The sequence below is a fragment of the Telopea speciosissima genome, chromosome 8, assembly GCF_018873765.1.
Source record: "Telopea speciosissima isolate NSW1024214 ecotype Mountain lineage chromosome 8, Tspe_v1, whole genome shotgun sequence".
NCBI lineage: Eukaryota > Viridiplantae > Streptophyta > Magnoliopsida > Proteales > Proteaceae > Telopea > Telopea speciosissima.
Window position 1 is genome coordinate 46,698,998 of NC_057923.1, and position 70,927 is coordinate 46,769,924.

The following is a 70,927-nucleotide window of genomic DNA, read 5'->3' on the forward strand; positions in this document are numbered from 1 at the left end:
GTTTGAATTCGAACTACTTTGGACCATACGCTATCTTCAATCAGTGGGGACATTGGATCCCCTTGTCTAATACCCTTCTTACCAGCAAAGTAACAAGTCAGCCTACTGTTGACAAGAATGGATAACATAAAAGACTCCAAGCAAGCACAATCCCAACCAAAAAACATACTAGGTATTCCCATTCGGTCCATAACCTCATACATAAAAGGTCCACTAACTGAATCGTAAGCCTTGTGTAGGTCAATCTTCAAACCGCTAAAGAAAGGCACTTCTTATGACTAATCCCATAGACAATGCCGACCAGCTCCTAATTAGCTTTGAAAGACCAATCATTAAACCTATTAGGCCCTAGATTAATATCATTGAACGTGAACACCACGGACGTGACTTTGGCTTCCAAGACATCAGCTACAAGCTTGCGTTGAAGGTTTGGGGAAAGACTGGAGCGAAACTCTACAGCCAAAAAATAGAGAGGAGTACCCTAGACTCTATAGTCTACCCCAAAAACATTCTCAAAAAAGGATACCGCCTACTCCTTGATCTAGGAGGGAGACAGTGCCATAGAACCATCTTCTTTCTTGATCTCCAAAATGTATCTAACCTTGTACCTACTCCACACAGACTTATGGAAGAACCTGTTATTGCTGTCACTAACTTTCATCCAATTAATATAGGATTTTTGTTTAAAAACATCCTCTTCCATACAAACTCAATTCTTGCAACCCGTTCCTCCTCTACAAGGGGATCATTAGAAGGATCTCGACAAAGTCCCTTTGAATGGAAAGAAGCAAGGATTCAGCAGACTAGACAGCCTCATGCACATCCCCAAAAGAAGCCTTGTTCCAACTTCTAAGTTTCCATTTAATGTTTTTGTGCTTCACCACTAATTTGGACAAAGAGGATTCAAAGTTCCATGCATTGACATAAGAAATCCCTCCTTCACCACTTGCCTATTGTCCCCTCTAAACACCCACACATCAAAGTGACGAATGGATTTAGGCCCAAAATTCAATTTCAAAATTTGAGAGCTTGATGGGACAATGATTCGAAATACCTGGAGTAAGAAAATCCGCTTCAGAAACACTAAAAGAATCCAACCACTTACAGTTAACCAAGGCCTTGTCGATCCACCTGACTATTATTCTAAGTACGGAACTCACCTTTCCATTTAAGATCCATCAATCCCAAATCAAAGATGCATTTGTTAAATTCATCTGCCGCTACTTGGGAAATCATAAATCCTCCCAACTTCTCTCTTTGAAACCAGATCGAATTAAAGTCTCCTAAGGTCACCCATGAGACATTAATATAACTGACCATCAAAGAAAGAAAATCCCAAAGAGCTTGCTTACCATCCAAAGAGTTCGGCCCATAGACAACTGAACATTCCCACACCATAGAAGAAGCCAACACTTTAACCAAAAAATGCAATCCCAACATTTATTTGTCCTTTCAACAATTATTAAGTAGTATTTTATTAAAAGAAGCTTAAACAAATACAGAAATAGTAACTTAGCTACGAAGGCCTTTGGCCTTACTAAAAGACAAATGCCAAAAACCAGAATCACATAAATAGGTCTCCCCCCCTCCTCCAATGGGAAGAACTAAAGGGACCAAACAACCAAAGTAATGAAGGCACAGATATAGAGCCATACAAAGAACCCCATAGAATAGAGTGTAATTAAAATCAATGAAAATTGGCAAGATCAGCAAGCCTGAGTTATGCTACGCAAGATGATTGTCTCCACAGTTAGACCCGGTCCAAACCCTAATAGCACACCCCAATCAAAACCTTCTCCAGTTGTGGCTTTTCCTTCCTTCATAGAGTTATTCCTCATCTCATCCAAAATGAACATCACAGTGGGGCTTGACATATTACCATATTCACTCAACACTTTCCTTGATGCCTTAAGTTTCTCCTCCTTCAAACCAAGAGTCACTTCAATCAGGTCCAAAATTGCCGGTCCACCAGGGTGAGACACCCAAAAAATGGAGTTCCAATCACTTATACCAATCTTGCTGAATGCTTCCTCCAAGCATTTTCCGATGCTCCCAGAAATAGTTTTGGCTACATCCTTGGATAAGCTGATTGAAAGACCCGTTTGACGCAAGTGGCCTTCAACCATATCATCCGAGTCTGGGAGAATTCGAGAACCTGCTGAGAAGAGTTGGAACAGTGGGCGCTCAACTGATGTGTCAGGGTTTGCACCAACTATTAAAGCTGCAGCGCCATCTGCGAAGATTGCCTGCCCAAGTAGGGTGTGGAAATCGGTCTCAGTTGGTCCCTTGAAGCCACTAACTGAGTTTAATTCCGAGCAAACAACAAGGACACGGGCACCTTTATTGTTCTCAGCAAGGTCTTTGGCAACACGGAGGACACTGCCACCACCGTAGCAGCCTAGATGATACATCATCACACGTTTGACGGTGGGTGAAAGGCCAAGGAGCTTGATGAGTTGAAAATCGGCACCAGGAGCATCAACACCAGAAATGGTAGTGAATACAATGTGGGTGATCTTTGATTTGGGCTGCCCCCACTCATTGATGGCTTTTAAAGCTGCTTCTTTAGCCAAGTTGGGAACCTCAACAACCATAATATCTTGGCGTGCATCAAGGGTTGGAGCCATGGAGTTGTAGAAGTCGGGGTTCTCCTCGATCATTTCCTCAGTCATGTAGAGATGACGTTTTATAATTGTTGATCTGTCACAGATGCGCTTGAATTTCTCCTTCAGTCCAGTCATATGCTCACTTTTTGTGGATCTGAAGTAGAAATCTGGGAAATCAGGCTGATAGACACAGTTGGATGGATTTGCTGTGCCGATGGCCAGCACTGTGGCTGGACCATGTGCGCACTGCGCTTCATAGATTTCTCCAAATGATCCCACTGCTTGTATGGATCGATCGATCTAAAGGGTGAGAAAATCTGAAATAGAGGAATGAATTAAGATGGAAGGAAAGGCTATGTAATGAAACTAACAAGCGATGATTGTTGGATGAAATAGTAAAACAGATGCATAAGATTTTATAGAAGTCGGAATATTGAATGGATCCTTTGGCTGAAGTGCGCAACTTTGTTTTGAATTTTATTATAATCACTTAGATTTGGAACGAAGTTGCCCTTTTGGAATTTTTTATTTTTATTTATTTTTGAAAATAAGTCAAAGAGGATCCACTTGAATTGAATAAAGCAATGATTGTGGAATGCGGACCATTTATTCACCTTTGTTTGAATGAGACTCCGTCACACTGACTTGTATGGGTTCCTGTTATATTTGGGGATTGAAGGAAACGTGTGGTTTCTTTTTTAAGAAAAGGAATAGAGCTAAAATTATATGAGATTTCTACTTAAGAAAAGGAAAATAAAAAATGGCCTGAGAGACAACTTTGAGTGAACGTTGTTTCATATATATGTTTGACTTGATAGCAAATTAGCAATGTTTTGTATCCATTCAGTTTTAGGCGCCTTGTTTGACTAAATAAGGTCATCAAACATGCATAAAATTAAACCTTATGAAAATGGAATTTTATTCTTGAAGTATGCTTATGAAGGTTAAAATATGCAAAGTGAATGATATGGGTTTTTCCAAAGTCTTAAACGAAATTTGATTGTAAAATGATCAAAATGCCCTTAGAGGGCAAAATGTTAAAAGTGCTAAGACATGCATTTTGAAATCATTACAGACATTGAAAATTATGTTAAACATGCTAACATGGCAAAATATTCAAGATTTGGATGCTGGAAAAATCATTTTGGGTTTGTTTTTGGTAAATGACCAAAATTCCCTCAAAGGGCAAAAATGCCTATTATGCATGATTGTGACATGAGATGGGCACGCAAGAATGTGGAAATTTTCTAAAATCATTTGAAATGACATGGTATGCATAGAAAATATTTTTATTTTTATTTTTTTTAAGGTACGGTTGATAGAATCTTTCGATTTTAGGGGAAGGGAGAGTCATTATTCAATATGTAGGGAAAGGGACTGTCATTAAGGCATAATCAAGGGGAGGGGACAGTAATTTACTCAAAAATAAAAAATAAAAAAGCGCTTGGTGGGAGTGGAAGAATAGTTGGAAAACTAGGTTTTCGGACTTGACTTGTCTTTCAGAAAAACCTAGTGACTCGGTCTTGTCAAACCCGGTCAAGGCGACTCATATTTTTTAATTTTTAATGCAATAAATATGTATAAATTAGTAATAAATCAGAAAAATATGGGAATCACATATCAATGCATTTTGAGTTTATACCATTGAACAAGTGAAGGGAGACGAGGAGCTGAGGGCTTCTTATTGTTTCAAAATATGGATTTACTAATATTCTCAACTTAGTTTCTAAGGGAACTGGCTTTATAATTTTTTTAAAAATAACTAAACTCGTCGAGTTTGTCATGACTCAGGTAAAAGTCCCGAGTGTTATTTGACTAAGACGATCTATGACCTAGTCTCGTCATTTTTTTACCCTGGCCTAGTCAACACAACTCTTGACCAAATTTTCCAAAATCTTGACTCGACTCGAACAATTCGCCCCAGTCAAAAACCCACAATACCAAGGGAGAAGCAATCAAATATAAAATTATTATATCTTTTTTTTTTTTTTTTTTTTTTCCGGTAATGTATAAAATTAGAGCAAGAAATCTCTACTTGGTCACATAGTCTCTACACAAGCATCTAGACCAATGGGTGAGTACGCCTGGGTATCTACCCAGGGGGCAGAGGCGTCATCTCACGGTGCTTTGTGAGAGGGCGTAGAAAACACCACCAAGTAGAGATCTTTTTCCCATAAAATTATTATATCAAAGATTGAGCTATAGGTGCTTGTATATTTTATTGGAAAAACAAATTCTTAAAAAACATATATTTATTAGGCCAGTATACAAATAAGCTTAGAATATCATATCTAATCAATTTATTTTGTTATTTATTATTATTTTTTTCCTTTTCTTTTTGGAATAAAGAGTACATTTGTCACAATTGATCACTTAGTCATAAGTATTGAGCTACCTTCACCATCCTTAGTTCCAACGATCAATTAATCTATTTCCATGTTCATAGGCTTGTCCTAATGACCGGTTTTTCTTTACATCCATTTATGGCGCCAATTCTGCGGCTGAGAGGATTGCTTGTAAGCTTGATAGAGTTCTTTCAAAATTCCATTGGTTGGATGCTTACCCTGCCTCTAGGGTTGTGCTTGATCCCCTTGGTATCTCGGATCACTGTCTTGCTATCAGTCATATTTCTCCTTACATTTCTCTTGGTCCAAAGCTTTTTCATTTTATTCATATGTGGATTGACCATCCATAATACCTCTCCCTTGCTTGTCTTGCTTGAAAAAAGCCTGTCAAAGAGAAAGCCTCCCTGTGAGGACAAAGGCCTTCCGATGGGAATGCCGGGGAAAACTTTCCCTCATCTTAATAAAAAAGGAGTGGCAAAGTCCCCAATTGACAAGATGTCGCTACCTAGATAAGGGTCTAGGACCCAAACTAAAAATAAAAGAAATGACTTCATTCTGAACTGATCTAATCCAAAGGTTGGGGTTTGTGTTAGGTTGCAGTTCGATGAAGGTGTTAGGCATTTGGGTCCACCCAATGAAAACCACATTCTGACCTAGGTTATTATATTATGTATGGGCTAAAGGAATAATAACCCTTTTCTTACAGCCAAACCTCCGGGATGTTTCCTTACCTTCCTAGTAGTTTAGTTTTTACCCTCATCTTATACTTTATTTCATTATCCCAAAAGCATGTCACACCCAAACCTAGGGAAGTAATAGAAATACCGGCTTAGCCGGGTGGACTGGGATGCCTAATACCTTCCCTTGATCGTAACTTGACCTGTACCTAGATCAATGGACCGATCAATCCCCAAAAAACATAACAAGAGAGTCAATTTTACTTTGAGTCCTAAACCCTCCTCTAAGTGGGGACTCCTACACACGTTATCACCTCTCTCTCTCTCTCCTCCTCAAAAGAAGGAACAATGTGGAGGACACGTGGAAGCACCCCCACCGTAGGATGTCATTGTCCTTACAGTGGCAAATCCACTGGGGATACTATGCTTATTAGTATAAGTCAGACTTTTGATGTATTTGGCATATATATTGTAGGGAAAATATCATGGACACCCCCTGTAAGTATATGAAATATCATGGACATACCAAACTTGGTCAAAATGGAAACCTTCCCCCTGACATTAAGCACAGTTAGTACCCAAAGGTGAAATATCCATTTTACCCCTTATTTAAATAAAAAAACTGTCATTTCTGCTTCTTCTTCTTCTTCTTCATGTGTAACTAGCCGGCCTTTTCCTCACGTTTCTCCTCTCCCTATCCCTCTCCTTCTCCGTCTCCGACACCCCTCCCCCTCCTTTGCTCAGCCCTCTCCCTTCCGGCCTTCCCCGACTTCTCTGGCTCTGGCTCCCCCTCCCTTTACCCCTTTGTAATTTTCGAATCCAACCCAAATTTCCTTCACTTGATTTCTGCAGTTTCATTCATCCTTCTTCTCGCCGCCATAATCAGCGTTGTCGCCGGCGTAGCCTCCCACATGAACTCCGGTGGCTGCGAAAACTCCCCAGCGCATGCCATTCTCAAATCTTCATCTAGTGTCAGTCGGTATCCAGACCTTTGCTATTCGGCAATCACCACTGTCCCCGGTGCCACGGACAAATTATTGAGCCAGAAGGACGTGATCGAAATGTCTCTGAACATCACAACCACCGCCGTCGAACACAACTACTTCACCATAAAGAAGCTCATCGTCACCAAGAAGAAAAGCTTAACGAAACGAGAGAAAACAGCTCTGCACGACTGTCTAGAGATGGTGGACGAGACATTGGATGAGCTACTCAAGACAGGTAAAGATCTCAGGCAGTACAGAAACGTGAAGAAAACGATATTCCAACACGCCGGTGACCTTAAGACACTTGTGAGTGCTGCAATGATGAATCAGGAGTCGTGTTTGGACGGGTTCTCCCATGATGGAGTGGATAAGGAGGTGAAAGCAGTGCTGGCCGGAGGCAGGTTAGGTTCACGTTTATAAGATGTGTAGTAACGCATTAGCCATGATCAAGAACATGACCGACACACACATGGCTGAGGAGAGGAAGGAGAGGCGGTTGATGATGGGTGATGACATTGAAACCAATGAGAGAGGGAGTGAGTTTCCGGAGTGGTTGTCGGCGGGTGACTAGAGGCTACTTCAGGCAACGACGGTGACGGCGGATGTGACGGTAGCAGCGGACGGGAGTGGGAACTTTAAGACGGTGGCGGCAGCGCTGGAGAAGAGTAGTAAGAGGTATGTGATTATTGTAAGTTCACCGTAAGGGTAACGGGTAGTGAGTCTCTGAGCGAACGAAAGAGAGCGAGAGGAATTGAAGAGAACACAACAGAAGAGACACAGAGAGAGTAAGGGTATTATAGGGAGTTCATCCTGTGGTAAGGGTAATTTCATCATTATAAAAGAATTAACAGCAACTTAACTGCATAGTGGATTAAGTTGAAATAAAAATATAAAGTAAGGGTAGTCTGTGATATTTTTTCAAAGTTTGATATGTCCGTTATATTTCATATACTAACAGGGGGTGTCTGTGAAATTTTCCCTATATTGTACTATTGTAACATGTTTTTTTTTTTTATTGTGTGCTTTTGGATGCTAACTTTGATGAACTAACTTGCTACTGCATGCTTTTAACCCAAAATTACACCTTGTGGCATAACCCTAGGCTCGGTGTGTAGACACATGGTTACCCTTGTTGAATCTACAACTCTTAGTACCAAACCTTCAAGTATATTAAAGAGGCTTGTGCCACCTTACCATTGGATCATCTAGGCAGCTTGATAAAATTCAAGTGTGATCCAAATAAAATAGCAAATAAATACGGTACCATGAGCATCAAATGAAAAGAAATGTGATTATCAAACCAAGGGAGCAAAAAAATAGAGAAAGGTGAAAGAAGCATAAGTACACAAGTAACAACGTTACCTGTAGAAGGTAGGGACTACCGACAAAGGTATCACCATGCCGAAGCTCAGCATAGCTGATGATATCAAGACCCAACAAAGTCTCAGCTAAGACTGTTGGTATGATATTACACCGGCGTTTAAGTTGCTAAACCACGTCAATAATAATGGGTGAAGCACATATCTACATATCACGACAAGTGATATATCCTTTAGTGTCGATTGAATGACGAGAGAACCGATCAATCAAGGCGTGGACATCACGATAGTCCTTAATCATATCCTCCTTTAATTCCTAGTCCGATCAAAACAAATAAATTCATGTACCTCTTGGGAATGATCATGATGGAGGGAAGGTACAATCATAGCACCCGAACAAGGAGAAAAAAACACAGCGCTTGAATTCCTTATATGTGAGGGTATATCTGCACATTACCAAAGTGGAATCCGTGAACCTCACGATCCCAAGTCTTGGAAGCTTTGAACAACAGTATCCAACTAATCTTAACCATAATTTTGTAACTTTCCCATTCCCAATGACATGTTCGATCAACCCTTTGCCTTGCTTTGGAGCTTCAATATCTTCCTCTATACCCAAGAGAAATCTTTGAGAACTTTCACGGTCCACAAGGAATCGACCTTTAAGTATCTATGATGGATCCATTTCACCCATAAATTATCTTTCTTAGATGCAATCCACCAAACCTGCTTTAAGATCCACGCTACATTCATATCTTTAATTATTTTGATGCCCAATCCCCCTTAGTCCTAGGTAAGAAAACCTTATCCCAAGCTATGAAGTGGATTTTCCAATCAAGAGAGGGGTCGGACCAAAGGAACTTATAGAAGATGGATTCAAGCTTCCACATGATTTAACTAGGAAGCCAAAAATCCCAGACCAGAAGATATACCCTCCTTGAAGAAATGTATTGATGAGCTGAGCATGAGAAAGAAACCTACTCTTCCACCCTTCCAACCTTCTCTTCACAGGCTCAAAGAGGGGAGAACAGTTAGCCACCGACAACTTACTAGAAAGCAAAGGAACCTCAAGATATCTAATGGGGAGAGTAGATTCCTGGAAGACAATCACATGTAGTTGGAGCTGCCGAACCCTAGGGGAGATCCCTCCAATACAAGAAACTGGACCTACGGGGGTGTTTTTAAACATTGCTATAGGTCAATAAAACGCCACTGTAGGCTATAGCGGTGTTTATATTTTGTGCCACAAATATGTCGCCAAAGGTACCGCCGCTGTGTCAGTGAATGTACCTTTTCAGCAACGTTTTTTAATAAATGCCGGGGAAAGTATTCTACAACAGCGTTTATAAAAGTGTCGTTATAGGACATTGAATTTCTATTTTTGCAGCACTTTTCAATAAACACCGGGAATGTGTAGTACAACGACATTTAAAAAGCGACGTGATAGGTATTGATTTTCTAATTTTTAGCGGCATTTGTTAAAAATCCCCGCTAAATGTGGTTTTATTTTTTTTTAAAAATCTATTTTTATATCCAATCCATCAGCCTGTTTCAAAATATAATAGATTCATCATGTCCCCTATTTCATATATAATACATTCATCCATATTAATCCTGTCGATCACCTATTTCATATAAAACACATCCATTCCATATAAAATAATAATTTTACTAATGCCGACATAAATTAAAACATGCCCAACATCCATTAAATATGAAATAAAAATGATGTCAAAAGTACTAAGGTGCATATACTCAACAAAAAGATATGAAGAGACCTCCTCCAATACAAAATCTATAACTCAACCAATAAAACAGTATGAGTTCATGGGTATCTGAAGCTACACAAGCTATACTCTTAGTGAGGAAACCAGGCCTAAAACTGAAATTCCAAGACCCAAAACCTGAACACCATCTCCATCCCACACAAAACCATCAAATAACAATATAAACTAATTAGTAAGACTGAGATGATAAGAGGTATACACAAGTACCAATAACTAAAGCTTATTCAAATAAACTCTGATATACAACAAATAAGAAGATTAAATGCCCCCCCTTTATTTTTCTCTTCTTCTCTTGTTGTTTTGCTCGGTAGTGTCTCCCGCATACAACTATGGGATATAAGTTTGCAAGTTACACTAAAAAACCAAACTAAAGCAACGATGGACATTTTAACCACAACCAAACCACTAACTCTGATCCTAGGGGATAGAATCCAAAAAAAAAAAAAAAAAAAAAAAAAAACAAAGAACAGAAAAAAGAAGAAGCTTACCAGATGATGTAATACAATTATCAAAATATTTGTATAATGTACTTGAAATCAAGTAACATAAACCTTGTTAAAAGTAAATAAATATGCCCTTATTTGCTCATGGAAAGGGAAGTCAGCCTCACAAACTGGATTTGTTTACACTTAGCTGATGAACTACCATCAGCATTATTGCTAAAAATCTCAAGATTTACAAGTGTATGATCATCCATTCTAAGACAACCTCTATAGACTTGGTAAGGTAGAATATCTCCATTGTGTAAAGCATCATCTAGCTGTTATAAACTGGAAAGTGTCAGTATTATATTCTTAACAAACAGCATGTACCACAATGTTCTCAATCAAAGAATTGAAAATAACCTTACCATAAACCTAGATAAATGAATAACGAGCCCACGAAGGGTACAAACAACGAGGTCATGGTGTCTTACACCATCAAGTACATATTCCCAGATCTCATGCCAGCTAAGTGAATGAAATGAAAATTATTAAAAGTCCCAAATCATGAGAAAGACAATGGCATGAGTACCGAGAAATCCCTAAACACTTGAATTTGAGCAATATTTGATCAATGAAAAGAACTCCCTAGCATTTTTGTAATGTCAATTACAAGTCAATCTGAGCTCAAAATGGTGCCTCAAGTAATCATAAGCAGTAAGGTTATACTAATAACTCAAAATCTCAAATGACTAGGAGATTCTGTAACTTTTCCTTGCTCTAGTGGATAAAATGAATTTAGCCATGTCTAGGAAATTTTACACTAATGTTTTGGTGTATAGCTAAGTTTATTCATCAATATGCTCCTTTTTTTTCATGATTGAGGATGATTTAATTGACAAGATGAGGGAGAACTACAGAAAAGGGCTCTATGTAAGGTCTTCTTAACTTGGATGGACTGCTGGGAGCTATTATTAGTAGGTTTTGGGTTTGTGGAGGAAGCCTTAGAGCTTGAAAAACAAATTTTAATAAGTAATGAAGACACTATGGACCTCTTGTTGCCTCATTCGTAAAGGATGAAAGATGAGAAAAAGAGCAAGAGTTGCGTGAGGAGTAAAGTTCTTTGTGGGAGAGTGTAATGCCCCCAAAACCATCCTAGCGGTTTAGGGAGATTTACGGTCCATAGGATCTCAAGTTAAAAGTTGCGAACTGGAGCAGAACCAAAGACAGATACATTAATGTAAAATGTGTAAACTAAATATGTTCCATTAATATTAAATATTTTAAAGTTGCTGAAACGAAAACTTACATCCTTGAAACCTCAAACCATAATTAAAAGTCAAAATCCAAATTACATAAAACCTCAAAAATAACTTAAGTCTTAAAACATAAAAGTCTTAATCCAAAGTTTAAAGCCAAAGATAGCTAATAAAGGTTCATCCTGCTCATCATGAGTAAAGTCCTCAACGCCCTCATTTGCATAGTCATCTCCAAACTTCGTCATATCTGAAATGTGATGAGGGTAAGCTTCGGGAAAAGCTTAGCAAGTACAATGCATGATTCCACAGGTTTAAAAATAATCATGCAAACAAGTCCGAAAGACATACATATAATGTAGGATATCTAGTATCCTATCAGGAAAAATGTACATTACCATAATCATAGCGTATCATTAAACAGATAAGCCAATATGATAATGCTCATCAAAACAGCGATAAAGACAGTAAATAAATAGTTGCTGAAAGTAAAGGCAGAAGATAATTACGTCTTTCATGTAAAATCGACTAGTAGGCGATTACAATCATACACTGATCATGGCCCTTGTGATAGCAGCATATGCAATAATTACAACTACATCATCCTACCGTCCCACTCAATCAAACAAAAACTATTGACACTATCAGTGACCTATAGTAACAGTTGCTTCGTAATGCCCCCGAAGATTTTACCAGCACTCTTCTTAAATTCGAATACTATGGTATGAAAGCATAATGTTCCAACAAGGAAAGTCGTCTTACCTTGTCCCCACACGTAAGCCCACGCAAGTAAGGCAAAGTAAATCAATAAAAATATCCTATAACATACAGACAATTTTTGGAATAAAGGCTAGCTACACCTCAACTCCATCTTATGATTTACTATTGGTAAAATGAACTAAACATGTGAAAACAGAATTTTTAAAGAATGAAATAAATATGTGAAAATAGAATTTTTAAAACACAAATAAGTATCCAAGACATGCATTCGTAATCGTGAAGATCAAACAATAATCTCCAATCAAACAGTAAGCAACTTCTCCAATTCTCTTGGAACGTAACAACAAACTTTAAATCAAAATAACAAAATAGAAATTTTTATGCACAACAAAATGCATGAATTTATCAATTAGGAAGCACCATTCAAAGCACTTCGTCATACCATCACCATCATGTATAAATTTTATCTTATGCATGCATACTTTTAAAGAAAATTTTAGCAACAACTATCTTGAATTAAATAGTGAAGAATAAAATACTCTTCTAGCCAAATTCGCCTGGGCCATCTGAAGTGGAAAATCAAGCTTAGCAGCCTTTCTGCGTGGTAGATTGGTCAATATGGATGGATCCTTGAAGAAATATGTGGGCCCTTCTACAGTGCTAATAGGCCTAAAGAAAGTTTGGGGGTTCGTTCAGGCCGAAGAACGATGGGTGGTTGGAAATGGGGAGTCCATTCGATTTTGGTACAACAGGTGGATAGGCAGCCAAAGCATTGAAGACCAGGTTCTTCCGGCCCAATTTCCAGGCAACCTCACAGCCAAAGTTTTGGATTTTATTGAGGAGGATATATGGGTGTTCCCACAGGTGGAAGATAGGATGCTTCAAGGAATTTTCAACAAAATTCAGAGTCCGGAAATTGTTCCTACAGAAGGAGGACGCTCACTTTTGGGCGCACACCCAATCGGGTTCATTCTCTCGTGTGCACACGGGAAGTGTTGAGACAAAAGCAGCCGATCGGAGTGGACTTGGGTTGTTTGGCTCAAACACCTCCATCCCCGATGTTCGTTGTTTGATGGAGGTTAGTTCACAAAGCCCTACCCACAGATGAGAATATCCATCGCAGAGCGATCCCTATGGTGTCCAGGTGTGACCTCTGTTGGGCAGAAGAAGACTCAAGGAACCACTTAATCCTCAATTGCAATTTTTCCATTCTGGTATGGATTGAGGTGTTAAGTCTTTCCAACAAAAAATGGAACGGCTTCCCATCTATAGAGCTATTGTTCTCGTGGTGGCGAAGGAAAGCTAAGGTAGCCTGGGTGGCTGACATATGGAAGGCTCTTCTTATCACTGTTTGTCAACAACTATGGATTGAACGAAACAAAAGGCGATATGAAAACCAGAGAAGCTTTCCAAGGAATGTTGTGCAAAGGTGCATTAATGAGATTTTTGATTGCTCCCTCATCAAAGGAGTTCAAATCAATTCGGTAAAGGAGCTCGTGCTAGCCAAGTTCTTTAAGGTAACCACTGCTGGTCCAAAACCGAGGAGGGTTATAGAGGTTTGTTGGACTCCACCTCCGTTGGGGGTGGTGGAAACTGAATATTGATGGCTGCTCCATTGGTAACCCTGGTTATACAGGTGTAGGGGGGATTCTTAGGAATCACTTGGGGATATCCAGAAGATGTTTCACCAATTTTGAAGGAATTGGAACGAACTTCCAGGCTGAGATGGCAACCTTCTTCTTAAGCATAAGAGAGGCGAAAGAGCTCGAGGTGAAGCGCCTATAGGTGGAGTGCGATTCAGCCTTGGTGGTCTATGGGATCCTAGCTTCTAATATCCCATGGGACTTTCTTCAACATTGGTGGAATGCTGAAGTTTACCTCTCCTCTATACAGTCGCGTATTACCCACTGTTACAGAGAGGGTAATGTCCCGGCAGATGCCCTAGCAAAACGGGCAGCAACCTCTAAAACCTCTGACAAGTGGAACGATTCGCCAATTTTCATTGCTCACTCGGTTAGTTGGGAAGCTTCGAGCAGACCATACTACCGATTCTGCTAATGGATTATGTTTTTTGCTTCTGGTTGAGCTTTGAGCCTCAACATCTGATCGGTCGCTTGTACATATCTTCACTATTTTAATATACTTGCTGACCTTTTAGCAAAAAAAAAAGAATAAAATACTCTTATCAAACACTCAAGTGCATGCATCAATTAAGCAATATAAAAATCTGATATGAGCATGAAATAACTAACTAAATAAGAGACATGAAAATAAAATTGTGGTTTGACATATATAAAATATCAAGTAAAATCATGCACAGTACTCACCTCTTCGAGAAAATCTGATTAGACAAAAATACCAAAAGTTGTTGGAATCCCAAGCTTGCTAGGTGCTCTAATGGTGCTAAACGAGAACTTCTCCGACTTAGAATGCTTAAAGAAGATTTCCACAACTCTAGGTAAAAGCTCCCTCCTTCTCCCTCTTCTTTCTCTTCCTCCCCTCTTCGAATTTTCCAGTCCTTCTCTCTCCTTGAACGGTTTATTTTTTTGAATGAGGGAATGAGGGAATAAGAGAATGAGTAGAATCGTGGCTTCCTTTCGGTCTAGCCACAATGACTTATTTTCTTCCAACTTGGATTCTCTCTCTCTCCCTTGCTTCTAGCCCAAGAAATTCTAATCCAAAGGTCTTAAACACTCCAAATCCTATCACCAAATCACTCAACCACTAGGATGCTATTTAAGTTAAATTAGATTTTATCTACAAAAATAATCCTATTTAGTGAAATTATCCTTCAAATTTTATTATGGTGACACCTAACCAATAGGATAAAAGAGATTGGATTCTTTTACTTAATTAAATCTTTTAATAAAGAAATACTCCACAATAAGAATCCCTAATTATAGTAACTTCTATTTTCTAATTTAAATCAAATAAGGTCTACTTCTTATTTTTTAATATTTTTATTCTAGTGACACAAAATCCTAGATTTATGCAAATTCCCCCTTTTCTCTCTCTGGGCAGTGCTTATCCACACACAAGCATGGAAACCTCTCTCTCACGTTTCTCTCTTTCTCATTTAAAAAAAACAACAAACTCCCAAGCTAAAATCGTGGAAGCCCCCATTTTAAGCCCAATAAAATTATAAAAATGATATATAACTCTACCTCTCAAGAATGGAACATTAGACCTCTATCCATTCTAATTAAATATCAAACCACAAGGCTAGGTTACTAGTTATTCTATAAAAATACAAAATCAAATATTTATCCTAATTAGCTCTAATTACATATTAGGCAAAATAATAACATAATTCAAAATAAAGAGGCACACTAGGGTTCACTACTTACCAAGCTTATGTAAGTGTAATTCCTAACTAGCCTAAACTTCTCACACTTCAACTTGCCCTAAACCTTAAACAAGTGAAAAGACTAAAATATCCTTAAGAAAAATTTAGGGTTTTACAGGGAGTGTACCGCCCACACCCAATTTATCATCAATTTCACATACTAACTAACATGTCTCCTCGCATTTCTGTTAGGAGAAGGAATTTTTATCTCCCAAAACCTCACGTCAAAATGTCTTATTTATCATTGAAAAGGATTCTGTTGATCCTAAAATAATAGTGACAATTCAACCCATCCTCCAAATTATAAATAGAAGCAGAATCTCCACGCTACTAACTAAAGGCCAAGCGCTTGGTATTGCACCAATTTAACAGCAGAAAATTAGAGGTGTCCTCACACAGTTAACATAGTGACTAGTTTCAACTTTCAAGTACTGTACATTAATATCTAATAAATAGCTATGGCTGCAGTCAACACTCTTTACCCTGTATCTATTTTATTTGAGGGTGGGGGATGGCAATTGTTTAACTTTAAACTCTACTAATCTAAAAACCACATCCATATTTTAGATTACAAAACCCATTTAACCCGGGCTAATTTGAATTTTTGGATATAGGTTCGGAACCCGAACCCATACTTGCTGGTGCCTTGTGGTGCATCAGTCCAGTAATCAAGATGAATGATGTAAGCCTGGTAGTAAGATCCTATATACTGTTAAGAAGGCAAACACCAACTCCTTGCAACTATACAGTTCACCACCAAATGCACAGCTTAAGGTAGGTATCACCCCTTGATTTCTAAGGTCCTACCCAAATACATATTATAAATGACCTAAGAAGGATGTAGGTGAGTGGTCACGCGAAGGCCTTCGCCCATGGTTGATCTGACACAAAACAGCAGAGTGCTTTCAACCTGTTTTGGGTTTGAGATTTGAATAAGGTTATGATTAAGTTCTAGTCTAAGTTGAGATTGGATCATCCAAACCCTCACATGTCATGATGAGAACTCAATATCATACATGTATGTTAATTCCCAACTCGAATGTCAAATTCTGCTACTCTGGCAGATTGACCCTTGTTTAACTAAAATGACATAATTTTACCATCCGAACCTCATTTGCTTTAATTCTAATTTTTTTATAAACCTGATTCACAGAGCTTAATTTTATTAGAAGGAACAATTGTTCAATTCTGTCTCCAGGTGATCAGGAATTCCACTTCAAGTTGCTGTCATGGATTGAATTTTTTTATTTTGGCAGATTGACCCCTGTTCAGTTAAAATGACATAACTACACCATCTGAACCTCGATTTCCTTGATTCTTGATTTGTTAGAAATCAGACTCATAAAGCTTCATTTTGTTAGGAAAAAACCATTTTCTGATTCTCCCTCCAAGTGAGCTGAAATTCAACTTCAAACCCACACTTTCCAGCTATTGCTATCTCTGGTCGATCTGGATCAACCAGTCTGATCAACCAGTACTGTTGATCCATGTAATTTCCACTATTGTGTGGGGCCTAGTGTCCCACACCCTGGATCATCTCCCCGTACTCCAACTAGCCTGTGGAAATATTACCCCGACAGTATGACCATATGGGGCCCACCTATAGGCTTGAGTACAATAGAATAGGCTATAAAATGTGTTTTTAGCCAAAATGACCGTAGGCAAACAGACCTTAAGCAAGCCTCTATATAAACCAAATTAAACTTTTAAATACAACCCTATTCATTTCGTTGAGAGGAGAAGGAGAGAAAGAGAAGAGAAAGAAAGAGAGAAGGAGAAGAAGAAGAGAAGGAGAAGAAGAAGAGAAGGGAGGAAGCTTGGGCCCACTCCTTGTACTTGATTGGTTCAGGTAATCACTCTCAATCCATGTTTTTTCTTTGCTCTTAGCTACACTTAGCCTCTGAACATGATCAATTTCCAATTCCTAATGTGTGCCTATGATTTACCATGTTAGCTTGGAGTTATGCCATGAATTCCTTATGTAGGAGACTAGATCTTTGCATGTATGTAAGAATCTACACCGTCTCATCTCTATTCTATCATGTTGTAAGTTCAGATTGTTGTGATTACCATTCTAGCCTTGGAATGACCCATTGCCATGCCATATAGAAGGCCTAGAGCATGGATTAAGGTGTAGGACTTGCTTACCCTGAATGCATGTTGAATCAAGGCCTATAACTTGTAACAGAACTGTTATAGAGTAATTTAAACCCTCCCATATATGAATTCTGTAAAGCCTTGTGTAAGAAACCCCATGTAGGTTGGCTATGTGAGTCATAAACCCCAAAACCCCATGCATGTTCAATCTTTTCTTTTGAATATGATGTTTGCCATAGAAGTAACCTACCTGTGTTCCCTGATCATCCTTATTAGCCATAGCTCAGTAGAACCAAGCCTATACAGTGAAAACTTTCAGATTTCTCGAGCTGTACAGTCACTGGTCGATTGGATGGACCAGTACCAATCGACCACTACCAGAAACTTAAACCAGATTTAAACCTGATCAGCCCTATGGCCTGAAACATAATATGGGAGGCCATTTCTTTAAGCCAAATAAGAAAGCATGCCCTGTTGCTACCTTTGGGCAACAGGTTGATTAACTCAGGTTGATTGGATCAATCATTCCAATCAACCAATACAAAACCATTGATTAAAAACCTGACCAAAACATGTGAGAATACTTAGAATCTCACCTAAAGATCCCATGGTGTGAAGCCATGCTCAATCCATAAATCTTTTTCAGTTTTGCTACTACCAGCCCTACTGGTCGATGCCCATAGGTCAATTAGATCGACCACTGCTGCTGTCATTCCAGAATTGAGTCTGGCCTTGGTTTAAAACTTAGACCAAGGGTACCCCTGGACGCCATAGCCATTTAAGCACTTATTAATGTTTACTTTTGGTTAAATTGACATTAGGCTATAACAACTTACCTGACGACGTGCATCGGAGTGCTTTTGAGAACTGACAATCTTTCGAACAAGTAGACTTTGGCCAAGGTGAGTGGGAATATGTCATTCATGTAGGTGTAATACTATTGTGTGTTATCTTATTATAAATGAATGTGTTATTTTATTTCCTTTAAATTCTTGTCTTGAAATTCTAGAACTGTGAAGGAAAATGTTGAGATGCTATGTTCTGATGAAAGGCATATTATTGAAATCATTAGACTAGATGCCGAATTTAGCTTGGAAATAAAGGGTATGATGTGCCATAGTATGGGATGCGGGAGCACCAGACACTTCATACTCGAAATTGCTAGATTAGATGCCGTAGCCGGCTTGGAAATGAGGAGTATGGTGACCCATAGAATGTGATGCGGACGACACCACTCAACTCATACAATGTTATATAGAAACCTGCAGCTAGGGTTTATCACTACTGGTACTATGAACCCTTACCAACAGGGGTTAAGGTGTTGGATACCAAAAATGTGTGAGGCCAATGTCCTGAGGGGCATTGCTTGGTTAGTTTGGCTCATCAGGTCACTAGGACAGGTGATGTCTATTGGCCCATCAGTTAATAGGGCTGGTGGTAGCACAGTGGAAACATAGGGGGCTGATCGGGTTGACCTTGGCAAGGGATGCCGAAGCCGACTGGTCTTCTCCAACAACTCAATGGGTGTATCGTGGGAAGGGGTTCGAAGCCCGCACCAGGGATACATGTATTGGGGATTGTAGTAGTACTTACCTAGTGACTTAGATTGTGATGTTAGGTGGACTAGATAATAAAATCTGATCTCATGCATATAGGATTATTGTGTTGCATTTGCATGCATGATTTATTACTCACTCATTGGGCTCAATGGAGCTCATTCCTTGTGAAATCTTTCTTTTTAGGTGATTTTACAGGTACTGGTTTACAAATGGGCAATGAAGTTGTTGATGGAAATGTTGACCTTCCATACTCTGCGGTCCTGTGAAGATCTTGTGATTATATAAGCTTCCTTCTGTTGGATATGTAATTATTTGGATATTATACTTTTGAGCATAAATGTATATATATATATATGGTATAACATAGGTACTTGGGATTTTACTGTAATATAATATCTTTTGGGTAGTTTTTGTCTTCCGTTGCACTCTGTCACTTTATTTGCCTATACACCTCTTTGGTGTGGTTTGTGACATGTAAGTACTATTTATAGATCCTGGTGGATTGGCAGATATCGTAGGATATCTAGGTCATCCGCTCATTCCTTTTGGGGGTGTGACAGAGTGGTATCAGAGCAAGAAGCTCTATTTACATTCACAAACAATGGAAGTAGGATGGTGGGTGGTCTAGAGACAAAGAAATAAAAAATTTAAGAAAATATAAAAATAAAGAAATAGAAGAACATAATAGGGGACTAGCTAGGTGCAAAAGCCGATAACATCATAATTGAAAAGGCATAAGCTTTTACATTCAGAAAGAAAACCGAAAGTTCTACTTCCAAATATATTATAAACAAAAGTACAACTAATAAGCAGAAACAAACACGAACATAAAAATAGAAAATTTATATTCTGGAAAATTTAAAACTAGGTCTACTCTTGAGTTGAAACTTAAGTTCGAAATGATAATCAACGACCCTAGATACCTACAGACCCAATTATACTGAAATCGAACCTTGACAACCAAGGATTTTTGTGTAATTGAAAGGAGAATAAATACCGCCAAGACCAAATCACTCGTATTGAGAAGTTACTCAATCTATGGTCGGACCAAATCCAGTGCTTAAATTAGGACACAGGTGCATATAACTCTATCTCATGATCATTGCACCCATGCTTTTCAAACTTCTTATTCCAAATCATTCCATTCAAATATTTCACGTACTTAAATGTTGTTTCAACATATGAAATATATTGAACCTTTCTATTACACCAAGTAATCTTAAATCCCAATTTCTTTCCCAGAAAACAATCATGGTTCGAACTAGATCCCTTGAAGACATTTTCCAAGGAGCATGTCTTCGTTCTCCGCTTTAACCTTCCAATGAACCCCTTGCTCAGAATGTAAAAGTTACTGCCTTCTGAACAAGTGTACCTGAAGTTCCACCTGCACATATACCTAAGGTCCCTCCGGCACATATGCCTGCACCTCCCCCAGTTACGAATACCATCATGGCCAATATGATACAAGCCATCCAACAACAACAATAGACCCAATTGCAAATCTAGCAACAACAGCAAGAGTTGCTGGCCAACATGAACACTTAGTTTGTGACTGCAATGCAATAGTAGCAATAGTTGCTAGCCAACATTAACACCTAGTTAGTGACGGCCATGCAAGGAAGAGTAGCACCCTGTCCCAATTATCCCCCAAATTTTCCTCCTATACCTCATGTTACATCGGATAACTCCACTGCCGGAGTGATGGAGAGATTCAAGGAGCTCCATCCTCCCGCCTTCTCCAAGATCGATTCTGATCCACTACAGCTAGAGCGATGGATTAACGCCTTAAGGCTTTTGAAGTATTGAAGTGTACGGACGCACATGAATTGATTTGTGTCGGGTATCAATTGCAGAACTAAGGCGAAGCTTAGTGGAAATCAACCAAGCCTAATCTGGCGGTAGCCCATCCCAACCCCACTCAGGAGCAATTTAAGGAGGCTTGCTTTGGGAATTACTTCCCAGAAAGCTTCAGGGATGGAAAAGAAGCAGAGTTTGCGACCCTCACTCAAGGGTCAAAGTCAGTGTTAGACTACCAACAGCAATTCGAGGACTTGTTCCACTTTGCTCTAGAACAGTTGAGGAGCAATGCTTGCAAATCTAAGAAATTCGAGAAGGGGCTCAAACCCGAGATTAGTGCAATATTAACCACTTTAGACATCCAATCATATGCCCGGATGGTTCAGAAGGCCAAGGTCGTGGAAAATCGACAGAAAGCGAAGACTCCAGTATCGCAAGGATTGGACAAGAGGCCAAATAATTTCCAAAATTGTAACTGGCCAAACAAGTCCTTCAGAGGACCTAGTTCCAGTCCTGACCCGATACCGTACTGTAGGTCAGAAATGGGTCAAGCTTATCAACCCACCCACTCTATTTGAAGTCAGCCTACATAGTACTACCGCCCTGCAGCAAGCCAAGTTTCATCATTTATTCAGCCTCCTCGCCCAGCACCAAGTCAAGCAAGTTAGGCCTCTTTTCAGCCTATTCGGCCTGCACTTGCCCATCAGCCTGTTGGACCTAGCCACTGCTATGCGCACAAACTTCCCGGACACATGTCTCAAGATTGTCCTCATTGCAGGTTTGGTGCACCATGACAAGTTCCACCTACTGCCCGGCCTTTCCAGCCCCAAAATAATATAGTTCAAGAGCAAGAATATGCCTGGACTATAGAAGGAGTTGAGGCAAATCCGGAGGAAATGACAGGTACTTTATCCATATCATCCTCACCTATTCAAGTATTAATTGATTCTGCTACATCACACTCTTCCGTTCTACTAAGTTTGTTAACAAGAGAAATGTACCCTGGAAGAACTTAGAACACAAATTAGTGGTTAGCACTCTTATTGGAAATGTTGTGAATTTAAAAGAAATGTGTGGATCTTGTCCATTAGAAAAAAAAATAATCCCAGATTCGTATCAAAATTTTTGAAAGGACGGTAAAAGGCTGTAGGCACGTAGTTGAGTCTCGGTAAGAATATATATCCACAAACCAAATGGGTAGAGCTTTTTAGGCTGAATTCAAGTATGTATGAAGTATACCAAGTAGTTGGAGGTAATAAGAGGACTAGAGATTTAAGTTGGCAAAAAAGGAACAGTAATGGGTGTTAGTATAGCCAAGTATAACCGATAACAGAAAGAAATTGGAATGGAAGGATTTAACAAACTTTGCTCAACAATAGGTATAAATGGAGTAATGGGTTCCCGAATGTCTCCTTCGTTATTGGGAGTGAACAATGGGAGTTGAGTAAGGGTGTCAAATGTTGCGGTTTTGATTATACGGTGTGGTTTTGGTTCGGTGCACATTTTGCAAGGTAGAAATCAAAATCGCATCGGATAAGAAACACCCAAAATCAGAATCATTTTATGTACGGTACGATTTTAGCGGTTTCTATTCGGTTATCATTATCCGGCTTACATGCGGTTTTTAATACTGGTTTCTCCTTTGTACCCTTTAATTTTATTTTCCATGTTATTTGGGAGAAATATATTGTTTCATACACATCTAACTATAGGCAAAGTTCACTTAGACATGCTAGTTGCAATGATAATTTTAAGTGATTACTCAAGGCCGCAAAGTACCACAAGGGAAACCAACCTGAGGACATTACCAATCCATACCCCACTCAATTCATTAACAAAGTCCACTAAGACATGCTCGTACTAAAACCTTCCATCCCTTCATGAATTTAACACTCAAATTGAAATTAAAAAAAATCTCAGTAAGGAGTCCTAATATTTTAGAATGTTTAACCACATTCTTAAACAAATAAGAATATTCCTAATCTCGATTTTCTACCAGGTTTCTATTCGATTAACCGATGGTTTTTCGGTTTTGAATCGAATCGACCTGGTAATAGAACCTATGAAATCAGAATCGCATCGTTTTCATATGGTGTGGTTCGGTTCGATCGTAAACAGACGGTTTCAGTTCTAACAATCGGTTTCGGTTCTATTTTGACACCCTTAGAGTTGAGTCAGGTATTGGAGGACCCAACATGAAAGTTTTCATAGGAAAGAGCCGTGGAATCTCACACAGATCAGACTTTTACCATGCGACCCAATACTATAGAAATATAGATTACTGGAATAAATACACAGAGATAATTGGATCGTTTGATTTCTTGAGGGTTTATGTATGAGGTTCGATTCCCTTTGGACCCTTATATTAAGCAGAGCCTTAGATCAGTCAAACTCGGAAGTGATTTAGATCTTTGGTTGAGAAGTGAATATTATTGGGAATTGAATCTAGGCAGCCCAATCAAAACAAAAGAGTTATGTCGATAAGAGACGGAAGAACCTAAAGTTTGCCCGGGCGATCAGATATTTCTTCGGGTATCACCAACCAAAGGGGTGATGCGGTTTGATAAGGAAGGGAAGTTGAGTCTGAGAATAATGACCAGTGACGTACTGATTGGCAGAAGTCCATGATGTATTCCATGTATCAATGTTGGAGAAGGTACCTCTCAGACCCGACTCATGTCTTGATTCAGGGACCACCTGAGCTTGCTGCCACCATGACCTGGGACAAGAAACCCAAAGGGATCTTGGGACGCAAAGAGCATGACCTTCACAACCATACTACCATATGGTAAAGGTACGGAGTACTCACCCCAATCAAGGAACATCCGATTGACGAGAAGATGAAAGGCGGTAGTATCCCCATTTACTTGAATCTCCTGACACGTAAAATTTCAAGGATGAAATTCTTGTAAGGTGGGAGGAATGTTATACCCGTGCCCAAAAATCTGGGCTAATTTGAATTTTTACATATAGGTCTGGAACCCGAACCTATACTTACTGGTGCCTTGTGGTGCATCAGTCCAGTGATCGAGATGAATGATGTAAGCCCGGTAGTAAGATCCTACATACCGTTAAGAAGGCAAACACCAACTCCTTGTAATTGTACAGTTCACCACCAAATGTACAGCCTAAGGTAGGTATCACCCCTTGATTTCTAAGGTCCTACCCAAATATATATTATAAATGACCTAAGAAGCATGTAGGTGAGTGGTTACGCGAAGGCCTTGGCTCATGGTTGATCTGACACAAAACAACAGAGTGCTTTCAACCTGTTTTGGGTTTGAGATCTGACTAGGATTATGATTAAGTTCTAGTCTAGGTTGAGATAGGATCATCCAAACCCTCACATGTCATGATGAGAACTCAATTCCATACATGTATGTTAATTCCCAACTCGAATGTCAAATTCTGCTACTCTGGCAGATTGACCGATGTTTAACTAAAGTGTCATAACTTTACCATCTAAACCTCATTTGCTTTGATTCAAAATTTGTTATAAACTAGATTCTTAGAGCTTAATTTTATTAGAAGGTACCATTGTCCAATTCTGTGTCCAGGTGATCTGGAATTCCACTTCAAGTTGCTATTATTGATTGAATTCTTCTATTCTGGCAGATTGACCCATGTTCAGTTAAAATGACATAACTCCACCATCTGAACCTTGATTGCCTTGATTCTTGATTTGTTAGAAACTAGACTCATAGGCTTCATTTTGTTAGAAGAAATAATTTTTTGATTCTCCCTCAAGGTGAGCTGAAATTCAACTTCAAACCCAAACTTTCCTTCTGTTGCTTTCTCTAGTCAATCCACACTAGTCGATCCGGATCAACTACTCCGATCAACCAGTATTGCTGATTCATGTAATTTCCATTATTATTGTGTGGGGTCCAGTGTCCCATACCCCGGATCATCTCCCCGCACTCCAACTATCCTGTGGAAATATTGCCTCAGCAATGTGACCATGTGGGGCCCATCTATAGGCTTAAGTACCATATAATAGGTTATAGAATGCGTTTTTAGCCAAAATGACCTTAGGCAAATAGACCTTTAGCAAGCTTCTATATAAGCGGCCACATTAAACTTCAGAATACAACCCTATTCATTTCGTTGAGAGGAGAAGGAGAGAAAGAGAAGAGAAAGAGAAGAGAAAGTAAGAGAGAAGGAGAAGAAGAGAAGGGAGGATGCTTGGCCCCACTCCTTGTACTTGATTGGTTCAGGTAATCACTCTCAACCACTGTTTTTTCTTTGTTCTTAGCTACATCTAGGCTCTGAACATAATCAATTTCCAATTCCTAATGTGTGCCTACGATCTACCATGTTAGCTTGGAGTTATGCCATGAATTCCTTATGTAGGAGACTAGATCTTTGCTTGTATGTAAGAATCTGCACCTTCTCATCTCTATTCTGCCACCTTGTAATTCAGATTGCTGTGATTACCATTCTAGCCTTGGAATGACCCATTGCCATGCCATATAGAAGGCCTAGAGCATGGATTAAGGTGTAGGACTTGCTTACCTTGAATGCATGTTGAGTCCAAGGCCTATTACTTGTAACAAAACTATTATAGAGTAATTTAAACCCTCCCATATATGAATTCTGCAAAGCTTTGTGTAAAAAACCCCATTCATGTTGGCTATGTGAGCCATAAACCCGAAAACCCCCATGCATGTTCAATCTTTTCTTTTGAATATGATGTTTGCCATAGAAGTAACCTACCTGTGCTCCCTGATTATCCTTATTTGCCATAGATCAGTAGAACCAAGCCTATACAGTGAAAACTTTCTGATTTCTTGAGCTGTACAGTCATTGGTCTATTGCCACTGGTCAATTGGATGGACTAGTTCCAATCGACCACTACCAGAAACTTAAGCCAGATTTAAACCTGATCAGCCCCATGGCCTGAAACATCATATGGTGGCTATTTATGTAAACCAAATAGGAAACCATGCCCTGTTGCTACCTTGGGGCAACAAGTAGATTCACTCGGGTTGATTGGATCAACCAGTCCAATCAAGCAGTACAAAACCATTGATTAAAAACCTGACCAAAACATGTGGGAATACTTAGAATCTCACCTAAAGATCCCATGGTGTGAAGCCATGTTCAATCCATAAATCCTTTTCAGTTTTGCTGCTGCCAACCCTACTGGTCAATTCCCACAGGTCAATTGGATCGACCACTGCTGGTGTCATTCCAGAATTGAGTGTGACCTTGGTTTAATACTTAGACCAAGGGTACCCCTAGACTTCATAGCCATTTAAGCACTTATTAATGTTTACTTTGGTTCAATTGACATTAGGCTATAACAACTTGCTCAACAACGCGTATCGGAGTGCTTTTGAGAACTGGCAATCTTTCAAACAAGTAGATCTTAGCCAAGGTGAGTGGGAATATTTCATTTATATACGTGTAATACTACTGTGTGTTATCTTATTATAAATGAATGTATTATTTCATTTCCTTTAAATTCTTGTCTTGAAATTCTGGATTTGTGAATGAAAATGTTGAGATGCTATGTTATGATGAAAGGCATATTATTGAAATCGTTAGACTAGATGCCGTATTCCATTTAGAATTAAGGGTATGGTGTGCCATAGTATGGGATGCGGGAGCCCTGTACACTTCATACTTGAAATTGCTAGATTAGATGCCATAGCCGATTTAGAAATGAGGAGTGTGGTGGCCCGTAGAATGAGATGCGAATGACACCACTCAACTCATACGATGTCATATAGAAACATGCGGCTAGGGTTTATCACTACCCGTACTACGAACCCTTACCAACAAGGGTTAAGGTATTGGATATCACAAATGTGTGAGGCCAATGTCCTGAGGGGCATTGCTTGGTCAGTTTGGCTCATCGGGTTACTAGGACAGGTGATGTCTATTGGCCCATCAGTTAATAGGGCTGGTGGTAGCACAATGGTAACATAGGGGGTTGGTGGTAGCACAATGGTAATATAGGGGGCTGGTCGGGCTGACCTTGGGAAGGGATTCTGGAGCCGACTGGTCTTCTCTGACAACTCAATGGGTGTATCGCGAGAAGGGGTTAGAAGCCCACACCAGGGATACATGTATTGGGGATTGTAGTAGTACTTACCTAGTGACTTAGACTGTGATGTTAGGTGGACTAGATAATAAAATCTGATCTCATGCATATAGGATCATTGTGTTGCATTTGCATGCATGATTTATTACTCACTTATTGGGCTCAGTGTAGCTCATTCCTCTTGGAATCTTTCTGTTTAAGTGATTTTACAGGTATTGGTTTACAAATGTACGATGAAGCTTTTGATGGAAATGTTGGCCTTTCATACTCTGTGGTCCTGTGAAGACCTTATGATTATATAAGCTTCCTTCTGTTGGATAGGTAATTATCTGGATATTGTACTTTTGAGCATAAATGGATATGTATATGGTATAACATAGGTACTTGAGATTTTATTATAATATAATATAATCCATCTTTTGGGTAGTTTTTATCTTCCGTTGCACTCTGTTATACTTTATTTGTCTATATACTTCTTTTGGTGTGGTGTTGACATGTAAGTACTGCTTTTGGATCCTGGTGGATTGGCGGATATCGTAGGATATCCGGGTCACCCGCTCATTCCTCCTAGGGGTGGTTTGGGGGTGTAACAGAATAGGTCCTCTACCTTTATAGCAGTTGTGAGTGTAGTAAGATCTTCTAGAGCGAGGTGGGCATGGAATCTTGTTAGCAGAGAGAGCACCCTAGGAAATGTAGTATCACATTGTTCTCCAGAACAGATATCTCCTTCCAACACTACCATCTTCACCCTCTTCCCCGAACTCATCGTACATTGACTCCATTGATGGCCATTCCAAGGCTTCTATCATTATTTGCAAGCTCGCCTCCTCTTCCTGTGCTTGAACACTTAAACCACAGCTCAGAAAAATGTGGAAAAACCCTAAAAGAAGAAGAAGCTTTATTAGAGTGGAAGACACCATAGATGTTTGTCTCTGGTTCTGCTCTTCTGCTTCACAGGTTCACAACTACTTCTTCACATGGAAGAACACTAGAGAGGGCCAAAGAGTTTTATTTTCTTCTAAGGTTCTAACCACACACACACAAAGAGAGAGAGAGAGAGAGAGAGAGAGAGAGAGAGAGAGAGAGAGAGAGAGAGAGAGAGAGAGAAAGAAACACATACACAGAGGTCACAGAGGCAGAGAGGTCGCAAAGAGGTTGCAGGGACACAAAGGTCGTAGGGACATAGAGGTCAGTAAAGAGGTCACAGTGGGAGAGAGGTCCGGGAGCAGTTAGAGTGGAGATTTAAAGAGATTTGAGATTTGACAGAGACTAGGGTTTGGGTTTGGGTGAGCGCGTGGGCAAGAGCGGGAAGTGAATAGGATTTGGGTATTTTTCGCGGGAAAACCTAATATTCTCGGCAACATGTATCACGAAACACCGTTGTAGTGAGTCCTATGACGGCATTTACTACGAAATGACGTTAATATAAACACAATTAGGGCTGCAACAGGGTCGGGTTGGGCCGGGCTTTATAGAACCCTAGCCCAACCCTAAGTCCCCTTAGTGGGCCCAAGCCCGACCCGACCCGACTCAGGGCGAGAAAAATTCAACCCGACCCGCCCTTAGGGTCGGGCCGGGTCGACCCTAATTGGCCCCGATCATGGGGAAGGGGAAAGAAATGCATGGGTTGGAATGGGTTGGGAAGAACTTATTAATTTTACATAAAATAACAATATAATAAATTATATTATAATACTTATTGTCTTCATATATAGTATATTATATAAAAAACTGTGGGTGAAATTTAAAGTTCATAATGTATAAATTATATCAATATATATTTTATAGTATAACTTAAACGCAAGCTAGCTCGAGGCCTCAACCCTAACCCAACCCGACCCTAACTCGGGCAAGTTTCTAGCCCCGACCCACCTCCAAATATCTCAGCCGACGTCGGCTCGGGTTTGCCGACAGGCCAAACTTGCACCCTAAACACAATGTCACAACGTTTCTCATCTTCACCTTCCTCACTGGAAAATATACTATGGCGTTACTAAATAAACGACGTAGTATTGTTTCTTACAATGGCCTTTATTAAAAAATACTGTCATATATGTATGTACGACGACGTTTACATATAAACACCGTGGTAGTCCCATATTATTCGATATTTCTTGAAAAGTGCCGTCATATGTACATATATGATGGCATTTTAAAATAACGTTATGAAATCTCCTCCCAAAGTGCCGTAGTTGCATCTTTTCCTTGTAGTGCTCTTAGAATAATAGAAGATTTGGAAGCATTCAAATGCAAGGCAGATTAATGGAAAAAATCATCTAAGACCTTTTCTAATTCAACGGCTGATTTCTCCTCTCCTTTCATGCAAATCATGCGATCATCTATGCAAATTAGATGAGAAAGAAGCAATGCCTTACACTTGGGGAGAAGAAGAATCTTCCTACAGCCCAAAGAGTTTGCCATCCAAAGAGTTCAGCCCATATACACCGAACATTCCCACACCATAGAAGAAGCCAACATTGTAACCGAAAAATGCAATCCCAACATCTATTGTCCTTTCAACAATTTTTAAGTAGTATTTTACCAAAAAAAGCTTGAACAAATACAGAAGTATTAACTTAGGTAAGAGGGCCTTTGGCTCTTACTAAAAACCAAATGCCAAAACCAAAATCATATAAATGGGCGTCTCCGCCCTCCCCCCCTCCTCCAATGGGAAGAACTAAAGGGACCAAACAACCAAAGTAATGAAGGCACAAATATAGAGCCATACAAAGAACCCCATAGAATAGAGTGTAATTAAAATCAATGAAAATTGGCAAGATCAGCAAGCCTGAGTTATGCTACGCAAGATGATTGTCTCCACAGTTAGACCCGGTCCAAATCCTAATAGCACACCCCAATCAAAACCTTCTCCAGTTGTGGCTTTTCCTTCCTTCATAGACTTATTTCTCATCTCATCCAAAATAAACATCACAGTGGGGCTTGACATATTACCATATTCACTCAACACTTTCCTTGATGCCTTAAGTTTCTCCTCCTTCAAACCAAGAGTCACTTCAATTAGGTCCAAAATTGCCGGTCCACCAGGGTGAGACACCCAAAAAATGGAGTTCCAATCACTAATACCAATCTTGCTGAATGCTTCCTCCAAGCATTTTCCGATGTTCCCAGAAATAGTTTTGGCTACATCCTTGGATAAGCTGATTGAAAGACCCGTTTGACGCAAGTGGCCTTCAACCATATCATCCGAGTCTGGGAGAATTCGAGTACCTGCTGAGAACAATTGGAACAGTGGGCGCTCAACTGATGTGTCAGGGTCTGCACCAACTATTAAAGCTGCAGCGCCATCTGCGAAGATTGCCTGCCCAAGTAGGGTGTGGAAGTCGGTCTCAGTAGGTCCCTTGAAGCCACTAACTGAGTTTAATTCCGAACAAACAACGAGGACACGAGCACCTTTATTGTTCTCAGCAAGATCTTTGGCAACACGGAGGACACTGCCACCACCGTAGCAGCCTAGATGATACATCATCACACGTTTGACGGTTGGTGAAAGGCCAAGGAGCTTGATGAGTTGGAAGTCGGCACCAGGAGCATCAACACCAGAAATGGTAGTGAATACAATGTGGGTGATCTTTGATTTGGGCTGCCCCCACTCATTGATGGCTTTTAAAGCTGCTTCTTTAGCCAACTTGGGAACCTCAACAACCATAATATCTTGGCGAGCATCAAGTGTTGGAGCCATGGGGTTGTAGAAGTCGGGGTTCTCCTCTATCATTTCCTCAGTCATGTAGAGATGACGTTTTATAATTGTAGATCTGTCACAGATTCGCTTGAACTTCTCCTTCAATCCAGTCATATGCTCACTCTTTGTGGATCTGAAGTAGAAATCTGGGAAATCAGGCTGATAGACACAGTTGGATGGATTTGCTGTGGCGATGGCCAGCACTGTGGCTGGACCCTGTGCGCACTGCACTTCATAGATTTCTCCAACTGATGCCATTGCTTGTATGGATCGATCGATCTAAAGGGTGAGAAAATCTGAAATAGAGAAATGAATTAAGATGGAAGGAAAGGCTATGTATTGAAACTAACAAGCGATGATTCTGGGATGAAATAGTAAGACAGATGCATAAGGTTTTATAGAAGTCGGAATATTGAATGGATTCTTTGGCTGAATTGCGGAACCTTGTTTTGAATTTTATTATAATCACTTAGACTTGGAACGAAGTTGCCTTTTTGGAATTTTTTATTTTTATTTATTTTTGAAAATAAGTCAAAGAGGATCCACTTGAATTGAATAAAGCAGTGATTGTGGAATACGGACCATTTATTTACCTTTGTTTGAATGAGACTCCGTCACACTGACTTATATGGGTTCCTGTTATATTTGGGGTTTGAAGGAAACCGTGTGGTTTCTTTTTTAAGAAAAGGAATAGAGCTAAAATTAAATGAGATTTCTACTTAAGAAAAGGAAAATAAAAAATGGCCTGAGAGACAACTTTGAATGAACGTTGTTTCATATATATGTTTGACTTGATAGCAAATTAGCAATGTTTTGTATCCATTCAGTTTTGGTTGTGTATAAGAAAAAGGTGAACTACAGGCGCCTTGTTTGACTAAATATGGTCATCAAACATGCATGAAATTAAACCTTACGAAAATGAAATTTTGTTATTTACCAAAAAAAGAAAATGAAATTTTTTTCTTGAAATATGCTTATGAAAGTTAAAACATGCAAAGTGAATGATAAAGGCTTGTCTGAATTCCTAAACAAAATTTGATCGTTAAATGATCAAAATGCCCTTAGAGGGTAAGATGTTAAAAATGCTAGGACATGCATTTTGAAATCATTACAGACATTGAAAATTATGTTAAACATGCTAAAATGGCAAAATATTCAAGGTTTGGATGCTGGAAAGATCATTTTGGGCTTGTATTTGGTAAATGACCAAAATTCCCTCAAAGGACAAAAGTACCTATTTATTATGCATGATTGTGACTTAAGATGGGCATGCATGTATGTGGAATTTTTTTTTTTTTTTTTTTTTGGGATTTTCCGTTATGAAACCAATATGCCCTTAGAATGAAAAATGCAAAAATGACATGCAAGTTCTCACCCATTCAAGGGGGTGGTTCTATATCACGAGGAGCATCTCAGGGGACATCTAATAATTTTATTATACCGAGAAAACCTTAGGAAACGATTTTTTGTATTTATTTAATAATGGCTATTTCGTGTAATATTTTGTGTCAAAACTTCAATCAGAACCCCACCAAATGGAGGGGGTAATATAGTCTCTAAGGTATTTAATGATTTGCCCAAAAGTGGGACTAAGGCAAGCATGGGTGTTCCCCATGGGAAGTAACTCAAAAGTCTAAACAATCGAAACAATGAAGGCATAAAAATTGTTTTATTACCTTGATTCCAAAATTTTAAGGGCTCAGTGGTTGGATAAATTCAGGCCTATTTGTATGGACAATTTTCTCTGTAAAACAATTTCTAAAGTGATGGCAATAAGACTGGCGGTTAAACTGCCTAAGTTGGTGTCTGAAGAACAATGTGCTTTTCAAAAGGGGAAGATTATTTCGGATAATATCAATATGGCTTCTAAGTTGGTGAATATTATGTTCTCTAATACTAGAGGAGGAGGGCATGGGAATTAAAGTAGATAACCAGAAGGCCTATGATACCCTTTCTTGGGATTTCTTGTTTGTTGTGCTTAGAAAATTAGGCTTCTCAAAGCTTTGGGTGGGATGGATCCATCAGCTCCTTCTATCCTCTAGAATCTTTGTTTTATTAAATGGTGGTCCAGTTGGTTTCTTTGGAATTGAAATGGGTCTTCTGTAGGGTGATCCTATCTCTCCTATGTTCTTTATTTTGGCGGAAGAGGTGCTCTGCAGAGGTCTTCAAGCTTTATTGTCCTAAAAAAAGATAAAAGCAAGATGTTCTTTGGAAATGTCCCTATTCGAAGGTGTAATAGGATCTCCAATGACCAAGGGGATTTCTATTTGCTCCTTGCCTATGAGGTATCTGGGTGTGGAAATTCTCAAAGGGTGGGTCAAGCGTGAGCATATTCTTCCTTTAATGGACAAAATCAAGGCGCGACTTTCGGGTTGGAAAGGAAAATTACTATCGATGATTGGGCGAGTGAAGCTGGTAAAATCAATGATTTCAGGTATTCCAGTCATGGTTTGAGGTATTGGATAGGATAGGCCGATTTTGGCCGGATCAGATCGGTATCGGCCTAGACCGATCCCGATACCGATCCAATCCAGCTGTACGGATAGGGGTAAAAATGTAAAAAAAAATTAGTTTTTTTAAAAAAATAAGAAAACAGGGATAAAAGTGTCATATTTACCTAAGTTTGGATGAACCCGATCCGTATTGGCCGATCCGATCCAGCCGATACCGAGATCACGAACCATGATTCTAGTGCATAATTTCTCCATTTATTGGTGGCCTGATTCTTTGGTGAAGACGCTTGAGAGATGGATGAGGAATTTCATTTGGGTAGGGGATGCTGATTGTATGAAAAAAATTACTGTAAAATGGGATTTGGTTTGTAAGCCTAAATCTGAAGGAGGTCTGGGAATTTGGCATATGTGTGATATGAATAAGGCTCTTCTTTGCAAGCTTGTTTGGCAAATCAAGCACGAGCAGTCAGATTTGGCCCATTTATGAGAGCTTGATTTTTGAACTCTGACAGCTCTTTAAAATGCAGCTATAAATCCTCTTCAATCTGGCTTGGTATCAAACGCCTTTGGGATTTGGTGTCTAGTTATGAAAGATGGGCTGTGGGCAATGGTTCTCGAATCCTCTTTTGGTTTGATAAATGGTTGGATCCTTTGTCTATTGAGAAAATGGCCACTTTAGATCCAACATCGTTCAAGGGGTTTGGAAGCAAGGTGGCGGATTTTATTCATGATGATCGATGGAGTCTCCCTCAAGTGGATTCGACCTTCTTAAAAGAATTTTTTATTCTGTTAGGCATATCTGCATCCCGTCTGCTTTGCTGGAGGACAGATGCTTTTGGACTTTTAATCCTGCAGGTGCTTTTTCGGTGAAAACTTCTTGGGAGGTAATTCGATTAAAAAAATCCAAAGTCGCCTTGGTATTTTTTGGTTTGGAATAAATGTCTTCTGCCTCGCCATTCAATATTTGGTTGGAGGATTCATCATGGTAAGCTGCAAACCGATGATCTTGTTAAGAAGTTTGGCATTCCTCTCCCTTCGAGATGCATTTTCTGCTTTTGGACTGAGGAATCTTTGCATCATTTTTTTTGTGAGTGTTCTTTCGCTCAATTTCTGTGGTCTTCTTTTTCAAGCTTATTCAACATCGCCTGGTAGCTTCAAGTTTCTTTTTTGAAGCTGAGTTCTTGGTGGAAGAGAAAGGCGTCATTGTCCTTGCTCAAAGAAGTGCGGAGTTATGGCCTAATTCTTATTCCTTATTGCCTTTGGCGGGAGAGAAATTCCAGAAGATTTGAAGGTCGGTTTTCTAGTCAAGCTTAGGTCTAGGGTCTAATTCGAAAGGAAATCATGGCAGTTTCCTCCATTCTCTCTTGCCAATCTTTTTTCATCCAAGAATTTTTGCTTGGGAGAAGACTGAATGTCTCTTTGAGGCCCCGTGGCCCTACCCGGTTATTCGAGATCTTTTGAGTCGGCCTTCCCCAGGATGGGTCAAACTGAACGTTGATGGCTGTTCAGTGTGGAATCCAAGCAGATTTGGGGCAGGTGTAGTTTTCCAAAACATTGATGCCTAGGTACAGGGAAAGTTTGGGAGTGGCGCCAAATTTTAAGGCCGAGTTCCATGCGTTAATTTTGGGTTTAGAATTTGCTAAATCTCTTGGCTTTTCCAACCTTTGGATTGAGTGTGAATCGGTGCCAGTCTTCATGCTTGTTTCGCAAAAAACCGTTCCCTGGTTCCTTTTGTAGCGTTGGTATCGGCTTCTTTCTTTTATGGACTCAATCGTGTAGAAAATTTCTCATTGCTTCCATGAAGCAAATCCGATTGCTGATTTTTTGGCTAAATCTGCAGTGACTCAATAAATCTCTTTAGTGATGGTGCCACTACCTACTTTGGTTCAAGATGACCTTACTTTTAATGCTCAGGGTAGACCAAGATTTAGACTTATGTATGCGTGATCTTTTTCAGGGTCTTGTCTGTTTGGCGGTTTGCTTGTCCCTGTTGATGGCAATGCCGAAGGTGGGGAGATCAAATTGCTTCTTTTTTTTCTGGGCTATTGTTCTTGCCTTTTTTTATTAGTTTTGTAATGGTGTTTTTGTTCTTTTAATTTAAATGATCTTTTAATGAAAAAAGGCACAAAATATAGATCTACATAGACAGCCCAATAAAACCCCATAGAGCAGTGCAACTTTTTTTTTTTTTGGTAAGGATCAGCAAAGAATATATTAATAAAAAAGAAAAGAAATAAAAATTTAGCGTCCAGGCATACCTAGATGGATACACAACAGGGAATAAAGCAAAAGCCTTAACAAAAGCAAAAACACAGATCAACCAGTAAGCTAGTCAAATCTAAACCTCTGTCGACCTAAGGCATCATCTAAAAGGAAAGCATTAACAAGGGATAGAAGAACTGAATCCCAAACATAAGAGGATCCACTTCTAGTAGCTAACTTGGCTAAGAAATCGGCCACTTGGTTAGCTTCCTTGAAGCAGTAAGAAATTTTCCAAGAAGTAGCATTCAAGAAAGGTTAAAGATGCAACCAGGTTTGCCTAGCAAACTGAGAGATAGAACCAGACTGAAAAACTACCACCACCGCCACAGAATGACATTCAATTCAAAAGCGCTGAATGCCCAACTCCTTAGCCACTAAGATACCATACAACCACCAAAATTTCAGCCACAAAATTAGAGGAAACACCTAAGATCAAACTCGCAGCCTTTAAAGGAACAGCATGGGAGTTGCGAATCACCACACAACACCTACCTGACCTGGATTCCCAAAAGAACATGCATTCGTTTTTATTTTAACCCAACCATCCTGAGGTCTACACCACCACACTTCATGAACCACCTGTGCCGGTTTGGCAATAACAGGGATCTTCAAACTTTTAGCGCAAAACAATCTTGAAGACTGCTCACAGGGTGCCTAAAGAAACCCGACAACTCCCCTTCATCTGGCCTTCCCCTCAAAATATTTGCATGTATGCTCCACCCAAATAAAATATGGGACTAACACAACCCCAGTCATCCACGCATCTGGCATCGATACCACCTTAGCTTTTCTTTTCCACCAAGTCACCAAGTCAACATAAGATAAGCACCCTGGCCAAGAAAGGCCAAAAATATCCAGGAACTTAGACCAGATGGAGCATGAGTAACCACATTCAAAAAATAAATGGCCAATAGACTTCGACGCACCTTGATAGAGAACACAACGAGATTCACCCAAAACTCCTTTGCACATAAGAGTATCCTCCATAGGAAGTTTCCCTAGAATAAATCTCCATGTAAAGCTAGAGTAACGAGGCAGCAGCAAATTATTCCAAATCACCGCAGCCCAAGTGATCTTGGAGTTCTTCAAATGGATGGCATCCCAGGTAGAATGAATAGAGAAAACCCCAGAAACAATAAGGCCCCAAAAGCACAAATCTATCGAGGGAGATGAAGGCAAAGGCATATGAGAAATAACAGCAAAAATATCCTTAAGAATGGTGGAGGATGTTGGGGAATTCTACCCCATCTCCATAATTGTTTTGATGATAACAAACATATTGGACAATGTCTTCTTTGTGTCAATATGTCAACAGGGCTAATAAGTCAAAGCAGTAGAAGACATATAGTACGAAGTAAAGATGTTCAGGACAAAGCCTTGAAGATCAAGATCTCGAAGGCATGCGAAGCTTTTCAAAAAAAGAAGATCTTGAAAGATCTTTTGAAGATTGAAGAACATCACTTGAAGAAAGAAATCAAGACCCTCATCAAGATGCTCGTGAGCACATACTTAGATATACACACAACATACTTGTAATTGCATCTGCATAAAATAAAGAAAAAAATATATGCATCAATTAGAGACCTTAGGAGGTTATAATTGAACTTCCTTTGACTTTAGAATATGTTGAAATTTATTGGAGAAAGTCCCAGACAAGTCCCCACAGTCAAAACTGTCTGAAACAGCCAAGACAGAGAACCAGACTGTGATCCGATCGGCCGGATCACAGGGTATGCATCGACTGGGTGAAATAATGGCTTCACTGGTACGTTCCAAAAAATGATCCGGTCTACTGGATCAAGTGGGATGATGATCTGGTCGATCGAACTCCGACCGGATGCCAGTTCTGCCCTCCAACGGCTAGTTTTCCCAACGGCTATGATCCGGTCGATCGGATGGGTTAAAAACAGATCCGTTAGAGCACATTTTGAATATGTTCTAAAGGCCATTAATGAGCCTATAAATAGAGAATATGTCAGACCTTTATATCTATCCACTACAGTCCAAAATACAACTTTTGTGAAAGGTGAAAAGTCAATTCATGCTCTAATCATTGAAGTCTTCTTGTCCACATCAAGATCATTCAAAGGTTGACTTCAAAGCTCAAAGACCTTCACTTGCTTGCACTCTAAAGAGAAGTCTTAAAGAAGGTCATCATTATAAGCATTCATTTTGCATCATTTGACACTTGCAAGGAGTACACATCACACTCCTTGCCTAGGTAATCTTTACCTTCACTCTTTTGTATTTGTTTATGCTTTTGAGTTTACAAAGCATTGTTGCATTAGTCTAGACTGTACTTAAGTATTGCAAGGATCCTCTTATCCTTAAAAGATTCAGATTCTCTTATCCTTAAAAGATTAGGATCCTCTTATCCCCAAAAAAAGATTGTAAATGTGTTCTTCCTACCTACTATATTGAAAGGAAAAAACTAGTGAAAATTATTTCAAGGTTGAGAGGAGTGGACATAGGCTGGTTTAACCGAACCACAATAATTGTTGTGTGTCCTTTATTTACGCAATTTATCTTTCTTTATCTTATCTAAATTCAAGGCAAATTTAAAAAGGATAGTATTTCATTAGTGATAATCTATTCACCCCCCTCTAGGTTATCCCACATTTTGTATTAGAGCGGGAGCTCATTTTATTTGTGACTTAAAGATCTATGGGATCACATTACACCAATCCTCTTGAAGGAATAAATGTCTCTAGACCTCATCTATTCAATGGAGATAATTTTTCATATTGGAAGATTAGATTAAGAAACTTTACTTGTGCTCATAATCTTGAAGTATGGAATGTAATTGAACATAGACCATACTCCTTCACTAAAGTTGTAGAAGGTGAAAGTATTCCTAAGGAAACCTTTGAATTAACTCCTGCTGAAAAGGAGAAAATTCAATACAATTTTAAGACTATCACCTTTTTACAATACGCCTTAAGTGATTTCGAATTTAATAAAATTGCTATGTGTGAAATGGCAAAAGAAATTTAGGATACATTTGTGGTTTCATATGAAAGAACTTCACAAGTGAAAGAGTCTAAAATTGATAAACTTGTGCATGAGTATGAATTATTTAAGATGTTAGAAAATGAGAATATTTCCAATATGTTTTTACGATTTACTAACATCACAAATAAGTTGAAGGGCTTAGGTAAAACATATACCAAGTCCAAAAATGTAAAGAAAATTCTCAGGTCACTCCCGCCCAAGTGGAGACTGAAAGTAATGGCTATAAAGGAAACAAAGGATCTTGACAAAGTGAGCCTAGACGAATTGCTTGGATCTCTACTCACTCATAAAATCGAACTAAATGTAGACGAAAGATGGTCGAAAATAAAAGAACCAAATAAGAAGACCATAGCTCTCAAGACTACTAGTCCATCTGATGATGAGAGCAATGAAAAAGATGACCTTACATTCTCAAAAAAAGAAATGTCTCTTATTACCAAGAAATTTTAAAAATTCCTCAAAAAGAAAGGTGAAAAATATTTCAAAAAGGGACAAGCAAGCAAAGGTAAGAATCTATCCAAAGATAAAACTCTTTCTTTTAAGAAAGATATTGTTTGCTATGAGTGCAGAAAGCCTGGCCACTTCAGAACTGAGTGTCCAAAAGAACAAGACAAAAGGAAAGCGTATGCCGCTGAAATTTCATGGGACTCAAGTGAAGAAGAAGAAGTAGGAGAATCTGATGAAGAAGTCACAAATCTTGCTCTTATGGCAACAAAAGATGATATAGAGGTAAGTTCAGCCTATCTCACTTCTAACTCTAAATATAGTGACTCAATTCCTTTTTAGAAAAAAAAGTAATAGAATTGCATAATAAAGTAGATGCGCTACATGCCTACATTTCCCAACTTGAAGGAGAAGAGGAGAAATTGACGTCGGCCTTGCTTACATTTACCAAGGGACAAAAATCATTAGACACTCTTTTTGGTACACCTAAAAAAACCACCACAAGACAAGGAAGGACTAGGCTATGATGGGAGAATCCCATGTCATGCCAAAGGTAAAGAGAAAATGGTGTACATAGAAGAAGGAAGAACAAATCAAGGTTAAGCATCAATCTCTCATGCACCCTTTTCAAGAAATCAAAGGTATAGAAATCAACGCCATTATGCATTTCAATATACCTCTCATAGTGGTAATAGACCTCAAAGGGAATATATTCCTCAAAGACCCCAGAGATAATTTCGTAGACCACATGTTCCATACACAATGGAAAGGAGCTATATATAGACCTCAACCAAATCATAGGCCATATATGAAGTATAATTCATATAGACTGTATGACCATCAAAAAGTCCAAAGAGGTAGAAGGAATCAAAATTCCTTTGACTGACAAAGATCACAAAGACAGAAAAGGGCACCATCTCCATTTGATATTTATGACCCTAGGTACCAATGACCCAAGAACCATGTTCCGGACACAAACTATGGTCCAAACAAGAACCATAAATATAAGAAAGTTTGGGTACCTAAGGAACCTCTCAACTCTAACAATGATAGACCCATGAGATTATGGGGACCAATGCATGTGTAAACTTTATTTTGTAGGTATGCTTGAAGAGCAAAGGCCAAGTAGAATGGTATATTGATAGTGGATGCTCTAAGCATATGACAACAAATACAAAGTTATTTAGAAAGTTGAGAAGTATGATGAATGATGGGTGACTTTCGGAGACAATGGCAAAGGAAAGATAATCGACATTCGAAACATTAACATGGGAGGTACTACCATTTCAAATGTCTATTTGCTAAACAAACTTTCTTACAACCTACTTAGCGTAAGTCAATTGTGTAGTGTTAGATATAAAGTAAACTTTGATGTTTCACATTGCTTAGTTATGGATGGTAACAACAAAGTAGTGTTGAAAGGAAATAGGAACAACAATATATATACTTGTATTATTGATGAAGCTTGTTCTAGCAATACTTGCTTAGTTTCCTATGAAGATTCAAATGTTTGGCATAGAAAACTTAAACATATAAATATCAAATTAATTCAATCAATAGCTTCCAAAGATCTTGTCCGAAACTTACCTAAACTAAAATTTGACAAGAATCATTTTTGTGATGCATGCCAAAAGGGTAAACAAGTTAAAGTTTCTCACAAATCAAAAAACATAGTTTCAACTACTAGACCACTTGAACTTCTCCATTTAGATCTTTTTGGTCCTATCCCAACTCCAAGCTTAAGTGGTAAAGTATATACTTTTGTCATTGTAGATGATTACTCTAGATTCACTTGGACTTCTTTTATTAGACATAAAAATGAGGCCTTTAATGAATTTTCAAAGCTTTGTACGAAAATCAAAAACCAAAAGGGCTATTTGGTCTCTACAATTTGAAGTGATCATGGTGGTAAGTTTGACAACTCAAACCAATTTGGGAAATACTGTGATGATGAAGCTCGCAATTTCTCTGCTACTAGAACTCCTCAATCTAATGGAGTTGTTGAAAGAAAAAATAGATCTCTTCAAGAGATTGCCTGAACTATGCTCAATGAATATTCTCTACCTAAGTATTTTTTGGCTGAAGCTGCAAATACTGCATGCTATGTCTTAAATCATGTTTTGATTTGAAAAATCCTATCTAAAACACCTTATGAGTGATATTTTGAAAAGAAACCTATAGTTGATTACTTTCAAATTTTTGGATGTAAATGCTTTATTTTGAATACTAAAGACTCCAAAGATGAAAAATCAGATGAGTGTATTTTTCTTGGGTACTCTAGCAATAGCCGTGCTAATAGGGTATTCAACAAAAACACCTTAGTAGGGGTGTCAATACCCAACCCGAATCGACAAAATTGTCCCGAACGAGCCTGGACCACACCGGACCGATCTCTTATTGGATCAGATTCGGTTTGTGGACTTAGGGAGCATTTGGTTTCGGTTCGGTTCGGGCTAGCCCGACGGTGCACCGGTGAATCCGACCAATTGAACCCGGATCGGACCAGACCGGAGCGAACCGACCCGGTACTAAAACCTAAATACCCTAAAATCTAAATGCCCTAAGAGGCTAAGACGCTAATCGATCGACTATTTGACTTTCACTCTTTTTTTTGCTAAAGGTCAGCAAAAATTGTATTAAAAGAAAAAAGACCAGGCATACCCAGTCAAATACAAGCAACAAAGAGAGGACATGGTCCTCACACAAGCCACCCAACCCCAGCCAAATCAGCTAGCTAAATCTGAATTTTTGCCGCCCCAAAGCATCATCTAACAAATGGCTATTTAAGGAAGAGGGGAGGTCTGCATCCCAAAAAGCTATACAAGCACCTTTAGCCGAGTACTTGGCATGGAAATCGGCCACATGATTTGCTTCACGAAAGCAATGACTGATCTTCCAATCAATGGAATTCAAGAAAGGCCAAATAGAAAGCCACAACTGACGCACCTGCCAAGGAATGGACCTCCCTTGAAAAGCCATCCAGGCTGCCGCCGAGTCACATTCAATCCACAAATGGGTGACACCCTTCTCCTTGGCAAGGAGAATCCCCTGGAGAATGGCCAAGAACTCGCCAAATAATTAGTAGAAATCCCCAAAAAATGCCAAAGGCCCCAATAGGAGTAGCGGGGTCATCACACAAAATCCCACCAGCCCAGCCCTACCTCGGGTTTCTAAGAGAACACCCATCCGCATTCAACTTAACCCAGCTTGCAGCGGTCTACACCACCACACCCCCTGAACAACCGCCGCGGACGGATAATAATAGGAATTTGGAGGAGACCACACGCAAATCTGATTGGTTAGTCACCGGCCGTTTGAAGGAGAAGGTGATCTCCTTGATGGAGGTGATCAAGGCACGGAAGGAAGTAGCCTGCTGTCTCTCTTTAGCCTCAAACAACCTGTTGTTACTCTCTCCCCAGATTCAAAAAGGAATAAGAACAGCCCCCATAGTCCAAGCATCCGGCATAGGCACCACCTTAAACTTAGAAGACCACCAAGCTAGCAACTCCTCATAAGATGAGATAGCCGGCCAATAAACACCAAAAAAATTTAAAAAATACTTCCACAGGCCAAGAGAATAGTCGCAGCTGAAGAACAGATAAGAAAGGGATTCTGAAGCACCATAGCAAAGAACACACCTGGGGGCGAGATGGTTCCCTTTCACTCTCATAGTCTCAGCACCGCCGGCACTCAAGCCTCAAGACCAGACGGTCAGATCTCATCTCTTTCGACTCTTTCCCTTTCTCTCTCAATGCCTCAGCGGCAGAGGCACCAGACCTCATCCTCAACTCTCAGCGGCACCGACAACGGCGGTACAGGCTCTCGACAAGCCCGGCACTCAGGCACACTCAGGTTATCCTCTTAAACTTGTTCAGTTGTTCCCATTGAGTTCTTTTAGGTTTTCGGTTTTCCCTTTGATTTCTGAATTTGTTTGTTGCACAACTTACACCATTTGGCCCTGAAAGTTGAAATATTCTAAAAGATAATTAAGTTGTTACCTCTGAAACTTTGATGACAGTGAGAGAGAAAGAAAGAAAAGAAAGAGATCGAGAAGGAAAACTAGCTCGATCGATGATGGCCTTGAAGAAGGAGATTGTTGAGGGTGTTTCATGTAAAAGAAAGGATTCCACATTGAATCTGAATAACCCAATATGAAAACAGAAGACTTATAAGGACTTGCACTGTCTTACACTCTTACTAAAGACTAAATAAGGGTAAATAGTACTCGATCAAGTCCCAATTGATGGTTTTTGTTGGATTTCCTTCCCATGAAAGTCAAAAGGGTACCCACATGCTCTTCAATTAATGCCGTGACAAGATTTCCACTTAAACCAGCAATAGAACCAGTTTAATTCAAGGTGAGAAAACTCAAGCGAACGAGAAATAATCAACTTCAAATTTCAGGTGCAGGTTGCTGACCCACGGTCCTATTAATCACAACAAACATTCACTTGATTAAGCAATTGGAAGATTAATAGGAAGTTTCTGAAACAGGACCTAGGGTAATTTGGGAACCAACCTGTTTTTCAGGTTTGGTTCTCAAGGTACAAGGGACTTTGTAGTCCGAGTTTCGGGGATTTGAATTGCCTATGAAGGAGTAAACTAACTCCAAAATCTCAGGATGAAAAGAAGAGGGATATGAGAAATCAGTACTCAACTATTGGGCTGCAAGTACCGCCCAGAAACAGAGCGCTGTAAAGAGTTTTGAAGAACTGAAATAGAAAGGAAGGAAAGAAAAGGAAGTAGGAGAAGAAACAAAAACAGAGAAGAAGGAAGAGATCAGACCTGGGATCAAAGAGAGGGAAAGGAGGTATCCAATCACATAACTGTAACTTGTAGCAGCATATGTAACTCACCATAACTTCATTCAATCAACTTACTGCATCGATTACAACTATTATGCATATATAAAATTGTCAAAAACAGAACTTGACTCTAACTTGGAAACTATCTCCTATGTATCTACTTCCCTAACATAAAATAAAATAAAATGAAGATTAAACCCTAAATGACAAGTACAGTAGAGTACCAACTATAGTACCACCTCATGCATATTCATCAAATCTGCAGACCTGTGATGGTTGTGAAAGAAATTAAACTAAAATAAATGAATAAATATCTGATTAGAGCTTATGATGCTATCATGTTTATTCATCAAATCTGTAGGCTTGTGATGCTGTGATGTATTTTCTTTTTTCTTTTCATCAACATTAAGTATTTTTTTCATCTCTCATTTCCTCTCATATGATGTGTCATGCAGTCATGTATGTGCTTGTAGCCTTATATATTAGGAAATTTTGTGTATTGTTGTGGGCATTGTTGGTCATTATTTATTAATATGTTATATGTTTTTCTATTAATTATAGTTATAGAAATGTCCAACGCACAAGTCAACATAGAAGATGAGCCCGATTGTGGCTCAGATGCTGATTTGATGTCCGATGATGGACTTTACATTCTTGGAATTTCAGCAACAGAACTTGCTGGCACAACAACAGTTGAAATAGAACTTACTCAGAGGAAAAGAAGGAGTACTGTTTGGGAGGAGTTTGAAATTCTTGAGGGGAAGGGTTTTAGTGATGGGAATGAATGAGCGAAATGCAATAGGTGTGGGCAAATCTATAAGGCTGATAGTACTACTAATGGAACTGGAAGCCTTAGGAGACATATTTTAAATTGCCCAAAACGGGAAAACAAAGGACCAACCCAAATGACTTTGGGTGTTAATGATAGAAAATCAATGTTAAGAGATAAAAAGGTTGACCAAGACTGGGTGCGTGATAAGGTCACGAAGCTTATTGTGAGACATGAGTTACCTTTAATCTTTGTTGAGTATGAGGAGTTCAGGGAATTAATCACATACCTTTTTCTTGACTACACCCATATTACCCGAAACACACAAATGGCGGAGATTTTGAAATTTTATAATTTGGAGTCCAGTAGAATCCATAATCTACTTAAGTCATTTAATGGGAAGATTGCTTTGGCAAGTGATCTATGGACATCCATCACCAATGATGGATACATATCTTTGACTGGCCATTATATTGATAAGGATTGGGTGTTGCATAAGAAGTCATTGAAGTTTTGCATCATGCCACCTCCACATACTAGCATCCATATTTGTGAAATGGTTTCAAAGATCTTGTCTGAGTGGGGTATTGATCGAAAATTGTTTTCAATTACTTTGGATAATGTTACTTCTAATTTCAGTTTTGTTGAGTTGTTGAAGAAAAATCTAAATTTGAAGAATGCTCTTTTATGTAAAGGAGAATTCTTTAATAATAGGTGTTGTGCTCATATTCTCAATCTCATTGTACAAGATGGACTAAAGCACATAGACGAGTCGGTGGCATTGATTCGATCTAGTATAGCCTATGTGAAAGGATCACAAGCAAGGAAAGTGAAATTCTTGGATATTTGTAAGCAATTGTCATTAGCAAGTAGTAAGGGGTTGCATGGAGATATCACCACAAGGTGGAACTCAACTTATATCATGCTTGATTCTGCTTTATTTTATCGGAAAGCATTTGAGAACCTTGGACTAGTGGAGGACAGTTATAAAACTTGTCCAAGTTCTGATCAATGGTTAAAGATTGAGAAATTAATGGATTTTTTGCATCCCTTCTATGAAATCACTGTTTTGCTTTCAGGTTCCAAGTATCCTACATCAAATTTGTATTTTGAAAATGTTTGGGAGATTCACAAAAGTTTGTTAGAAGAGGTATCACATGGGCTTAGTTTTATGAGGCCAATGGCAGTTGAAATGAAAAAGAAATTTGACAAATATTGGAAGAACTATAGTCCAATTTTAGCCATTGCCTTGGTGTTCGATCCTCGTTACAAGCTTAGTTTTGTGACTTGGGCATTTGCTAAGCTTGCTCCTTTGGACCCAACTGGAATTGATATGGGAAACAATGTGAAATCTGCTTTGTATCAACTTTTTAATGAATACAAGAGTATGAAAGCAAGTGATTATGAGATTCCAGTACTGTTCACTCATCCTGGGAAATCTAGAACCAGAACTGTAAGTAAATTTTACATTTCTTATAATTTTGATTTATTTTTTAAGTTGCAAGTTTCCATATTCATTGCTAATCTTATTAATTACTCATATTTTTCAATTTCCATAGGAATTTATGCAATCTGTGATTGATGAGACAGATAATGGAACTAAATCTCAGCTAGATGTGTATCTAGATGAACCCAACATTCCATTCAGTGATGGTGATGGTGAGTATGATGTGTTGTCTTTTTGGAAGGCGAATGGGTCAAGGTATCTAGACGTGGCTTGGATGGCTCGTGATGTCTTGGCTATACCAGTTTCAACGGTTGCATCTGAGTCAGCTTTTAGCGCTGGGGGTCGTGTTATTGACAAATATCGGAGCAAACTGCTACCCACCAACGCTGAAGCACTGATATGTCTTCGAGACTGGATGTTTGATATAGATTTCAGATGTAATTTTCCAATTTCCATTAAGTTATTTTTTATTTTTGCTTGCTTTAGTTGCTAAATTACTATCTTATGTATGTAGCTGAACCTGTTGATGATCCCGTTGATGTGGACAACGAGCTAGAAAATGTGCTTGGACGGTTGCAGATTGAAAGGGAGACTGGTGAGCCTTTAGATTATAATAGATAGAGAAGGATTGGCTCGAGCCAGTTGAAAAGGTAGTTTGCACTTGCACACATTTCATAATTTATTCTTTGATTTCTAATAAAATATAATAATTGTTGATCATTGGAGTTAAATCCTTTTTTTTTTTTTTTTTTTTTTTTTTGTGCAGGACATGTTATTTCACTTTTGGTCTCAACTCTCAAGTCTTATGTTGTATTATCATTCTTGAGGGACAAAGAACTATAATTATTTTAAAGGAACACTAATTCTTAATGTTGAACCTCTAAGACTTTTAAGTGGATGTTGTATGGACTTTTAAGTAGATGTTGTATGGACTTTTAAGTAGATGTTGACTTGCAGTTGCATTTGAAAATCTTCTTAGGTTCCATATGATATGGACTTTTATCAAATGTTCTTATAATTTCTTTCATATTCTATTGATTTAACATACTGACATACTGTTACAGTTCTTGTGATAGTTTTTCACTTTCTTTCATATCCTTTGTGAGTGATTACCCAACCAATTGTATCCATAGGGCATAGGATGGTAAGATGTATTATATTTGAGATTTTGATCTAATGAAATATTTTATGTAGTTAAAAAGAGAAAGAGAAGAAAAATAAGCACTAACCGAACCCTACTAGTTATATAAAACCGGTATCGAACCGAATCCAAACCGATATCAACCCGTTATCATAAACTGAAACCGACACAAAACCAAACCGCACTGAAATCAAAACCGAGCCAAAATCGAACATTTCTTATTGGATTGGTTTTGGTTTCTATAAAAGTCAGACCGAAACCAAAAAGCCCGAACCGAAATCGGACCGAACCGACCCATTGACACCCCTAACCTTAGTTGTAGAAGAGTCTATGAACATCAGATTTGATACTTCTCCTCCAAAAGAAAAGTACAAACCTCTAATTGATGATGATGAGGATGTTATATCCGAGATCACAAAAAGAGTTGAGACCACTTTCTTAAAAGAAGATGAAAATTCTCTAGAAACATCTAAAGAAAATTCATTAGAACTTCCTAAAGAAGTTAGACCAGTAAGAAATCATCCATTAGAACAAGTTGTTGGTGATTTAGAATCAGGTGTTCAAACTAGGTCTAAACTTCAAAACACTTGTAACTTGCGCCTTCCTATCCATGATTCAAAAACATAAAAGAAGCTCTATTGGATAATGATTGGATTTTGGCCATACAAGAAGAACTCCATCGTTGAAAGAAATGATGTATGGGAGCTTGTGCCAAAACCAAAAATAAATCCATTATAGGAACTAAATGGGTTTTCATAAATAAACTTGATGAAAATGGTATTGCAGAAATAAAGCAAGACTAGTGGCACAAGAATACAATAAAGAGAAGATTTTGATGAAACATATTAGATTAGAAGCCATTAGAATGCTCCTAGCATTAGCTTATCATAAAAATTTCAAACTTTATCAAATGGATGTGAAAAATGCTTCTTGAATGGTTTCAAGAAGAACTTTTCCATCTTTAGTTGAAAGAAATGATGTACCAATAGAGCACCAAGAGCTTGGTATGACAGGTTAAAGACATTTCTGATTGAAAATGCATATACCATTGGTAAGATAGACACTACATTATTTGTTAAACATAAAGGCTCAAAATTAATCATAGTACAAAAATATGTAGATGATATTATCTTTGGTGCTACTCATGAATCCTTATGCATTGAATTTAGTAACTGCATGAAAAATGGGTTTGAAATGAGTTTAATGGGTGAACTCAACTTCTTTTTAGGCCTTCAAATTAAACAAACTGAAAATGGGATTTTTATAAATCAATCAAAATATATCAAAGAACTATTAAAGAAATTTGATATCAATTTCCAAAAGGCCTCTGACACTCCCATGAGTACCTCAATAAGTCTTTCAAAAGATGAGAATGGAACTTCTGTTGGTCCTACTCATTATCGAGGTACGATTAGAAGTCTGTTATATTTAACTGCAAGCAGACCAGACATCATGTTTAGTGTCTGTGCATGTGCTAGATTTCAAGCTAGTCCTATGCAATCACACTTAAGTGCAACTAAAAGAATTTTCAAGTATTTGAAAGGAACTATCAACATAGGTTTGTAGTACCCAATGCACAATGATTTTGAATTACTCAGCTTTTCTGACGCTGACTTTGCTGGTTGTCATATTGATCGCAAAAGCACAAGTGGTACTTGCCATTTTTTTGGATCTTGTCTCATTTCTTGGTTTAGCAAGAAACAAAACTGTGTGACACTCTCCACTACTGAGGTTGAATATATTGCAGCTGATAGATGTTGTGTCCAAATCCTTTGGATGCATCAGACTCTTCATGATTATGAAATATCATTCAATCCTTCCAAAATTCTTTGTGACAGTACCAGTGCCATCAATCTGAGCAAAAACCCTATTCTTCACTCAAGAGCAAAGCACATAGATATTCGCCATCACTTTCTTCGAGACACTATCCAAAAGGGTAATGTAGTCCTCGAGCACTTTGAGACTGAAAAGCAAGTCGCTGACATCTTCACAAAACCCTTGTCCGAAGAACGATTTGCACTCTTCGACGTGAATTAGGTATGTGTAATCCTTTTGATTGAGGCAAATTTCTTAAGCTAGCCCAAATAGGTCTTCCAATCAATTTATGGGCCGGACCTGCTTAAAACACAAGTTTTAGGTCATCCGGTCGATCGAATGGTCGAATCCGATTGACCGGATTGCGGACATAATGGTTTTTAATCCATTTCGTGGGTCATTTGGATAATTTCCTTTTTACCCAAAACCTTTCTCTCTTCTCTCCAAAAATCCTCTCTTGAGTTTCTAGGGCAAAATCTTCCAAAACCCTTGAAGATTATTGCTCTATTGGTGATCAAATCTCTATCTCACCATCAAATCTTCAAGTTTTCCCTCTTCTACTCCAAAAACCTTATTAAAGCTCTCCTTCTCCAAAACCCTTGTTATCTATGGCTTCCAAAGGAGAATCTTCAAAGAAGAGGAAGACACTTGCTTCAAAGAAAGATTCCTTTGATGGAAACATGTTCATATCCAAGGAAGCTTCAATTTGGTGGAAGCAATTTCAACTCAAGAAACTCATAAGGGAAAGACTAGTAAGTGTTACCCAACTCAATGATATTCTTCCTTGTGAAATCAACAACTTCTTTGAAATGTTGGGTTGTGACTCTATTCTCTATCCCCAAGAGAAAGCCTACAGCAAGTTAGTCCAACTTTTCTATTGCAATCTCTAAGTAGTTGGTGTTGAAGGTGACTACACCATCACCTCTCTTGTCAAGGGCAAATACATATCTTTTGACACTATGGAACTTGCCCAAATTATTGGAGTTGATGACTCTGGAGAATGCAAGTATCTCCGTACCAAAACCTCTCCCGAGGGTTTTATGAATGTTCATGAAGTCTATGGTGCTATCTTCAAAAATTACATGAGTGAACCCAAAAGTCTCACTGCCACCCATCTTGGAGATATCCCTATAGTTGTCAATTTAATTGTCTCCTACAATATTCTCCCTAACGGTGGGCATAGAGATGCTATCACTCGATTCCAAGCCTATCTCATTTGGTGCTTAGCCAACACCCATCAAATCTTCCTTCCCTATGTCATCATGAAAACCATGGAATTAACTTCTGAAAGGGATTCTAAGGCTGGCCTCCCCTATAGTCGTCTCTTGACTTTAATTTTCAAGCATTTTGAAGTTGATCTCTCTGATGAAATCCCATTCACAAATCCAAGTGCCATTGATGCTTCCACTTTGAAGAAGATGGCAATTCCTACTAGTGCATCCGATCCTCCTCCTCCTCCTCCCCATCAAGCTAGGCACAAGCAAGCCTCTTCATCCATAGTTGAGAGTGATGATGATGATGATGACACTGAAGATGAAGAATATGTGATAAGGGCTGAATTTGCTACTTATCAAGAGAAGCTCGACTCTCGCCTCTAGGGGTTTGATGATCAGTTTGCTGCACTTCGTGGAAACAATAAGGAGATCATGGCTCAGCTTCAGATGCTCACTCAGCATTTTCATATCTCTATACCTCTTACAGATGATTAGTTTATTTTGTTTCTGCACTTTTTACAAGACATTTTGGGTTGTAATCCTTTAAAAATAGTTGATTTACCTTCAGTATGACTTTTAGGTGTTGCAAATCTCTAGGGAGAGAGTGCTTTTGACTATGTGATTTTACACTCTTACAATTATGTAGTTGACTTGTTTTGACTACTGGGTGCAATACTTTCGTTTATTAAATATTTTCTGCATATGATTCTACATTGCAGGGGGAGACTTCTCTACTCCTTTTTGTTGTTGACAAAGGGAGAGAATATATTCAAATGATTTGGATCATGCATGACTTGTGAATTTCCTATGAATGCACATGACTGTTTTAAGCATTATACATTGAATTATATCTTGCTGCATTATATATGGTTGCTATATGTTGTTACCAAATCATATGTTTGTCATCATCAAAAAGGAGGGAGATTGTTGGGGAATTCTACCCTATCTCCATAATTGTTTTGATGATAACAAACATATTGGACAAGGTCTTGTTTGTGTCAATATGTCAACAGGGCTAATAAGTTAAAGCACTAGAAGACATATAGTACGAAGTAAAGATGTTAAGGACAAAGCCTTAAAGATCAAGATCTCGAAGGCATGCGAAGCTTTTCAAGAAAAGAAAATCTTGAAAGATCTTTTGAAGATTGAAGAACATCACTTGAAGAAAGAAATTAAGACCCTCATCAAGATGCTCGTATGCACATACTTAAATATACACACCGCATACTTATAATCGCATTTGCATAAAATAAAGGAAAAAGCATATGCATCAATTAGAGACCTTAGAAGGTTATAATTGAACTTCCTTTGACTTTAGAATATGTTGAAATTTGTTGGAGAAAGTCCCAGACAAGTCCCCACAGGCAAAACTGTCTGAAATAGCCAAGACAGAGAACCAGACTGTGATCCGATTGGCCGGATCACAGGGTATGCATCGACCGGGTGAAACAGTGGCTTCACTGGTACGTTCCAAAAAATGATCCGGTTTACTGGATCAAGTGGGATGATGATCCGATCGATCAGACTCCGATCGGATGCCAGTTCTGCCCTCCAATGGCTAGTTTTCCCAACGGCTATGATCCGGTCGACCGGATCAATGTCCAGGTCGACCGGATGGGTTAAAAACAGATCCGTTAGAGCACATTTTGAATATGTTCTAAAGGCCATTAATGAGCCTATAAATAGAGAATATGTCAGACCTTTATATCTATCCACTACAGTCTAAAATACAACTTTTGTGAAAGGTGAAAAGTCAATTCATGCTCTAATCAATGAAGTCTTCTTATCCACATCAAGATCATTCAAAGGTTGACTTCAAAGCTCAAAGACCTTCACTTGCTTGCACTCTAAAGAGAAGTCTTAAAGAAGGTCATCATTATAAGCATTCATTTTGCATCATTTGACACTTGCAAGGAGTACACATCACACTCCTTGCCTAGGTAATCTTTATCTTCACTCTTTTGTATTTGTTTATGCTTTTGAGTTTACAAAGCATTATTGCATTAGTTTAGACTGTACTTAAGTATTGCAAGGATCCTCTTATCCTTAAAAGATTCAGATTCTCTTATCCTTAAAAGATTGAGATCCTCTTATCCCGAAAAAAAGATTGTAAAGGTGTTCTTCCTACCTACTGTAATGAAAGAAAGAAACTAGTGAAATTCTTTCAAGGTTGAGAGGAGTGGACATAGGCTGATTTAGTCGAACCACTATAAATCTTGTGTGTCCTCAATTTACGCAATTTATCTTTCTTTATCTTATCTTAATTCAAGGAAATTTTAAAAAGAATAATGTTTCACTAGTGATAACCTATTCACCCCCCTCTAGGTTATCCCACAGAGGAAACACTAAGGAGAGACCAAGTTGAGTTAACAATAAAATCTGAAACATTTGCCAACTTGGTCACAAACCTCTCCTGATCCAGACCTGAAGCCGACACAATAGAGTCACTCCCAAGCCATCGATCATTCCAGAAATTTATTGAGGAACCATTTCCAACAATCCACCTTTCGTGGTTCTTCACCAAATCCCAAATTCTCCGAATTCTAGGCCAAATAGAAGAAGAGATAAAAGTCTTTTTCAAAGCTCCATCTTTGCCAAAAAACTGAGCTCTAAGAAATTTACTCACCAAAGATCACCATGTTTGATGCACCAGGCCAGCTTGCATAGAAGCACAGTGTTAATATTACGAAGCATGCGAATCTCCAATCCTCCTTCAGATTTTGGCTTGCACACCAAATCCCATTTAACCACAACTGCTTTTCTAACTTCAATGTCACCCGACCATATAAAGTTACGGATCCACCTTTTTTTACACGAGATTAAGGACGAAGGCCACCAATTGATAGAAAAAATCTAAACCGGAATACTCAGCATCACCGATCTTACTAGCTCCACATGACCAAAAAAAGATAGAAGCCTACCTTTCCACCCCGAGAGCCTCTTCTTAAATTTGTCCGTCAAAGGTAGCATCACCTCCTTGGTAACCCTCCCTTTGAAAATATCCAAACCCAAGTATCTAGTAGGGAGGTTACACAAAGGAACATTCAGCATCTCTGAAATCTGACGCCTACGAGACAGAGTGATAGCTCTACAAAATAACTTGCTTTTATCCAAATTAATTCTTTGGCCAGAAAAGCTTTGGTAATGCTCCAAGAAAACTTTCAAGGCTCAAATGTACCTAAATGCACCATTACATAAAATAAAAATGTCGTCAACAAAGAGGAGGTGATCCGGAGTAGAGACACCCTTGGGACACCTCAAGGGGAGAGCAGTGCAACTACAAATCAATGCAAATTGGGAAGATTAGCAAGCCCAGATTAAATATTTGTACCAATACTATGCATGACAATTGTCTCCACAGTTAAACTTGGTTCAAATCTTAATAGCAGACCCCAATCAAACCCTTCTCCAATTGTGGCTTTCCCTTCCTTTGTACACTTATTCCTTGTGTCATTCAAATATAAAAATCAGAGTGGGGCTTGACATATTAATGTATTCACAACAATTTTCTTAATGCCTTTAGTATCTGCTCCTTTAAGCCAAGGGTGACTTCAATCAGGTCCAAAATTATCGGCCCACCAGGGTAGAACACCCATACAATGAAGTTTCAATCACTAATACCAATCGTGCTAAATGCTTCCTCAAAGCATTTTCCAATGTTCCCAGAAGATAGTTTTGGCCACAACCTTGGATACGCTGATTGAAAGTCTTGTTTGATTCAAGTGACTTGCAACCATATCATTTGTCTAGGAGAATTTGAGAACTTGCTGAGAAGAGTTGGAAGACTGGGAGCTCAACTGATGTGTCAGAGTCTACCCAAACTTATATAGCTACCACGCTTTCAGAAAATTTGGAGGGAGAGTTATTGTAGACTGCTCCATAATGACAAGACAAAAGCCAGACATTATTCTTTTTTTTTTCTTGCTAAAAGGTTGTATATATTAAAGGAGAAAAGGACAAAAAATAAATAAATGTACAAGCTGGATAAAAAACCAAAAATCATAAAGACAAATCCCCACTGAGAAGCAATCACCCACCTACGGCAGTGCCGTCAGTGAGTGATCAAACAGAGGGCAAACTACCAACAAACAAAATTAAAACAAATGAAATCTAGGCCTCTTTTGCACATCAATCCTGAGATCCTCATCAACATAAATGGGCCAAGAGTCTAAGCGGGAAGAGACTTCATACTTTGCCGCCGATTTAGCAAGGAATTCAGCAACCGGATTCACTTCTCTAAAGCAATGAGATGTCTTCCACTCAATCATGTTTAAAAAATTCTGAGGAGCTGACCATTGCTGATGAACAAACCAAGGGATAGCCCCTTTAGACACCATGATCACTACTGTGACTGAATCACACTTAATCCAGAGCTTCGAAACATATAAATCCTTTGCCAACTCCAGGCCTTGAATCAGCGCTTTGAATTCATCCACAAAATTAGTGGTAACACCCAAGAAATATCTAAAATGAGAGATGACCTTGGCATTTCTGTCCCTGATGATAACCCGTGCGCCCGCCTTCCCAGGGTTACCAAAAGGGCACCCGTTGACATTTAATTTATACCAACCTGGAAGAGGAGAGCACCAATAAACCTCCCTAAAGGATTTCGATCCAGCTTGACGAACTAAAATATTCAATTTTTATGGAGCACAATAAATCTGCCACAAAAGTGACACTTCCTTTGAAATTCGAAGTCAAACTTCTAATCTCTCGCAGAATCATAGAAACAATCTGCAAAGTGCTTCGATGAAAACCATTGAATCTCCTCGAATTTCTTAATAAAATATGGGATAAGAATAAAACCTGCAGACCAGGCGTCCTTAAGACCCAACAACCGACCCTTTTGCAACCACCACTTGCCAAATAGCGAAGAATTCTCAAATTGAGGTTGCCCAGCCACACCAAAGCAATCAAGAAAGTAAGACCAGAGGGACGAAGAGTAATGACATTCAAAGAACAGGCGTTGTAGGCTTTCCTCATGAAGAAAACATAGATCGGCAAGCAAACACCCCTTCCCTTAATCTTGTCATCGCAGGCCAGTTTACCATAAAGCAATTTCCAACTAAACATAGACTGACGAGGAAGGAGATGAGATCCCCAAACCAGCTTGAACCGACCTACTTTGGGTTTAGAACAACGAAGCGCCTCCCAGACAGATTTTATAGAAAACCCACCAAGGGAAGAAAGAGACCACCAACAAGAGTCTTCAATATGAGAGGAAGGGATGGGCACTGACTTGATCAAATCAAAGACACTCTCCATAAGTTAGAGGAAACAAGAGGAAAGTTCCAGCTCCCGTTCGAAATAAAGTTAGAAACTTTAGTGACTCGATCCTGAAATGCTGACAAATGCAAGGGAGAGAGTTGTGCCACTAAGAAGGGACCAAATCATCTGTTGTGCCAAAAAAGAATATTCTCCCCATTACCAACCGACCAACATTCCTTGGATTTAGCGAAATCCCACATCCTCCTAATGCCAGCCAAAATGGAAGAAGATTTATAACCAGCTTTCAAGGAACTGTCTCGGTTAGTAAATCTAGCGCGAAGAAAGGGACTCATAGCTAAGGAAATGATCTATTCAGATTCTAATATCTTGTTGCTTCTATTGGGCTGGCATTGAAAGTAGAGATAATTTGTTTTTGGATGCCCATTCACTGCTTGGAACTTGGAGAATATATGTAGGCTCTTCTCTACCTCTAGAAGGATTGGAAGACACGTAATGCAAGAAGCAGCTTGGATGGCTAAGAACTTGAAAGGTGACTCCATAGAGAGCATAGCCTTTTGTTGTACTATATCGTAGATATTCCATGAGAGAAACTTCCGGCTATTTCGCTTTCAAAATTTTTAATTATTTTTTTATAAAATAAAAACCCAAAAAAAAAAAAAAAAAAATCCAAAAAAAAAAAAAAACAAAAATAAAAAAAAAAAAACAAAAAAACACAAAAAAAAAAAAAAAAAAAAAAAAAAAAAAAAAAAAAAAAAAAAAAAAAAAAAAACAAAAAAACACCCCCCCCCCCCAAAAAAAAAGACCCCAACCCCCCAAAAAAAAAAAAAAACCCACCCCAAACCCACCCCCCCCCGCACAAAAAAAAAAGAAAAAAGGAAAAAAACAGCGGGGCAAAGAGAGAAAAAAAAAAGAGAAAAAAGAAAAAAAAACAAAAAAAGGGAGGAGGGAGAAAAAGGGAAAAAAAAAAAAAAAAAAAAAAAAAGAAAAAAAAAAAAAAAAAAAAAAAAAAAAAAAAAAAAAAAAAAAAAAAAAAAAAAGAAAAAAAAAAAGTAAAAAAGAAGGAGAAAGGGAAGGGGAAAAAAAAAAAAAAGAAAAAAAAAAAAAAGAAAAAAAAAAAAAAAAAAAGAAAAAAAGGGAAAAAAAAAAAAAAAAAAAAAAAAAAAAAAAAAAAAAAAAAAGAAAAGGCGTAGTCCCTCTATTTTCCATTACATCCACAAGGATATGGAAGGCATTTATTGTGCCTCCTCTCCTAAAGGTCCCAAATCTTTCAAGTATATCTTCCTTTCAACTTCTTGGAGAATTACTCCCTCTTTAACATACCCGCCCCAGTATGCTCTTTTTCAGAATCATTGGTGGTCTTCCTTGTTCCTCCTATTGTTAGGTTACCAATCTGATTGTTCTTGCCGTTGGGCTTCTTATTAGTCTTGTAGTCTTGGTTCCTCTAGTTGGAGGTTTGATTTTGTAGGAGACCTTTGGTGTAGTAGGGCTTAGCCTATAGATGTTATAAGGTCTGCTCTTTTGGACGTAATTATATTTTTAATTTTTTCTAATAAATTGATATTACCTAAAAAAAAAAATCACTATGACAGCCACAAAAAGCAAATATCAAGGTTAATAACGTCTTTGCATGATGTAATAGCCGCAAATGAGGAACATTGTTGGGTTGCTAAGGCAACTCAAGTTGGTATGCATCCATCCATAGGAAGGAATTTGAGTGATCCTCTTAACATGGGCATCACAAACTGACCCTAACAAGGAAAGCTCTTTTGCATGTGAGCCATCCATAATAACATCCAGCCTTGGCCAATGTACACTCCCAACATCATTAATTGTCTTTTCAGTAAATTTAATCAAGGTTGTATTTTATTAAAAGAAGCTTAAACAGGTAAAAATAAAGAAACATAGGAAAGAAGGCCTTTGGCCTTTACTGAACAATAAATGACAAAAACTAAATCATCATATTAACACATAAATGGGCCATCCCCAAGAAAAAAATCCCAAAGAGAACCAAACAATCAAAGCATTAATGAAGGCACATAATATAAGGTTATATAGAAAACCCCATAAAAGAAAGTGTGCCTAAAAATTAATGCCAATTTATAAGATCAGCAAACCCAAATTAAATTGTACCGATGCTACGCAAGATAATTGTCTCCACAGTTAGACCTGGTCCAAACCCTAATAGGACCCCCCAATCAAACCCTTCTCCAGTTGTGGCTTTCCCTTCCTTCATAGACTTGTTCCTCATCTCATCCAAAATAAACATCACAGTGGGGCTTGACATATTACCATATTCGCTCAACACTTTTCTTGATGCCTTTAATTTCTCCTCCTTCAAACCAAGGGTCCCTTCAATCAGGTCCAAAATTGCCGGCCCACCAGGGTGAGACACCCAAAAAATGGAGTTCCAATCACTAATACCTATCTTGCTGAAAGCTTCCTCCAAGCATTTTCCGATGTTCCCAGAAATAGTTTTGGCTACATCCTTGGATAAGCTGATTGAAAGACCCGTTTGACGCAAGTGGCCTTCAACCATATCATCTGAGTCTGGGAGAATTCGAGTACCTGCTGAGAACAATTGGAACAGTGGGCGCTCAACTAATGTGTCAGGGTCTGCACCAACTATTAAAGCTGCAGAGCCATCTGCGAAGATTGCCTGCCCAAGTAGGGTGTGGAAGTCGGTCTCGATAGGTCCCTTGAAGCCACTAACTGAGTTTAATTCCGAGCAAACAACAAGGACACGAGCACCTTTATTGTTCTCAGCAAGATCTTTGGCAACACGGAGGACACTGCCACCACCGTAGCACCCTAGATGATACATCATCACACGTTTGACTGTGGGTGAAAGTCCAAGGAGCTTGATGAGTCGGAAGTCGGCACCAGGCGCATCAACACCAGAAATGGTAGTGAATACAATGTGGGTGATCTTTGATTTGGGCTGCCCCCACTCATTGATGGCTTTTAAAGCTGCTTCTTTAGCCAACTTGGGAACCTCAGCAACCATAATATCTTGGCGAGCATCAAGTGTTGGAGCCATGGGGTTGTAGAAGTCGGGGTTGTCCTCGATCATTTCCTCCGTCATGTAGAGATGACGTTTTATAATTGTAGATCTGTCACAGATTCGCTTGAACTTCTCCTTCAATCCAGTCATATGTTCACTCTTTGTGGATCTGAAGTAGAAATCTGGGAAATCAGGCTGATACACACAGTTGGATGGATTTGCTGTGCCGATGGCCAGCACTGTGGCTGGACCCTGCGTGCACTGCGATTCATAGATTTCTCCATCTGATCCCATTGCTTTTGTTGATCTTCTCTTGAATGAATCAACCTAAAGGGAGCGAAAATCTGAAATAAAGGAATGAATTAAGATGGAAGGGAAGGCTATGTATTAAGACAGGAGGTTCATGGGGTTTTATAGAAGTCGGAAGTTTGAATGAATCCATTGGTTGATCCGCACAACCATGTTTTGAATTTTATTATAATCACTTAGACTCGGAACAAAGTTGCCTCTTTTGAAATTTATTTATTTTCTAAAGAAACTAAGTCAAAGAGGAACCACTTGAATTCACTTTTGGTTAAGTGAGACTCTCCGTCACGCTGACTTATATGGGTTCTTGTGAGACTCGTAGTTGAAACAAAAAAAACAAAAAAAACAAAACCTAAAAGCCATGTGTGACAACCGCGAGAGAACGGTGTCTCATATGTATAATTTTACAGGTTTGATTTGATACCGATATTTTTTATCTATCCAATTTTGGTGGTGTACAAAAAAAAAAGAAAAAAAAAGAAAAAGAAAAAAAGAAGGGAATCATTTCGAAGAAGCTTAGATTACCCTATCTGTTCAAATTACTTTATGTTATTTATTATTATTATTTTTTTGAATAAAAAATATGTTTGTCACGATTAATCATGTAGTCATTAAGTATTGAGCTACCTTCACCATCTTTAGTTCCAGAGATTAATTCATCCATTTTCATCTTTGGAGGCTCGCCCATAATGACTGGTGTAGGTACAAGGTGCATCGATTTGGTCACCTTGTGGCTACCGCTGGATTTACCGCAGGTTGATATATTTTTTTAGCGACTCAAAATGTGGTGGGTGGGATAGTGACTCAAAATGTGGTGGATTTGGAGCAGTAGCATCAGCAAGGGATGCATCAGTTAGTGAAGAAGGAATGGTGGGTGGAGGGCATGGGTTGGAGCTGATACATCCAAGATTCACTGAACCAGTCAGCGGCTACCACGTGTCACAAAGTGACCCACTCCAGAACCAAGGAGAACCAACCGGGAGTCCCACCCGGGCGCGGCCAGCACCCAGGCGCGGCCTACACCCAGGCACGGCCTCACCCAGGCGTGGCCTCACACCCAGGTGCGGCCTCTCACCCAGGCACGGCCTGCACCCAGGTGCGGCATCGTGGACGTAGACGTGATGTACATGGACACCGAGGACGCTCGTCTATGACCCAATCGTGTCACTACAAACTTATGCCACCACCAGGACTCTGGGCCACCGCTTAGAAGTCACGTCACCCAGACGGATTCAAGCACCAATGACGTTATCACCACACGCGAGTATCAATCCGCCAAGGATCTTGATACCACCAGGACACTCCCTCCCGCTGTGAGATGACCAATCAGGATAGAGCCCTACTACCCAGGGCCTCTATCCACTCAACGGCACACTCGCCATTAGACTGGGACTCTCCATATCATCATACTCCACTATAAAAGGAAAGGTACACCACCCTCAGAGGGGACATCTAAACTCATATTGAATAATTACTATTCATCTATTTGCTCAGGAGATCTAACTTTGGCATCGGAGAGCTCTAGGCCGGAACCACATTGGTTTTCTCTGTTGACCCCTTGGTCCACTTGCAGGTGACGGCACTTGCAGGACTGCTCGACGATTTCTTGACGTAACAAATAGGCGCCGTCTATGGGAACGACGCTAGCCATTACATCTACTTGCTCGCTTCCGTATTCATTCAATGGCACGAAGGAAGAATACCACCATCAACAACGTGGCGAGGGATGGATCACCACCCCCAGAGTGCTCTCGCCGTAGAGCCAATGACCAGGACCATGTCCCTCTGGAGGAAGAGATCCCCCTTAATGACCAGTTTGTGGTCGACGAGCCCAACAATGACGAGGCAGACGATGTGGTGGTGGAGGTGATACCTGACCCCAATGCACCAGCAACTGTGGGTCAGATCAACGACCTGCAGCGACAGATCCTCGATGAACAACGACTCTTTTGAGAATACTTGACACAGCGTGCGACGTCTCACCGTCGAAGGACGTCGCCGTCAACAAGGGCAGAGCCCGCACCTAGACAAGAGCCAAACCCTAGGAGATCATCTCCCAGGGGCGTGGGATCAGAGAGACTTACGTGATGGGCAACCCTCACTCCGCAGCGAGGGGAGCCTTCCCAGCGGCCCAGGAGAACAAGGGACCTCTCGCCACGGTCAAAGCATGGGAGGACACCAACACCCAGGGTGAGGGTGCCTAGCCCGGAGAGATCGGTCCGGAGGTCTGTGTTCGACGGACGACTTGAATAAGGTGACATACCACGATGAAGCCGGACCTACAGAGAGGAAAGCCCCTCACCTTCGCGACAGGGTTCATCGCGGCGTGACCTTTCACCATCCTGCCAACACTCAAGGCAGGAGGGGACATCTAGGAGAGAGCGTGAACGAGGTCGCAGTGAACGTCTTGCCAGGCGTGAGGGACAGACAAGGGATGAAGAGCTCGAGCGAAGACTCCGCGACTTGGATGAGAAGCTGGAAGGGCTGAAGAAGCAGACCAAAGGCGAGACACATTCCATATCTGGACAACACCCATTCTCAACAGAGATCATGTCAGCCACGCTACCTTCCAGGTTCCGACTACCCACCTTTGAACTTTATAGTGGTACCACTGACCCTAATGACCACATCAACTACTTTAACGGCATGATGACGCTGTATGGTGGGTCGGACGTGGTCTCCTGTCGGGCATTCCCTGCATCCCTCAAGGGAGCAGCCACATCATGGTTCTCCAGGCTACGACCGAGATCTATAGGCCCGTTCGCGGAGCTATGCGAACAGTTCGTCACCCACTTCTAGAGCAGTGTCAAGCAGAAGAAGACCACTGTCAACCTACTGAATGTGGTACAGAACCCTGGGGAATCTCTCAGGGAGTATGTTAGCAGGTTCACCAAGGAGTCCCTAGAGGTTCGAGACTTGGACGACCAGACACAGTATGCAACCCTAGCAGGAGGTATCAGGGACCTGGACCTGATCAAGGACCTGGCACGTCATGAGACCAGGACTATGAAAGAGCTCCTGGAGTGGTACAACGAGTTTGTAAATATGGCCGAGGTACTACAAGCTAGAATGAAGATAATCGAGGCCAAGCCGCAGGACAAAAAGAGGTCAGCACCTGATGACCGCAAAGAAAGTAAGAGGTCGAGGACAGAGCATCGATAAGAGAAGGGCGACCGCCCATCTGGAGGACTGACCGTCGCCCAGAGAGAAGTGAGAGGGCAAGCAACCCTGAGTTCACACCACTGAACACCACCAGGTCCCAGATACTCATGCAGATCTAAGACCGTGACCTACTCCATTGGCCACGACCCATGCTAGCAGGACCAGAGAAGCGAAACCCTAACAAGTACTGTCTCTTCCACAAAGAGAATGGGCATGACACAGAGGAGTGCTATCAATTGAAGAAAGAGATAAAACAACTTGTAAGAGCAGGAAGCTTGAACAAGTATGTGAAGGAGAGACTTGACAACCGCTCAGGCCAAGGAGACAGAGGTCGTGATGGAGACAGAGTAGAACCAAGAAGGGAAGAAAGAAGAATAGATCGAGAGAGAGACCGCCCAGAAGAGCGGAGAGATGCAACAGAACCTAATGACACCAAGGGACCTCCCATCCTCACCATACTTGGAGGACCGGGGCAAGAGTCCACCAGAAAGGCTAAAGCCCATGCCAAGTTCATGGGAGTAGCAGAAAAGCCAAGCAAGATAGCCAAGACTGAGACGGTGATCTCCTTCTCGGATGAAGACATGGAAGGACTAAGCTTCCCACATGAGGATGCCTTGGTAGTACAGGTGGAGGTAGCCAACTGACCTGTACACAGGGTACTGATAGACACAGGGGCATCTGTAGACGTACTCTCCTTGGACGCCTATCGACAGTTCGGGTTTGAGGACGATCAGCTCAAACCAGAGCCCACTTACCTCCATAGATTCTCAGGTGCCACCGCCTCCATCAGAGGTACCATAGAACTACCCGTCACCTTCGGGGTACACCCTCGACAAGTGACTATCATGGTAAACTTCATGGTTGTCAAGTCCATGGTGTCCTTCAACGGCCTCCTAGGATGACCATCTCTGATAGCCCTTAGAGGAGTCATATTGCCACTCCACCTGAAGATGAAGTTTTACACCGAAAATGGGGTAGGCAAAGTCCGAGGAGATCAGAAGAAAGCAAGGGAGTGCTACGCCACCTTCATGAAGAAGAATAATGGTAACACCCGCGAAATGACACTCTGCCTAGAGAACATGGTCAATGACCAGAGAGATGAACTGACAGAGAGAAGAGGAAGTCCAATGGAAGACCTCATCCCATGGCCCCTCAGCAGGGACGACCCTTCAAGGTCGTACAGGTTAGCTCGCTACTAAGCAAGGAACAGAAAGAAGGACTTGGACACCTCCTCCAAGCGAACATGGATGTCTTTGCATGGTCGACCTCTGACATGCCTGGAATACCACGTTCCATAGCAGAGCACCGACTACATGTTGACCCAACCAGGAAGCCCATCCAACAGAAGCAGCGTAACTTCACCCTCGACCGACAAGCAGCAATCAAGGAAGAGGTCTAGAAGTTGAGCCAGTCAGGGTTCATGAGAAAGGAGAAGTTCCCAACCTGGCTCGTAAACGTGGTCATGGTACCAAAGCCTAATGAGAAGTGGAGGATGTGTGTCAACTACACCGACCTAAACAAGGCATGCCCAAAAGATGAGTACCCACTGCCCAGGATCGACCTACTGATCGACGCCACCACCAACCATAAGATGCTGAGTTTCATGGATGCCTACTCCGGGTACAACCATATCCTCATGCATGAGGGTTATGAGTCCTACACCACATTCTGGACAGACAAGGAGAACTACTGCTACCATGTCATGCCGTTCGGGTTGAAGAATGCAAGGGCCACCTATCAGAGGATGGTCAACAAGATGTTTGAGAAACAGATCGGGTGCAACATGGAGGTATATGTGGATGACATGCTCATGAAAAGCATCCACGCCAACCAACACTTGACCGACCTAGAGGAAGCGTTCACAGTACTGAGGAGGAACCAGATGAAGCTAAACCCTGCAAAGTGCACCTTCGGTGTAACGTCAGGAAAATTTTTGGGGTTCATGGTCTCAGTACGCGGAATAGAAGCCAACCCATCCAAGATCAAGGCCATCCAAGAGATGGCACCTCCTCGAACGGTCAGGGAAGTGCAGAGGTTGAATGGAAGGGTCGCCGCCCTTTCAAGGTTCGTGTCACGGGCAGGTGACAAGTGCCTACCATTCTTCAAAACATTGAAGAACCTCCGAAGCCCTAAAGACTTCAAACGGACAGAAGAGTGCCAGAAGGCATTCAAAGAATTGAAGGAGTACCTAGAGAGCCCACCGCTGCTTGGGCGACCAGAACCTAACGAAGAATTGTAGCTCTACCTGGCCGCCACCCCTGTCACGGTCAGCGCAGTACTGCTGAAGGAAGAGGACAAAGTCCAGAGGCCCATCTACTATGTCAGTCATGTTCTGATCGATGCAGAGACCAAGTACACCAGGATCGAGAAAGTAGCTTATGCATTGTGATCGTGGCTAGGAAGCTACGACCATACTTCCAAGCCCATACCACCATAGTCCTCACCGACCTCCCATTGAAGAAGGTACTGCACAAACCAGACATCTCTGGGCGATTGATCGCTTGGGCTGTCGAATTGAGTGAGCATGGCATCAGGTTCCAACCCAGGACTGCCATCAAAGGCCAAGCCTTGGCAGACTTCGTCGTTGAATGCACCTTACCAGAGACAGCGCCAAAAAAAAAGAGAGAGAGAGAGAGAGAGGCCAAGTGGCCACGGCCAAAAGACCACGACCAAGAGGCCACGGCCAAAGGGCCATGGTTGTCTTCAATGGACGTCATCTATCTAGAGAGAGAAGAAAGAGATTGAAAAAAAAAAAAAAAAAAAAATTCATGAATGGGTGCCATCCATCAAGGGCCGCCACCCAAAAGCAAAGAAGAAAAGAGAGAAAAAGAAAAATAAAAAGGGGGTCTTTGGCCATGGCCAAGGACCACGATCGACAGGCCATGAGCATGGACGAGGTTCGAGGTCGAGATCCAAGGACGAGGTTCGAGGTTCGAGGTCGAGGCCCGAGGACAAGGTTCGAGGTCTGAGGTCCGAGGTCCAAGGTCAGAGTTAGCAAATGTTAGAGGACGTTCGAGGTTCGAGCGAAGACGTGTCTGTGGCCGAAGACCAATTCAAAAAAAAATAAAAAAAATGCTACAGCCAAGGACTGTAGGCGACAAACCATGGCCGAGGTTCGAGGTTTGAAGTCTAAGGTTCGAGGTCGAAGTTTGAGGTTCGAGGTCGAAGTTCGAGGTCCGAGGTTCGAGGAGTTTGGGAATTTCGAAATGGTTTCAGTTCCAAGGATCGAGAATGCAACTGCTGATGCACTGTCCAGGCTAGCCAATGATGAACTCAAAAACCTGGCCAATGCAGTGTACGTAGAAATATTACATGAGCTAACATACCAGGAGAAGCAAGTTAATGAGATTGAGGAGGGGCCTAGCTAGATGGACCCTATACTCAACTACCTACAGAATGACATCCTACCAGAAGACAAGGTTGAAGCAACGAAGATCAGGATGAGAGCTGCAAAGTACACCGTCCTAGACGGGGTACTGTACAAGCAGGGGGCAACAACACCACTACTCCGGTACCTAGGACCCAAGGGGGCAGAGTACGCCCTAGCAGAAGTCCATAAGGGGATATGTGGAAGCCACATGGGGGGACGAGCCCTAGCCTACAAAATCCTCCGCCAGGGATGGTACTGGCCACGAATGCAAGAGGAGGCCATACAATATGCCAAGAAGTGCAAGCAATGTCAGTTGTTCGCCCCAGTACCCCATCCGCCACAAAGCTGACATCAATCCTCAACCCATACCCTTTGCCATGTGGGGGATGGACATCCTAGGAAACTTTACCGCAGCACCGGGAAACAGAAAGTACCTGGTCGTCGCGATTGATTACTTCACCAAGTGGGTGGAAGCTAAACCCTTAGCCAAGATAACAGAGCCAGAGATGGAGAAGTTCGTTCCCGACAACGTCATCTACAGGTTTGGGGTACCACAGATCCTCGTCTCAGGCAATGGCAAACAATTCAACAACCCCAAATTCTAAGCATTCTATCAAAGCTACAACATCAACTATCAGCCTGTATCGGTAGCATACCCACAGGCCAATGGTTAGGTGGAGGTCACCAACAGAACACTGCTGGAAGGAGTCAAGAAAAGGCTAGAGGGAGCCAAAGGAAAATGGGTCGAAGAGCTACCAAGCGTGCTGTGGGCATACCAAACTACAATACGGACACCCATAGGAGAGAGCCCATTCCGCCTAGCATATGGCACTGAAGCATTGGAGCCAGTAAAGGTCTGCGCCATATCCCATAGGGTTCTGCACTTCAACGAACGTATCTATATCAACGGACTATGGGCGAACCTAGACTTTATAGATGAGGTCCGTGAGAGAGCACTCCTAAGGAACGTCGCCTACCAACAACGTACTGCCAGGTACTATAACGCCAGGGTTAAGGAAAGGCTATTCCACCAAGGAGATCTAGTCCTAAGGAGGGCAAGTGCATCACAGCCATAGAAGGCAGGGAAGCTATCAGCCAACTGGGAAGGGCCTTACATAGTCTCCAAGCAGATACGTCTAGGGACCTACCGCTTAAAGACTCCGGGGGGAAAGAAGGTAGACTGCACCTGGAACTCAGAACACTTGAAGAAGTATTACCAGTAGAAGCAACAGCTCCATCGATAGTAGCAGTCAAGTAGTAGCAGTAGTGGTAGTGGTAACAGTAGTAGTAGCAGCAGCAGTAGCAGTAGACGACATCACTGTTTCAAGGAGAATTTGAAAATTTTCATTCAAAATAAAGAGGTGTTTCGGGAATACTTGTCTTCTTCTACCACTCAATCGAATCACTACCACTACACTAAGGCGTTATGCCACCATCGAGGCTTTATGCCTAAGATGTTATGCCACCACTGAGGCTTTATGCCTAAGGCGTTATGCCACCATCGAGGCTTTATGCCTAAGGCGTTATGCCACTATTGAGGCTTTATGCCTAAGGCGTTATGCCACCACCGATGCTTTATGCCTAAGGCGTTATGCCACCATCAAGGTCCGACGACCACCAAGGCGCAATGCCACCAAGGTCCGATGACCACCAAGGCGTAATGCCACCAAGGCGCAATGCCACCAAGGTCTAATGACCACCAAGGCACAATGCCACCAAGGTCCGATGACCACCAAGGCGTAATGCCACCCAGGTCCAACGACCGCTAAGGCGCAACGCCACTACCAAAGTCCCATGACTCTCAAAGGGCACCAACGCGCAATCAACTACCAAGAGACAATGCAATCAAAGAAAAGTAACAGCGATCACATAGAGAAGTCATAATAGTTACAACTCAAGTTCAAAAAGAAAAGGTTCAAGACGTCCATAAGTTCGATACAGCCATAGGGTCAAGGGACCACAGAGGGGTGGGTCACCTCCGACCCAGTAGGAGACATCAGGTCCACCTCGAGAAGGCATGCAACAGCACCCCGCTCAGGCAGGGCAGTCTCCACCTCTGGCACTGGAACGCTCTCCACCACCACAACACCAGGAAGCGCCGCAGCAAACTTAGAGAACCCCAGGACGGAAAAGTCATAACCGGGGGTCACCTCCAGGACACAAGCGACTAAGTCTCAGAACCCTCCCTCATACGCCGGCTAAAGCTGCACCTGATACAACATCGAGAACGCCGAGGATGCCTGGAACTCAGCCACAGTTCGCTTGCCTACAGATGCCGGCTCTGCCTCATGACGCCCCCTCAGTGCATGAAGCTCCTCCTCCAAGGCAAAAACCCTAGCCGAACTCTCGACCGCACTGGCAGAGGTCACTCGAAGCTCCTCAGACTCCTCCAGGAGCTTCCCAGCTGCCACCGCGAGCTCCTCCGACACCCTTTGCACGTGGGCCTCGGCCCTCTCACGGGCATCGATATGTCCCTGGAGCTTCCTCTCCACATCACGTAGGGTGCACTGTGTCTGCACCTCACGAGAAGCGTGACCCTCCAGTAGAAGCACCGCCTCAGCAAGACGGTGATGGACCTACAATCAGCACGATAAGCGGTAAACAGTCTAAGTATAAGAGGAGCAGCAAACATAACGAAACAAAAAGGAATAACTCACCGAAGCCATATCATGGTAGAGAGTCTGGGCCAGACACGCATCGTTAAGCCTCTGCAAGGCTACCCTCGCGGTAGGAAGCCTCCCCTTGTCCACCCATTCCCGCGATACACTGGATCCAGCCAAGGTAGAACCCTCCGGCACGCCCAAGGTGATCACCAGGGACTCATCCATCGTGGGAAGATCGGTGGCAGTACCATCGGAGGAACTCACCCCTTTCCCCTTGGAGAGGGGCAATGCAAAAGACCCGGAGGGGGTGACAGTAGGAGCCGGAGGCACAGAGCCTGAAACACCATCATCATTAGGAGAAGTATGAGGAAGGAGGACACACACACCAGAGCTCGTCACATGGGCATGTCCTGGACCACCCTTTCGCTTCATCCCAATAGCCACAGGCACGGAAGGACCACCAACATCTGTTACTCCAGCAGATGACCCACCTAGAGAAGCGGCCTTCCTCCGTAGATTGCCACAGAGCAAACTGAAGTCCGGATGCGTATCCACTGCATAGACCGCCCAACCAGTCAGATGACATATATATCAAAATACAAGCATGCCAATCAAGTACAAAAGACAGTGCTCTTACTGGGACTCAGCTTCCAAAGGGACAAGAAGGCCTCCAAGTCCAACTCCTGGACGTGGAATGGATCGCAACCCAGGCATTGCTTGAGGGAGTCACCCTCAAAATCACTCAGCTCAAGCCCCCGATTGACCCTCTTGAGGTCAATGATTTCCCTAACAGTCTGTAGTGGGCATCGGGGGACCATGGCAAAAAAGAAGCGATCCCTCCAATACTTCACGTTGCTAGTGATCCCTATGAGAAGCTCCAAAGAGGCATAGGGCCCCTTGAGCACACGCCGAGCAAAGTGATAACATCCATGATTCCCCTTCTTCAACAGATAAAATTTGGACAATAGGGGAACAATGGCGGCACGCCCCATGCGGGCAAAAAATATATAAAAACCCAGGATCACCCTCCAAGAATTGGGCAACACCTGCCCAAGGGTGAGGTGCCAATGCTCTAGCACCAACTCGACAAAGCGAGGGATAGGAAGGCGAAGGCCCTGGAGTAAAAAGGCATGGTAGAGACAGATCTCATCTGCACGGTGAGAGAAGGCATACTTGCCAGGTCCGGGAATATGTAACACGACCTAAGCGAGAATGTGGAACTCCTCACGGAGGGAGACCAAGTCGGAAGGGGACAAGATACTAGCAACATGACCCAACATATCAGCAGGACTGGCGACTGAGGGCACCGCCCCAGAAGGCCTACGATCCCTACCACGACCAGAGACACTAGAAGGTCCCACACCCCCATCAATAGCACTGGGGGAAGGTACAGAGGATGGAGTACACATAGAAGAAGGCGATCCTGGGGAACGCTCCTCTAAAGATCCAACCCCGACCGAAGCAGGGCCAAGGTCATCAGGAGACGACATGAACGACAAGAGAAGAATAGACTACTTACTCGAGAAAGCGATCTCCCAGACAAGAAGCTAGCAAAAAAAATGAAATGAAGACCACCTGCAAAGTATAAACAGCAGATCCATCATAGACAAGAAGAAGGAGAGTAGAGCAGCATGAGGGTCCATTGCACCCACGGGCGCGGCCACCCTAGGCGCGGCCTCACACCCGCAGGCGTGGCCACTCCAGACGCGGCCCCACGCCTATAGGCGCTGCCACCCCAGGCGCGGCCACCCCAAGCGCGGCCTCACACCCACAAGCGCAGCCTCACACCCATAGGCGCGCCACACCCCAAGGCGGCCACCCCACCCCCTCACTCGCAGTTGCCACCCCAGTGTGGCCTCACGCCAGTAGGCACCGCCACACCAGGGGTGGCCCTCACACCCGCAGGCGTGGCCTCACACCTTTAGGCGCGGTCACACCCGCAGATGCGGCCCCGCATCAAAAAAAAAAAAAAAAAGAAAAAAAAAGACACTAGTCTAGGTGACCCAAGGACACGCACATGGTGGGCCCCAAAAAGAGGACAAAAGACAAAAGTGCAATGTAAAGGAGAAATTCAAGAAGAGCAAAAAGTGGGAGACAAAAAGTAAGAAAAAGAAATGATGAGGAAAAATGAGAGGTGGAAAAAGAGAAAGTGAAGAAGAAGGACATATTTCTACAAGAAACAAAGCAAAAGAAGAAGGAAAGTGTAGGAGGAAAGGTTTGAACTCCCAACCTCTCCTACCTCACTAATGATTCAGCAAGCCCCATAAAGAAAGTTCATTCGCAATGGACCCCTTACTATATAAAGGCATCTACTCTCTTGGACATCCTATCCTAAGAGAGTGGGGGCAAATGATACATCCAAGATTCACCGAACTGGCCCGGCTGCCACGTGTCACAAAGCGACCCACTCTAGAACCAAGGAGAACCAATCGGGGTCCCACCCAGCGCTGCCAGCACGCAGCGCAGCCTCACCCAGCGCTGCCTCACCCCAGCGCTGCCACACCCAGCACGCGGCCTCTCACCCGGCACGGCCTACACCCAGCGTGGCCTCGGACCCAGGTGTGGCCTCTCACCCAGGCATGGCCTGCACCCAGGCGCGGCATCATGGACGCAGACGTGATGTACACGGACACCGAGGCCGCTCGTCTATGACCCAATCGTGTCACTACAGACTTATGCCACCACCAGGACTCTGGGCCACCGCTTAGAAGTCACGTCACCCAGACGGATTCAAGCACCAATGAAGTTATCACCACACGCGAGTATCTATCCGCCAAGGATCTTGATACCACCAGGACACTCCCTCCCACGGGGAGATGACCAATCAGGACAGAGCCCTACTACCTAGGGCCTCTATCCACTCAACGGCACACTTGCCATCAGACTGGGACTCTCCATATCATCATACTCCACTATAAAAGGAAAGGTACACCACCCTCAGAGGGGACATCTAAACTCATATTGATTAATCCCTATTCATCTGTTTGCTCAGGAGATCTAACTTTGGCATCGGAGAGCCCTAGGCCGGAACCACACCGGTTCTCTCTGTTGACCCCTTGTTCCACTTGCAGGTGACGGCACTCGCAGGACCGCTCGACGATTTCATGACGCAACAGGAGCCATCAATAAAACCATAGAGATCAAAACTTTTCAGTAGTGGAACGAGCTGCGATCGCCAGAGCAAGTAATTCGACTCAGAAAGTTTAATGGAAATCAGATGGTTGAATG

General features: G+C 41.0%; 4 protein-coding genes across 4 annotated transcripts; 1 reads left to right on the forward strand and 3 right to left on the reverse strand.

The window, feature by feature from the left end:
- Positions 1–1,706: 1,706 nt before the first annotated feature.
- On the reverse strand, positions 1,707–5,232 carry LOC122672359 (chalcone synthase-like). The gene is made up of 2 exons (XM_043869851.1): positions 5,170–5,232; positions 1,707–2,906 (listed from the first exon to the last, which is right to left on the reverse strand). Exons 1-2 carry the CDS (start codon positions 5,230–5,232, stop codon positions 1,707–1,709), a joined length of 1,263 nt encoding a protein of 420 aa, XP_043725786.1.
- Positions 5,233–29,723: 24,491 nt separating this feature from the next.
- On the reverse strand, positions 29,724–58,604 carry LOC122638407 (chalcone synthase 2-like). The gene is made up of 2 exons (XM_043831356.1): positions 57,372–58,604; positions 29,724–29,754 (listed from the first exon to the last, which is right to left on the reverse strand). Exon 1 carries the CDS (start codon positions 58,550–58,552, stop codon positions 57,377–57,379), a length of 1,176 nt encoding a protein of 391 aa, XP_043687291.1. The 5' UTR covers positions 58,553–58,604; the 3' UTR covers positions 29,724–29,754; positions 57,372–57,376.
- Positions 29,746–30,939, reverse strand: LOC122638405 (chalcone synthase 2-like). The gene has a single exon (XM_043831354.1). The coding sequence runs from the start codon at positions 30,922–30,924 to the stop codon at positions 29,746–29,748; it is 1,179 nt and encodes a 392-aa protein (XP_043687289.1). The 5' UTR covers positions 30,925–30,939.
- LOC122672360 (zinc finger BED domain-containing protein RICESLEEPER 2-like) lies at positions 44,548–46,299 on the forward strand. Its single transcript, XM_043869852.1, has 3 exons — positions 44,548–45,864; positions 45,971–46,113; positions 46,287–46,299. Exons 1-3 carry the CDS (start codon positions 44,548–44,550, stop codon positions 46,297–46,299), a joined length of 1,473 nt encoding a protein of 490 aa, XP_043725787.1.
- Positions 58,605–70,927: the final 12,323 nt, after the last annotated feature.

Coding starts and splice junctions, on each gene's coding strand:
- LOC122672359 (XM_043869851.1), bottom strand. CDS start 5,232: ATGACTGATAGCAAGACAGTGATCCGAGATACCAAGGGGATCAAGCAC. Junction 2,907..5,169: donor AGCACAACCCTAGAGGCAGG/GTAAGCATCCAA, acceptor CTCACCCTTTAG/ATCGATCGATCCATACAAGC.
- LOC122638405 (XM_043831354.1), bottom strand. CDS start 30,924: ATGGCATCAGTTGGAGAAATCTATGAAGTGCAGTGCGCACAGGGTCCA.
- LOC122672360 (XM_043869852.1), top strand. CDS start 44,548: ATGACTTTGGGTGTTAATGATAGAAAATCAATGTTAAGAGATAAAAAG. Junction 45,865..45,970: donor GGAAATCTAGAACCAGAACT/GTAAGTAAATTT, acceptor CAATTTCCATAG/GAATTTATGCAATCTGTGAT.
- LOC122638407 (XM_043831356.1), bottom strand. CDS start 58,552: ATGGGATCAGATGGAGAAATCTATGAATCGCAGTGCACGCAGGGTCCA.